Here is a 60948-nt window from a genome sequence, read left to right on the forward strand (position 1 = left end):
TGGGTAGGTTCACTGGGCTTTTGGATGGGTTGGATAGGTTCATTGGGCTTTTGGATTGGTTGGATAAAGTCAATAATTTTGTTAGGGTTATTTGGAGTGATGGAGATCATGTAGAGATCTGATGTAGGTGGAAATTTTGGCTAGGCATGGGGCTTTTGGGTTGATTTTCTGGGTCAATTATCCTTTTGGCCTCAATTAGGTCTTAGATATCATGCTTAAGTTGAAAGCATCAGTCGGTGTCATGACTGTGGGCTTGGTAGAACTAGCAACATTGGTTGATATCACAGCTAGGTGGGAGTGGATTTGGTAGTGGTCTGGGTGCTTAGAGCTGTAGGAGGTCTTGAGCTTTGAGACGCTCCAAAACTTTAGATAAGGGTTGGCTGAATTGGAAAAATCTCCTTGGGGTGTGAGACACAATTTGAACCTCAATAACTTTAATGCCACTTAATTGGCTTGCCTTGAAGCCTCTTTCTAAAGTTGATCACAATTTTCTCTTCTAGCTCAAACATCTTGGCGGTCAATATTTCATCAAGCACGGCCATAGTTTGTTCCATCTTAAGTAGTACAGGTGAAATCCTTACTAGTCTCTTCCCTTCCCTAACCCAAGTGACCTGATTGGAAGTCTCTTTGGTGTGCTTTGAGGCTATGTTTGCTCAAAAAAATAGGATTTAAGGGTTAACCTAAGCATGCTACGTACATGAATGTAATGCATGAATGGACCATTTTTTTTTTTTTGCCTTTACTTTTACAAAATGAAAACTGAACCATACCAATAGAACGAAAACTGAACCCAAAACCAGACCATATAAACTGAACTAAAATCGGACCAAAGACTGAATCAAAACTAAAAAAAAAAAAAAAAAAAATATCTTCAGAACTGAATCTTCGCCCCCTTATACCTTCAACTCTCATGTGCAGGGTAAGCAAAAAATTCTATCCTAGGCTATGGTACAATGGACACACCAACAGGGGGTGGTCCAGGACGATCCTTCCCTCACAAACAAAGGATTTATATCCTTAAAGTTTAACCATAAGTAAGCACCCTCTTGCTTAACATGGGTTTTGAAATGGACTTGGGCCTATACACACATTGGGTTTATGCATAGGCTTAGGTTCATATCAACTACCACTAGAACTTATGGTTTGAACAGTAAGGATACGAATCCAGCACAACAAAAATCTACGAGGTACCTAGGGTTGAAATCTATGGCTCATGGGCTTTATTGGGTAGGAAAAGGGTCACCCATGCGAGAGCTTGTCCATTAAGCACAACGGCCGGAGCTGTGGCTCTTTTATATACTCGAAGGTACGGGCATGGGGTGCTAGCATTCACCAATTCGTCATAGCTCGAGTAGAACCATGGTCTCCTTGGCTAGTACTAACGAGGCTAAAAGGGTAAGGGTGATCCGTGTGATAGTGTAGTGCAATGCAAAAAGTTTAACAAAGGAATAATATTAGACTAATAGAAACATGTTGGAGTAACTATCCATTTAGTCCCCAGTGGAGTCGCCAAACTATGGGGGTGGGGGCGTGAGGCGAAATATCATCCATTAGAATTATATAAAATGCACCAGGTAATGCCCAGGAAAGATGGTGGAGTCACAATGGTCTCACTTAAGTACCACCTCCTTAGACAGCATTTCCTAGACATGTACTTCATACAATCCTAATAGAATCAAACCACTGGTAAGTACCGTCTTCCCATAACACTACTACGGTACTAAGGATTTATGCCACGAAGGCATAGATAGACAGGAGTCGCCACCCGGGCAATAACCGGGACATATTCAGTGTTTCTTCTGAGGGTCATGGATGGCAACTTACTCCTTGCAGAGTTTCCACAACCGTCATTACAATAGCCCTAGGTCTATGTTCGGGATAGTGCGAACGTAAGGGTAATGTGTTAGGCACCCCTTACGCCTGGTCTAACCTCGTTAATTCGAGTACCAGTCCTCTACTAATGTTTCCAGAAGTCTTGTTTATTATTCCTTTGTTAAACTTTGTCCTAAAAAAATGCAATTCTAATCCTACACACGCAAGTAATTCACAAAAAGGGTTGTTGTTTACACACAATTTTCATGCACAAGTAATTCCTATCTATGGGGTTGCTAATTATTTAAATGATATTTACCAGATGACTAAAATTAATTTATTATTGGGAATTTAATTTACAAACAAATTCAATTTCAAATAACCCTATGTTTCTATTTAACCTAATTAATTAATTTTCACCAAGTTACCCTAAGGATAATTGAACTAAGTTAATTATGTACATGTGTAATTTATTCTAATATCACATAAGTCCCAAACAATCACAACCTAATAAAGATTTCTAACATGCAAATTTATTTTACAATTACCAAGTATTAAATTAAATTATTTACATGCCAATGTTAGTTTAATTTACAAACAAGATTAATTTTAATTTACAAAGTATTTATTTAAATTAATTACATGCAAAAGTCAGTTAAATTAAAAACAAAGTTAATTTTAATTTACCAAATAAAAGTTCTATTATTACTAAAATTTCATGCCAATGGTTATTCGAGAAGTTTAGAGCTACTTACCTGTTGGTAAATGCAGTTGCCATTGGGGCAAGCTACCCTTTAAAAAGGGTATTCTCTTCTAGTATGGCAATGATATCCCTGGCTTACTCCCGTTTAGCTCCATATAAGCTCCGCGCAAATACCCTCTTTGGTACTTACCTTAGGGCTACTTACCAATTTTGTTTGTAATAAAAAATAAAGAAAATAAAGAAAAATAATAAAAGTACGAGAGACAGAAACTAAACATGTGCAGAGTTGTGTATCCCCTCAAATTAAACATGATTACATGATCTATATGAACATATAAAATAAATTAAAGACAAAGAGCATAAAATTAAAAAATTGTGTGGCATAGATTTTGAAAAGAAAACAATAAAAACTGACCTTCCAGAAATCTTGTATGAAAATCTTCTTGAAGAAAAGAAAAAAAATAAGGAAGAACTCAAAGAATCTTAAATATCTCTAAATTTCTTATAGCTCTGAATTTTCTCTTCCTCTTTCCTCCCCATCATCCCCTTTCTTCCCTTCTCTAGTAGGGTATTTATAGGGTTTTGGGAGAGAGGTGTGATAGGGTTTGGAGTCTTAGGGTGATAAAGTTTAGATGACTTAAACAACTACGATTGCAGAATTCGAATAAGACTGGGATATGGATGAGGTATTTCAACCAATAGGAAGACAGGAAAAAATGGAAAGCACCAATAGGGAGTGAGGAAGAGGCGTGGTAGGGTTTGGAGTCCTAGTGTGATAAAGTTCATGTGACACCCCTTACCCGTGTACAGTATACCCGAGTAAGTAATGCCACCTGGTGTACCGGCACACTCTAATATTTCTCAATTAATTTAGACAATGCTTTTGCATATAATTTATGAAATACAATTTATTTAAACCATTCATCAAAAGTATCATTCATTTAAGGTTCCGAAAATTTTAAAGAAAATCCGGCGGAGTACCGACTAAAAATGGAGAAACTGCTCTTCTTGAACTGTTAAAAACACTTCCAATAAACAAATTCATTCATTCTCAACTTCAATATCATCACAAAACTCAATATCAAGATTTGAACAATTTTTCGCCTGTGTTTCAACAACCTTTTCATTTCTCAACATCCATTTCTCATATACAAGCAATAAATACATGCTCAAATCTTGCATTCATAGTCATAACTTTCATTATTTACATAAACATCAAAATATATTACATGAGTTCAAGTACATATGAGAAAATACAAATCTGCTACAAAATATCAAAATGACAAAATGACACCTAGTGCCTCTACGATGCACTGCAGTAGTGAGGTGACACGGACAGCGAAGCGTCGGATGGACTCACCCGATCTGTGGTCTCTGGGCTCACGGTCGGAATCTCCAGTACCTCTGGCGTGGCAAAAGCAACACGCTAAGCAATAATGCTTAGTGGTGCAATAATATAATAGAAGAAATTGGCAAGAAAATAAATGTGTATGCAAAGTGTATGCTTTCTTTGTTTGATTTTGGTATATTCATTAATTCATTAACTTTGTTCACTTTTATTCATTTGGTTGCCCCAAGTAACCTACACTAGACGACTGGACTGGATAACGGGTAAACTGGCACTGGGTACCTAGTACCTCGTCACACCATTGGTTGCATATGCATCTCCGGTGTGCAGTAATGTAACTAACAACAAGTAAATAATGTCGTGCACAAGGCCAAGTCTCAATGTAAAGTCGAATGGCTAAAAGCCATGAAATCACAGAATGGCATTGTTGCCATGTGCGATCGCTAACGGAACCCTATTGGCATGCCAAACTATACAAACCTATCTTGTTAGGTATACTAGGGCATTTGAAACTCTTAAATTTGTCAATTTGTGAATTTCAACTTTTTTGGTGTCACTATTCATCATTGGTCAACAAAAATGTTGACTTTTAGAATAAAAATGTGTACATTGCCTTTGGCACTCCCAACATACCACATTTGGTGTTTAAAACTTGTTGGCATTAAGTGTTAATGCAATTTCAAAGTGTAACCCACACTAGCAGAAAATTTCAGTTTTGATGCCCTAACTTCACTGTTCCATTGGACACTGTTACTGTTGGAATTTGAAGAAATGTAAAACATGAAAGTTGTTCCTTATTTTGTCTAGTTGAATTTCCTTTTTGAATCACTCCATTTGGAGTTTTGTAGCTCCAGATATGGCTCAAAAACCCAAGCTGGCCGGATTTCAAATTCTGCAGATTTACCATATCTACAGTAACATGAACAGTGACTTGAGTCACTTGGTTGACTGGGTTCTGGCCATAATTTGGGGTATGTTCCTTCATGAAAGTTGTTTGTCTATGTCTTAACTTGTTGCTGTAAAAATTTCAGACCAATTGACCAAATCTACAGTGAGTTATGGCCAAATGAACAGTTACTGTTCATTTGGTCAAATTCTGCAGAGGCAGTTTCAGGGTTCGGATTGGGGCCAAGTTTTGGTCCTCTTGCTTTGGTCTTTTGGGCATGGTTTCTTCAGCAAAAATGTGCCATTATAAGCCTAGTTTCATGTCCAATTGGCCAAAATTCAATTGGACTTACACAGCCCAAGTTATGGCTGTGCAAAGGGACTGAAATTTCAGTCCCTATGCTGCTGTCCATAGGGCAGATTTCACCTCACTTTGCCATAGCATTTTTCAGTCCCATTTATGGTCAACATATCTAAAATGGTCACTAATTGGCCATTACAATGTGCCCTAACAATTTCCTAAGCCAATTCACATTTTCACCCTTCCAAACCCTAATATCCAACTAAATTTACTCATGAACTTAATTAACATACTTAGTTTAATGTCCATGTGTTTTAATACTTTAACCATCATTTCTAGCCACTTTAAATTTATCAAAACAATCAACCTCATACTTCCATAGGGCTGCTGAAAATTTAAAGTACCATAACTCATGTAATTTACTTCAATTCTTTAAAATTTCTTAGCTCAAATGATATTCTAACTAAGATTAAAAGAAGGAGAATGAAGTTTGTAGCACTAACCTCACTTAGGGCAGATTTTTCCCACCTCTAAACTTCACTTTCCTTCACTTTCAAGGCTGCCAAAAGGTTGTTTAAGGTGTGGAGTAAAATTTTAATGAAGAGAGGTTAGGGTTTTGTGGTGAAACAAGGGAGAAATTAAGCTTGAGAAGTGAGGTTTAATGGAGTTTGAGAGAGGAGAGAGGTTCACGTTTTGGCTGCACTAAGGAGAGAAGGATGGCTGCTGAAATTTTGTTGAATTTGGTCTTCTCTTATCTCTTTTAATGGTTAGTCAAACAATGGCTTAAGTGTGATTGGTCCAACTTTTTAAATGATGTCATTTTTGCCTTATTTTTGCATTTTCTTTTCTTTTCTTCCACTACTCATTTCAATTTTCATTTCTAGTAATATTTCTTCATATTTGATGTCATATTAATTATTTACTCAACTGGGCAAGTCGGCCAAAAATCACCTCGGAAGGCGAAATGACCAAAATGCCATCCGTTTGGCTTAACGGGTCAAAATTGTCTGTACCGATTGAAAAATTTTTCTAAGTATTTTCTTGGCATTCTAATGCCATGGGAACCTCAATTACCCTTCTCTGGAGTCCCAAAAATTATTTTATAATTTTTCCCCCGGGTCTAGGGCTCCTCGTTGCGAGAACCGCAACTTCCCTCCGGTTACCCATCGCTTGGGCACCGGCTCGTTTGACTCAGTTGTATTTTATTTCTAAAATTTTTACTAAATTTTTCTTATTAATATTTGAGTTAATTAGGGTTCCTAACTTTAGTTTAAATATTTTTCCGGACGTTCTAGCTGTCCGGACCGACACCGGTCACCGGAACAGTAGAATGTACGGAGTGATTACCGGGAGGGTGTTACAACTCTTCCCCTCTAATTTAAATTTCGTCCTCGAAATTTACCTGATGCAAACAGTTGAGGGAACTGTTGCCTTATCGTTTCTTCACTTTCCCAAGTTGCCTCCTCGGTGTTGTGGTGCCTCCAAAGCACTTTCACCAGTGGAATCTGTTTGTTCCTCAACTCTTTCACTTCCTGAGCCAAGATTCGTAGAGGTTCTTCTTCATATGTCAAATCCGGTTGTATTTCAATTTCTTCTCTGGAGATGACATGTGAAGGGTCTGAGCGGTATCTTCTGAGCATGGATACATGGAACACATTGTGGATCTTGTCCAGCTCTGGTGGTAAAGCTAGCCTATAGGCCACTGAACCCACCCGTTCAATAACTTCATATGGGCCAATAAACCTAGGGCTCAACTTACCTTTTCTTCCAAACCTCAACACTTTCTTCCATGGTGACACCTTGAGGAACACTTTGTCGCCAACCGCATATTCTATTTCTTTTCTCTTCAGGTCGGCATAAGATTTTTGTCCATGCGAGGCAACCTTCAAGTTGGCTTTGATTAATTTCACTTTTTCCTCACTGCTGTTTCACTGTGTCCGGTCCTACCAGTTGTCTTCTCCCAATTCAGTCCAAAGACACTGCTGAGTTCTACATTTTCTCCCATACAAAGACTTCATATGGGGCCATTTGAATGCTAGCTTGGTAGCTATTGTTGTATGCAAATTACGCGATGGGAGGTATCTATCCCAACTTCCCTCAAACTCAATGACACAACTCCTCAGCATATCCTCAAGGACCTGACATATATTTCATGTTATTATTATCATTTCAGTTCAACATTTGTATCAATTTCATGGGTTTCAATTGCTTACCTGGATTACTCTTTCTGATTGTCCATCCGTCGAGGATGGAAAGGTCATCTTTGAAATGGAGTTGTGTACCCAAGGATTCATACAACTTCTTCCGAATCTCGATGTAAACCTTGGGTCTCGATCGGATATGATGGAAAGTGGAATTCCATGCGATCTAACTATCTCAGCGATATACAATTACGCTAACTTCTCCGGTGAGTAGTCGGTCCTAATCGCGAAAGTGTCTTGACTTTGTCAATCTATCAATTATCACCCATGCTGCATCATGTTTCTTCCGGGTGAGAGGTAGCCCACTTACAAAATCCATGGTGACCCGATCCCATTTCCATTCAGGTATGCGTATAGGCTGTAGCAAACCTGATGGAACTTGGTGTTCTGCCTTGACTTGCTGACATGTCAAACATTTAGTCACATAGTCACCTATATCCCTCTTCATACCGTGCCACCAATCTGGAGTTTGGATCATGGTACATCTTTGTACTTCCAGGTGCATAGCATATACACCGTGTGTGCCTCTTTTAGAATCTTGGCCTTCAATTCCCCATCATCCGGTACACAGTCTTCCTTTATATCTGAGTCACCCATCTGCTTTCACCTCATAATCAGTTGCTTTTCCCTCTGAAATCTTGCTCACAATAGCCATTAGCTTCTCATCTACCTTTTGCCCATCTAATATCTGCTGTAGCAGGTTTGGCCTCACTTGCAACTCAGCCAAAATAGCTCCATCTCGAACCAAGGATAGACGGGCATTCAATGATCTCAAAGCTGTGATGGACTTTCTGCTCAAAGCATCAGCAACTACATTTGCCTTCCCAGGATGGTAGTCAATTACACAGTCATAATCCTTCAGGAACTCAATCCATCGCCTCTGTCTAAGGTTGAGCTCCTTCTGGGTTGGCAAATATTTCAGGCTCTTGTGGTCTGTGTAAATGTAGCACTTTTCACCATACAAGTAATGCCTCCATATCTTGATCACGAAGATAATTGCTGCAAGCTCTAGATCATGGGTAGGGTAGTTACATTGCGTGTGGCCTCAATCGCTGGAGGCATAGGCGACCACCTTCCCCTCTTGCATCAATACACACCCTAACCCATTATGTGAGGCATCACTATAGACCACAAAGTCCTTTCCTGACACTGGCTGTGTTAACACTGGTGCCTCTGTCAACATAGCCTTCAATTTCTCAAAACTGGTCTGACACTTGTCATTCCAGTCAAATCTGACATTCTTGTGTAACAACTTGGTCATTGGAGCAGCTATTAGGGAAAATCCCTTCACAAATCTCCTGTAATACCCAGCTAGCCCCAAGAAACTTCTGACCTCAGTTGTATTTCTGGGAGGCTTCCATTCCATCACTGCTTCTATTTTCTTGGGATCCACCCTAATCCCATCAGCTGACACTATGTGTCCAAGGAATGCAATCTCATTCAGCCAAAAGTCACACTTGGACAACTTAGCATACAGCTTCTTCTCCCGCAGGGTTTGCAGAACAATCTTCAAATGTTCATCATGTTCTTCCCTGGTCTTGGAATACACCAAAATATCATCAATAAAGACCACTACGAACCGATCTAAGTGTGGATGGAAGATACGGTTCATAAGGTCCATGAATGCCGCTGGTGCATTTGTTAGGCCAAAGGGCATCACTAGAAACTCATAATGCCCATATCGGGTCCTGAATGCGATCTTTGGCACATCGCATCCTTCACCCTCAATCGATGATACCTCGATGCGATATCAATCTTGGAAAATACTCCTGCTCCCTTCAACTGATCAAACAGATCATCTATTCTAGGCAACGGATATTTGTTCTTCACAGTCACTTTGTTTAACTGTCGGTAATCGATGCATAGTCTCAAAGTCCCATCCTTCTTTTTCACAAACAGCACTGGAGCTCCCCACGGTGACACACTGGGGCGTATGAACCCCTTATCAAGCAACTCTTGCAACTGAGTTTTCAACTCCCTCAACTCAGTGGGTGCCATCCTATAAGGAGCAATGGAAATGGGTCTTTGTGCCGTTGTCTCAATGGAAAATTCGACTTCCCTTTCTGGTGGCAAACCAGGCAACTCTTCAGGAAATACCTCTGGGAAGTCTCTCACTGTGGGTATGTCACTCAGGTTTGGCTTAGCCTGCCTAGTATCCACCACATGTGCTAGGTAGGCTTCACAGCCTTTTCTCATTATTCTTCTTGCAACTGTGGCTGAGATGACATTGGATAAGAAATCTGTCCTTTCACCCACAACAGTGATCTCATTACCCTCCGGAGTTTTTAGAGAAATCCTCTTCAATTTGCAATCAACTATTGCCTGATGACGTGACAACCAGTCCATTCCCAAAATCACGTCAAACTCATGGAAGGGCAACTCAATCAAGTCTGCCAAGAATTCATACCCCTGAATCCTCAATGGGCAACCTTTGTATACTTTGTTCACCACTACACTGTGGCCTAATGGGTTAGTGACCAGAATGTCTTGGTCACTTTCCCCTACCAGTATCCCCCTTTCTACGGGTAGATTGATGCAGATGTATGAATGAGTGGATCCTGGATCCACCAATGCATGCACAGGAGTATTGTAGAGGGAGAACGCACTCGATGACGCCCGGCATCTTGCTCCTCCCGAGCTCTCGGGGCATAATTTTCGCGGTGGCACATTGTTATCCGCCTCTCTGCCGCTCGATGCGAGCCTCTGTGATGGTCCCACCGCTTCGGATTTACCAGACCTTCTACCCTTGGTGGGGCAGGAGCAGGTCTGTCTGCTTGTGTAGGAGTAGCTGTAGTAGTTCTGCGTGGGCAGTTCCTCAACTGATGCTCTGTTGACCCACACCTCAAGCAGGCACCAGTCACTCTCCAACACTCCCCCTTATGCCATCTTTGACAGTGTGGGAGGCGAGAAGATGCCGGGTGTCCCCCTGAACCCCATCCTCGAGAGGCGCCACCGATGGTGTGGGTGACCTCTCCTAGGGGTGAACTGTGGCCTGGGCCCTGAGGCCCGACCACGGCCTGTGGGTGAGCTGAACTTTGTGCAGAGGACCCTTGAACTTCTTCCACGATGCAGAGCTGAACTAGACGACCGGTCCCTCTTCTGCTGTCTCTCTCTTCTAGTCCACTCACTAATTCTCACTTTTTCAACCTTTATGGCAGCTTCCACTAACTTGGTAAATTCGGTGATTCCCAAGGCAGTGAGCTGGATCTTGATGTTATCATTTAGTCCCTCTTCAAATCTCTTGCATCTTTCACTTCATTTGGGACTATCTCCCTTAGTAGCGGCTTAATCGGACGAATTCTTTCTCATACTCACCACGACAATTGTCTCGCCTCGGGTTAATAAATTCCCTTCTTCTCTCTTCTAGGTATACAGACCCACATATTTCTTCTTGAACTCGAGAGGAAGAAGTCCCAAGTTCTGACTTTTGCACTTCATCGACACTGTGTCCCACCACTCATAAGCATCATCTTGCAGTAAAGAGATGGCAGCTTCCAGGTTTTGCTCTGGAGTGCAGTGAAGTTGTTTCAAGACTCTGCCTGCCTGCTCAACCAATTCTACGGCAGCAGAGTCATCTTCTCTCTTGCCATAGAAATCCACCGCCCCAAATTTTCTTAACCTTTCAGTGTGACTTCTGTGCATTTGGTGGTGGTGGTGGTGGTCTTTGGCATTACCCGACCATCTGTCTAAAGAAGTCGGCCATTTGTTGGAACATGGCACAGGGAGGCTGAGCGAGCTCTGCTTGAGTGGCGAGCAGATTCTCTCATGCCCCAGTCTCACCGCTGCAGGTGGAGCATGACTCTCCACTTCTTCCTCAACGGCTCTCTGAGATGAAGGATCCATATCCTATTCAAAATAAGAAAGATAAACAGATCTGCGTTAGTGTCACCTCGACTCTTACATATGCAATGCATGGTATGGACTCAATCTAGGCCCAGAAACGCCTAAACCGTGCTCTGATACCACTAAATGTGACACCCCTTACCCGTACAGGATACCCGAGTAAGTAATTCCACCAGTGTACCGGCACACTCTAATATTTCTCAATTAATTTAGACAATGCTTTTGCATATAATTTATGAAATATAATTTATTTAAACCATTCATCAAAAGTATCATTCATTTAAGGTTCCGAAAATTTTAAAGAAAATCCATGAGTACCGCTAAAAATGGAGAAAACTGTTCTTCTGAACTGTTAAAAACACTTCCAATAAACAAATTCATTCATTCTCAACTTCAATATCATCACAAAACTCAATATCAAGATTTGAACAATTTTTCAGTTTCAGGTTTCAACAACCTTTTCATTTCTCAACATCCATTTCTCATATACAAGCAATAAATACATGCTCAAATCTTGCATTCATAGTCATAACTTTCATTATTTACATAAACATCAAAATATATTACATGAGTTCAAGTACATATGAGAAAATACAAATCTGCTACAAAATATCAAAATGACAAAATGACACCTAGTGCCCTACCGATGCACTGCAGGTAGTGAGGTGACACGGACACTGAGCAGAACTGTCAGATGGACTCACCCAGTCTGTGGTCTACTGGGCTCACGGTCGGAATCTCCAGTACCTACGCGTGGCAAAAGCAACGCGCTAAGCAATAATGCTTAGTGGTGCAATAATATAATAGAAGAAATTGGCAAGAAAATAAATGTGTATGCAAAGTGTATGCTTTCTTTGTTTGATTTTGGTATATTCATTAATTCATTAACTTTGTTCACTTTTATTCATTTGGTTGCCCCAAGTAACCTACACTAGACGACTGGACTGGAAAACGGGTAACCGCACAGGTACCTAGTACCTCGCCGTCACACCATTGGTTGCATATGCATCTCTCCGGTAAATGAGCAGCTAACAAGCTGTAAATAATGTCAGGCACAAGGCCAAGTCTCAATGTAAAGTCAGAATGGCTAAAAGCCATGAAATCACAGAATGGCATTGTTGCCATGTGCAGTACTGCTAACGGAACCCTATTGGCATGCCAAACTATCCAAACCAATCTTGTTAGGTATACTAGGGCATTTGAAACTCTTAAATTTGTCAATTTGTGAATTTCAACTTTTTTGGTGTCACTATTCATCATTGGTCAACAAAAATGTTGACTTTTAGAATAAAAATGTGTACATTGCCTTTGGCACTCCCAACATACCACATTTGGTGTTTAAAACTTGTTGGCATTAAGTGTTAATGCAATTTCAAAGTGTAACCCACACTAGCAGAAAATTTCAGTTTTGATGCCCTAACTTCACTGTTCCATTGGACACTGTTACTGTTGGAATTTGAAGAAATGTAAAACATGAAAGTTGTTCCTTATTTTGTCTAGTTGAATTTCCTTTTGTGAATCACTCCATTTGGAGTTTTGTAGCTCCAGATATGGCTCAAAACCCAAGCTGGCCGGATTTCAAATTCTGCAGATTTACCATATCTACAGTAACATGAACAGTGACTTGAGTCACTTGGTTGACTGGGTTCTGGCCATAATTTGGGGTAGGTTCCTTCATGAAAGTTGTTTGTCTATGTCTTAACTTGTTGCTGTAAAAATTTCAGACCAATTGACCAAATCTACAGTGAGTTATGGCCAAATGAACAGTTACTGTTCATTTGGTCAAATTCTGCAGAGGCAGTTTCAGGGTTCCGGATTGGGGCCAAGTTTTGGTCCTCTTGCTTTGGTCTTTTGGGCATGGTTTCTTCAGCAAAAATGTGCCATTATAAGCCTAGTTTCATGTCCAATTGGCCAAAATTCAATTGGACTTACACAGCCCAAGTTATGGCTGTGCAAAGGGACTGAAATTTCAGTCCCTATGCTGTCCATAGGGCAGATTTCACCTCACTTTGCCATAGCATTTTTCAGTCCCATTTATGGTCAACATATCTAAAATGGTCACTAATTGGCCATTACAATGTGCCCTAACAATTTCCTAAGCCAATTCACATTTTCACCCTTCCAAACCCTAATATCCAACTAAATTTACTCATGAACTTAATTAACATACTTAGTTTAATGTCCATGTGTTTTAATACTTTAACCATCATTTCTAGCCACTTTAAATTTATCAAAACAATCAACCTCATACTTCCATAGGGCTGCTGAAAATTTAAAGTACCATAACTCATGTAATTTACTTCAATTCTTTAAAATTTCTTAGCTCAAATGATATTCTAACTAAGATTAAAAGAAGGAGAATGAAGTTTGTAGCACTAACCTCACTTAGGGCAGATTTTTCCCACCTCTAAACTTCACTTTCCTTCACTTTCAAGGCTGCCAAAAGGTTGTTTAAGGTGTGGAGTAAAATTTTAATGAAGAGAGGTTAGGGTTTTGTGGTGAAACAAGGGAGAAATTAAGCTTGAGAAGTGAGGTTTAATGGAGTTTGAGAGAGGAGAGAGGTTCACGTTTTGGCTGCACTAAGGAGAGAAGGATGGCTGCTGAAATTTTGTTGAATTTGGTCTTCTCTTATCTCTTTTAATGGTTAGTCAAACAATGGCTTAAGTGTGATTGGTCCAACTTTTTAAATGATGTCATTTTTGCCTTATTTTTGCATTTTCTTTTCTTTTCTTCCACTACTCATTTCAATTTTCATTTCTAGTAATATTTCTTCATATTTGATGTCATATTAATTATTTACTCAACTGGGCAAGTCGGCCAAAAATCACCTCGGAAGGCGAAATGACCAAAATGCCCTCCGTTTGGCTTAACGGGTCAAAATTGTCTGTACCGATTGAAAAATTTTTCTAAGTATTTTCTTGGCATTCTAATGTCATGGGAACCTCAATTACCCTTCTCTGGAGTCCCAAAAATTATTTTATAATTTTCCCCCGGGTCTAGGGCTCCTCGTTGCGAGAACCGCAACTTCCCTCCGGTTACCCATCGCTTGGGCACCGGCTCGTTTGACTCAGTTGTATTTTATTTCTAAAATTTTTACTAAATTTTTCTTATTAATATTTGAGTTAATTAGGGTTCCTAACTTTAGTTTAAATATTTTTCCGGACGTTCTAGTGTCTGACCGACACCACATTAACAGAGAGAATGTACTGAGTGGTTAATGGAGGGTGTTACTGATTCGATAACTTAAATAACTAGGATTGATGAATTTGGATGAGACTAGAATATGGGTGAGGTGTTCCAACTAATAGAAAGAGAGGGAAAGGGGGTAACACCAATAGGGAGTGAGGAAGAGAGTGGGGCCAAGGAGGAGAGAGATATTTTATTATTTTAATTTTCAGAAAATAATTAAATGAGTCCCATTTAAAATTCCTAACTAGGCTTTCTTAGGCCAATGGAGCCCAATTAAACTTAATTAGATCCATTTAAGAACTACCCATATTAAATTTAAACAAAATAAAATTTTATTTAAATTTAATTAAATTAATTTCCTCAAAACTTTATTATTATTATTATTATTATTTTTTCAAGATCATGCCACGAAATTAATAATTCAGCTCCATGCCTTCAATTACATCTTACAGTCATATAATTTTTCATCATCGGGTTTCCCACGGCCTCAATGCACATACTCATCACAAAATAAGGGTCTACAACAGCTAGAATGTCTGGAACTACACTTAAATTATAGTGAGGAGACATAAATTGATTGAATATAGATCAAGTAAAGTTAAAGGGAGATAAAAGAAGAGAAGTGTAAATCGGTTAAATGAGCCGAGGTCCCGGCGATGGGTAACCCTAACGGGAAGCGACTGTAAATACAGTTGTCAACCTCAGACTCGTGGGGAACCCTGTGAGATAAATATTTAGGACTAAATTGAAGGATTTATGAGGATAAATGACAATAAAAATATCAAGAAAATGCCAAGAAAATACAAGAAAATAAAGCCAATCGGTAAGGGTAATTATAACTCGATGAACACAATAAAGGGCATTTTGGTCATTTCACCCTTAGTGTTAAATCTTGACCTAAATGTCAATCAAAATGAGTGAGAATAAAATAATTAAAATCATGAATTTGTGTAATAGAAAATGGAAAGAAAGAAATAAAAATAAAATGTTAATTATGACATAGGCATGATGTCATAATGACCTCATTAACATTTTTGACCAATTACAACTAAACAACTAAATATAAAAGGGACAAATTAAATTAAATGCATCAAAGCTTATCATCTTTTTCCTTGGTTCCTCTCATGGCCGAAACCCATTGAAGTTCCCCTCTCCTCCATTTTCAATTGTTCTAGCTTAATTTCCTAGCAAATCTTACCACCCTAGATCACTTCATTAAAAATTGATCTTCCACCTTGGGGAAGAGATTGGCAGCCAAAAAAAGTAAAGAAATTGAAGTTTAACAAGTCAAAGATTAGTCAACATAAGGTTAGTGCAAGAATTCCCTCACCTCTCTTCTTTAATTATGATGAGCATGTAAAAAGGAGTAGGAATTGTATGAAATTAAAAGAATACAATGAATAAATGAAAAACTAAATTTTGGCAACCATGAGGATAGTGATAGTTTGATGGTTTTAATTTTTTTAAACTTGTTAGTGATGGCATGTGATGAGTATAAATGAGTTAGATCATGAATTACATGTGTAGAGTGAAATTATGAAATTGAAAGTTAGGGTTTTGACCTAAATTGGAGATTTTGTGTTGTGGCTTGAAATTGATGTTATTGAGATTGATTGTTGACTATTTGAAGTGTAATGAATGTGATTGAAGTTTGGTAGTTGGGTGAAATTAAGATTGGAAGTGTTAAATTTCTGTGCAGGAATTTTGGACCTATGAGTCCAGCAGGGTTATGTGGCCATAAGTAGAGCCACATTGCTCCAATTAGTGTGAGGCTAATTGGAGATGAAACTGGGGATATAAAGTCACATTTTTTATGTAGAAACCCTGCCTAGAAACTGAACCTAACATGACCTAAAATTGGCTTGAAACTGGGTAACCATGTGCTGGACTTGGAAAAAATGACTATATGAATAATAAATGTTCAAATGGGCATAACTCACTCTAGGAAGGTCAGAATGACCTGATTCTTGAACCATTGGAAATGTTAGATATAGGAGCACATTTTTCACTAGGGAGCATAGAGCCCAGTTCTAACTCTAACCCAACTAATTTGCTAGACCAATTTAGGTCAATAATTCTGACTAGAAACAAAACTGACTTGAAATTCTGGACTTGGACCTACCCGACCAGTTTTGGCAAAAATGTCATAACTTGGTCCACCAAACTGCAAATGCAGTGAAACCAAAGCTAAAATTTTTATAAGACCTAGAACTACAATTTTGGTGTTTTGAACAAAACCCAGAACCTAAAGGAACTTGGACAAATTGCTATGACAATTTAGTATTTCAAATTCTAAAATTGAACTACATAGTCAGTTGACCCTAGAACAATAATTATATCATATCTTCCACTAAAAAAATTCAATTGGGATGAGCCATATTGTTATGGAAACCTAAGAAATAGAACTACAACTTTGATTTAGGAACTTTCCTCAATTTTGAATGTAAGGACCCTAAAATAAGAATTAAAGATACTGACCTGAACCTGAAATCCTTAAGGCATAGGGTTCAAGAGTCCAAGTTAGTTAATTGGCCATAACTCACCCTACATAACTTGAAAAGTTGTTATTCTTAAACCTGAGTGACCCTAAGACATAGGGTAACAACTCATATGAAGGACATTAGGCCTAAACATGATTGTAGCATGCCCAAATGACTAAACAAAATTTGACAACAGAATCTGCCTGGTTCTAGAACCAATAGTCTTGGAAAATTGACCATAACTTGAGTTTTAAAACTCCAAATGATATAATTCAAAAAGGAAAACAAAGATAAGATATAGAGGAGCAACTTTCATGAAGGAAGTGTAGCCAAACAATGGCTACATTTTGACCAATTTGCTAAGTGAAGTTAAGACACCAATTTTGGACCTAAAGAAAGGTTCATGAAATAACTTGTTATGCGATAAGGAATTAACCTAAATGATTTGCTAAATATAAAAATGACATGAATATATATGTGGGACCTATATTCTCATTACAAATGGAATGAATGGTACCAATAAATAGTACCAATGAATAGTAACCTTGAATAGTGCATAAAATAACATAATGCTATTAAATTGCCCAATGTATATATAGACTTATGTTTATAACTTGGATCAATTGGTATACCAATTAGGGACTGCAGATTATAGTACTGCCCACGTGAATAATTATTGATAGACAATATCTGTCTATTATGGTTATTCTTTTGGCTTTATATCTGTTTTTTGGTCATTGTGCCTGATATGATTTCTGGCTTTACGCCTGCCCGCTGGCTTTATGCCTGATATGACAGATGCATACATGATAAACATACGAATGTCTAACTAGTATACTCCCGTATATTCGATCTTTATAGTCTGTTATAGGTTACTTGGGCACTGATATGAATTTAATAAGACTGAATATGGAATAAATGAGTAGAAAAGATCCTGATAAACTTATTTGTTCCTAAAATTCAGTAAACATGTAAATGACTCAAAATTTGTGAAATTTACATTTCTTTATGAAATTATACAGGGAATAATTATCTTTAATTATTTAGTTGTTTTTACTTTAATTTATGCACCACTAAGGGTTATGCTTAGCGCGTTTGTTTTTTCATCGCGTAGGTACTGGTGAGCAGGACCAGTCCAGACAGTGAGTTGGAGCAAACTTTACAATAGTGTGACGTGTCACTTCAACAGTCTATTTTTGGTAGGACCCATGCATATTTAGCTTTTATATTTTTGAATCATTGTACATAAGTGAGTGATGTAATTAAATTTTGGGATTGTATAACAGTTTATAAATATTGTACATGACTTGATATGAATGAAATGAAATGTTTTTATTGAAATGAATATGAGAAATCTATATGAGCAAACAATGATATGATATGATGTATGGAAAAATGGTATGACATATGAAACTATTTTAACAGGTAAATAGTAGAACCCGCCAAATGCTAATAAAACAGAGGAGACTCTGATCGGGTCTCCATAAAAATAAAATGTGAGAAAAAAAATTTTTCAATACATAGTATAATACGAATAAATAAAATTTAAATTAATAATATATACGACAAAATAAGATAGGGTGCTTCAGCACCGAATGTGACACACCTTACTCAGCTCCACTGTAGACCAGATATGGGGCGTCACAGGGGTAACCACAGTAGCACATCCCACTTGCATATTTTTTTTCTACTCAGTTATGGAAAAAGACTTGGAGTTTGGAGATTCAACCAAAGATAAAGATATTTATATGGAAAGCTATTCTCAATATTCTTCCTGTGAAAGAGAACCTGGTCAAAAGAGGCATAATGGTGGACCATTTATGTGCCATTTGTAATGGGGGTATTGAAGCTTTGGAGCATGCCCTGTTTTGGTGTGATCATGCTAGAGCAACCTGCTTTTCTATTTCCTGTGCCTATAAACCAAATTTGGTGGGCTTTTCTTCTCTTGGTCAATGGTGGACTAACATTTAGAATGAGTTCAATGGTTATCAGGATGGTTAGGATTTTATTGCTACAATTGCAAATTTGGAAAGAAAGAAAAATGGCCATTTTTGAAAATGAAACTCTAGATCTTATAGTTAATGTGCGTCACATCTCAAGAAGCTTAGTTGAAAGATAGAGTGTTACAAGCCTTTTTCAAATTAGAGTGTTTTTCATGCTTTTTCAACAGTTTGGCATCCCCGAGCCCAAGTCAAATCAAAATAAATTTTTGATGTAGCTTGGAAAGAGGGGCATTTTTACGCAGTTGTACCTGCTACTGCCAAGGATTATTTGGGCAAGCTGGTTGATGGTATAACTCAGAAATGCATTTGTTCCTCTCCTCTAGCAGGGGAAGCACGATTCTTGTTATGTAGAATCAGTCTGGCAAAAAGCTAGTAGTTTCTCGTCCATTATTTTGGAAACTGATAGATTTATATTGTACTCATCCTTGACTTGTCAATAGGACAACTTACATTGGGAGATTGAAGCAATTGTAAAGACTATTAAGTCTTACACCCTTTCTTTTGTTTCTGTGAATTTCTCGCTTGTTAATAGGAAAGCGAACCGTATTGCTGATATTGTTGCAATATTGAGTTTCAGAAGAAGGCTTCCTTGTAATTGACTAATTGACACACCAACTGAGATTTTGTATGCTTTATCTTCTACTTGATTAATGCAATATGGCTTAAAAAAATGGTTTTCGTATATGACAATTAGTTTGTAGTTGTCCGTCTGGCACCAAAACTACCGTCAATATATAGTTCCCTTCAAACTTTCTTCTCAATTATTTTGGCCATTAAAGTTTAGATGAAAGCAATTTTTTCATTTTTTTATGCAAATGCTAATGCGTGTATCAATTGTTGTTTAAGTTCCAAAACGACAGTGAACTACGTATGCAGCTATCTATTGCCAATTGTCACCGATTAGTCCCAAGCTCACACCTTTTGCATTTCTTCAACCGCCTTTTTTTTTTCCTTTACTTATATTACAATACATTAAACATATTAATAAATATAAATAAATATTAAAAATCTAAATATAAATATTTATATTACTGAAAATAAAAAAATAAAAAAATTTTAATTTATATTGTCTTTATGAATGTATAATAATAATAATAATAATAATAATAATAATAATAATAATAATAATAATAATAATAATTAAATGTTATAAAATTGTAAAAATATTTTTTAAGATGCGATAATTATATTTTCTTTAATGGTATATTGTATGAGTTGACTACTAAATAAGATTTTATATTAAAGAAAGTTAACAAGGTTAATTAAAGAAAGTTCATATTTGTCATTGTAGGCATAGGGCATGTATATTAATTTATTAATCAATACGTAAAAAAAAAAATAAAATAAAAATGGAGAACTAAAAATATATTTTAAACGTTGCACATGCAATTTTCTTTTAACATGTAATATGAAATTTTTTTTTTATGTATAACTTTTTATTGACAAACTAAAATCCATTGATAAGAATCTATTTACATATACAATATTGAATTAAATGAGCAAGGGCTTTTTTTTAAAAAAAATTTTAAGTTATTTTATTGTTTTGTTAGAAAATAATTTGGCTAATTAATAGTTTAGAAATTTTGTGGGCATACCAAATACTTAGTGTATCAACTACGTGCATTTTTTTACTTTTCTTAAATGGTTGTAAGAATCTTACTAGATTAAATGCAATTTTGTCTTTTAAATTGAACAATTAAAGTAATTAAAAATTATATTGATTACTAAAAATTTAGGTACAAGACTTGAAAACAATGTAAGACTGAAAAAATAAAAGATAAATAAATTACTAGAATTTGTTTTTATTTGATTGATTGAATAGTTAGGGATTCTTACTCTTATAGCTTTCTTACATGTAGGTATCTGGAAGACTTTGGAACCTACTTTGCCACGTTATGCATTTACCTGCAGTCACCTGCCCACTCCTTAGAATTGAACTGCTTGGAATCGTTACAAACTGCCGTCAACTTCCTTATCTCAGATAACTATCTAATAATCATCATTAATTCACTTATTAATTATCTCATATCACAAATTAATTATACTAATAAAATAAAATTAATTAAATTAATCTTCTAAAAATTTAATTTAATTAATTATTAGATTTAAAAATAATAAATAAATAAATTAATTATTTTTGCTGTTAACGGTTATTATTTCTTTTATAATAATATAACTATTTTTCTTATTATAAATAAATTGTCATGACCTAAAATTCTGAGCTGTGACCGGTGCATAATTTAAGTATTCTTAAATCATGCAAGTCTTATCAGAGCATCTTGAATAAATATATTGTCACTTACTAATCCCAAAAAAATAGACAAAATCTAAATAAACAAAATACTGAATAAACATCATAAATATCTCATAAGTAAACTGCGGAGTCTCTGCAGATTTTAAATAAAAACTTAAATTGTTCAATAAACTAAACTAATTATTAGCCCGAGGAAACATGAATTCGGGCATACCATGAGAACAAATCAAAGATTGTCCCTCTCAAAAAAATGGACTGAATATTTGGATTAGCTGTAGAATTCTACTGATCTGAAACAGATAACAAACATAGAAAATGTGGTTTGAGCTAATGCTCAGTGAATGATAATTATAGTACACAACGGAATAGGAACAGACAGACGCTTGATTAATTTCACAATAAATTTTCTATTCAATAAAATCATGCTCATGCTATCAAAATCATTAATAAAATAATTTCATTAAACATATATATAAAAAAAATTCATTCAATAAAAATTTTACGGTACAGTGCACCAGAGTGATGATACCCCATATCACCAAAGGCCAGATGGTAAGCGCGCTACCAGATATTAGATACCTTCCTCCTCCTTCACAGATATCAATGCATATGATACTAATGCAAACCATAAATTGAAATGATGCATGACTCAATAATGCAACCTAATACCGTGATAGTCCACACGGCACACGGCGGGGCCAGATAGCAGATACAGATACTGGGTACAGGTACTAATTCAAAACAGAAAATCAATTTCCAAAAATCAATCAAAATCAACCCAAAGATTTCAGATAATGAATAATAACTGACAGTATAATTCCAACAATTTATTTCAACAATTTCAAAGAGTCAACAAGATCAAATCAATCTCAAATCAATTCCACGTAACACATTTATAAATTCCATAATTAGATATCAATTAATATAAAAGACATTAAAGGCCTATTCTTTGAATCCTAATGGCTCTAATGCAGAGATAATTGATAAAATCAATTATTTAATCAAAATCAGAATAAAATTCAATAATAAAATAAAACTATAGAAAATCACATGTAAAATAATTGTTAAAATATTGATTTAAAATTTCATTTAGTAACAATTTGTAACAACCAAAAAAAAAATAATAACAGAAACCCAAAAACACTGCGCAGGACCCCTCCCCCCCAGCTCTCCTTCTTTTTCTCCCCGACTCTCTCTCCTCCCTCTCGTTTTTCTCCTTGTCGATGACCACCCCAGCAGCTCCAACGTTGACCAGTCCACCTCCAACAGCCACGTACACCAGCCAAAGCTCCTCCAGCCGCCGAAATGAAGAGAGAAAGGAGAGGAACCTGTGTGATGGGGAGAGGGCCATCCAAGGCCGTTTCCGGCCATCTCCGACGACGGGAAGACAGGGGACGCTGACAGCAAGCTTTTGGTAGCACTGGGTTCCTCGTCCGACCAAGACTCACCGGTTTTAATGAAGTTTTCCGACGAGTTAAAGAGAGAGAAAGTTTTGGGCAGTGGAGTTGAAGAGAGGGAAAGAAGAGAGAGAAAGTTTTGGGCAGTGGGCTTTCTGGCAAGTTTCCGATCGATCCGACAGTCGGATCAGAAATTCGAGACCATCGATGGACTCGGGACGACAAGATTTTTGAGATAGGACTGGTCTCGCTCCGATCGGACATCGTTTGAAAAAGGCGATAATTGGATGATCCAGATCGCTTGGTGAGATTTTCAAACTTTTTCGATTTTAAAAATTTAAAAATAATTTTATGATAATTATCAACACAATTTGGACTTAATTTAGGTACAATTGGATTGATGATAGCTCACCGGCGTCGGGACCGCATTTTCAGCCAGATTCGGCTGTCCGACGGCCCGTCTCAGAACGTGATCGACATTATAGTCAATCCTAGCATATTCAGACGTTCTGGACGCCTTTCAAGTGTTAGAATTGGCATAGGTAAATCCAAACTCCAAGTTGCTCATTTCCGGCTAATACCGATTTAGAATAAAATTCATAAAATATTCATGGGTGATTAGAAAATTGTAATTCCTATTGCGTTAGCTCTATAATATTGCTAAGGACCGCGGGAAAAAATTTTAGAATTTTTAGAGCTCGTTTTGGTAGTTTTTGCAAAAGGGCTAGTTATAGGGGTTAAAACGTAATTTTTTAAGTTTATGACTGTTGACTATTTGGGTGGACCCAGGAGGGGCTTTGTGATGTGATTGAGTTGTGATTGTGTGATTTGCAGATTTAGAAGTGTTATTTGAATCTTTTTGCAGGTTGTGTAGGTCCTAGGTATAGGAGAGATTCTGCCGGATTTCCGGCATGAATTAGGCTGTCTGTTGTTTCTTTAGAATCTTATTTTGAATTAGTACTAATAAATCTATAATATAATTATCTAGGTGATTGAGGTCAGCTGTAACACCCCAAAAAAATTTTAAATCTATAAGCATTTTTGGTATTTTAATTTTATTTAAATTTTAGGAATTTTTTTGAGATTTTTCGGATTTTAAAAATCGGGTTCGATTTTCCGAAAATATAAACTTTGATGATTTTTAAAATTTAATTTAAAGACCACGTGGCAAAACTAAAAATATATTTGGAGTCTACGTATTTTTCTGAGTTTTATGGAATTTTTTCGAAATTTTTGGACCTCGTTTTCGGTCCCGAGGCAGAGTAAAAATTCAAAATTTTGTGTCCTGAATCGAACTGGCCGAATCGAACCGGACCGGATCGGACCGGTCGAATCGGACCGGTCTCTTCTCTTTTTCTTCCTCCCGCGCGCAACGCTCCCTTCCCTCTTCTCTCTCTCGTTTCTCTCTCCTCCCCTCCCCTGCTTCCGGCCAGCCGCCTCCCCTGCGTCCTCCCCTCGCCGGCACCGCCTCCCAACTATCCCAGCCAGAGCAGGCGGAAACGCGCGATCTCCCTTCCTCGCGCGCGCGGCGTTTCGGCTTCCCCGGCCAAATCCGGCGGATCCGGCCACCAATTGGACCGGGTCTTGTGTCCAAAATCATCTACTCGGCGAGAGCTTTCCATAGACACCAAGAACGCCGAAATCCATCGAGCGGATTGTCCGATTTTTGCTCGGGAAGATTTTAGCCCATTTCGATTTTTGGGCTAGATTTCTCGAAAATCGTGAATCCCACGAGAAAACCGAGGCCACCAGCACGCTCCATTCGTCGAGAGCTTCGCAACGACATAAATTTCGAATTTTTCCGACACCGTTTTTCGGTGGGTCCCACGGAACTTCGCAGTGTTTTTCCGAGCATTTAATGAGCTTAGAAAATTCTGAAAAATTTATGTACTAACCCCCGTGTTATGGGCTTCGTGTAGGTATCCTCGATTCGCGAAAATTCGGCGATTGGACCAAGTTCGCAAATTTGGGCGGACCGTTCTGGAAAAGTCTCCGATTGGACCGAGGTTTTGGCTAGCCCCATTGTCGACGCCCCGTCGGCGCGTTCCCGAAGTCGGAATAGGCAAAGGTAAACCCGAACCTTGCTTTTTTCGTAATTTTCTAGTGCTTAAATAGGATTAAAAATCCATAAAATATTCGTGGTAGCTTAGAAAATTACGATTCTTTTTGCAATAGTTGAGTAATATTGCTAAGGACCGCGGGGCAAAGTTTTATAATTTTTGGAGCTTGTTTGTGCAGTTTTTGCAAAAATGATCAATAATAAGGACTAAATTGAAATTTTGCGTATTGTGATGGATGATTGATTTGATGGGCCCAGGAGGGGCTGTGTGATATGATTGAACTGTTGATATATGGATTGTGAATATAGAAGTGCGTTTTTAGCCCTTTTGCAGGTTGGGTAGGTCCTAGGTATAGGGGAGACTCTGCCGGATTTTCGACACGACTTAGGACGTACTTGATCTTTTTCTTTGTTTGTATTGAGTCAAATTTATTAAATGATTGTAATAAAATTGTCAGGTGAGCCGAGACAGCCTTCTTCCTCCGCCCAGCCGCCTCAGTGACCATCGTCAAGTCTGTGAGTAAAATATTAATTTTAATTGTAATTTCGATATTATTATATGTTCAGCATGCCCATGCATCACTTATATGCATATATTTATGTAGTTAAACTCTAGGCACGATTTATGTTGCATTCATAACTGTCGATGTGCCATGGATGTTGTTGTGGTAATTTGGAGCAGTGTGCGTGCGTTGGCGTGCGTGTGATGTGGTGTGGACTATGGATAGGGGCCAGGCGATCCACGGCTTGAGTAATTGGGACCCGATCCTTCGAGGGGTAGTCACGGCTTGAGTAATTGGACCCTCGATTTGGTTATTAAGTGGAAGTCCGAGCTTGAGTAATTGCACCAGTTGGATTTAAGAGAGTGTATAGGGATCACTCCCATATGTTATGATTGATACTACAGGTGTGTGAGTGCTCCAAATTACCTTTTGATGTTATGATGTGAAAATGTTGATGATGTTGCATTTCACTATACAGTGCATTAGTTCTAGATAGTTATAGAGATTATGGTTAAAATTGATATTTTACTCTCTCGAGTAACGCTCACTCTGTTCAATATTTTTTCAAAGCATGAGGATTTTATTTTGGTTAACCTGCTTTTCTCCCTCGCAGGTCAATTATTACTGTTTGTATAAACTTGTTAAATCTTAGAATTTCCGCATGTGTTAGAAATGTTATTTGATTTGGGTCTGTAAACTAAATTATTATTTTGGGACCTGTAAACTTAATATGCTATGCATGTTTGATGGATTGGATGAGGGAGCTGAGCTCCCATTTATTATTATGTTGATGAGTATGTGGAGGGTGAGCTGAGCTCCCCAATTGATTATATATTGTGTTTACAGGTTGGGTGAGTCGAAAACTCCCCGTTGGTAAGTCCATTTTATGGCCGGACTCTGTCCGTTTGTTTTCTTGATATTGAGCCCAAATGGGCCTTAGAGTTGGGTTAATGAACAGTTAGGCTTACTACGGGCCTCGGGGGCTTTAGGCTGGCCCAGGTCCTAGTGCCGGTCCGGCCCATAGGTTGGGTCGTGACATCAGCTATTTTCTTTCACCTAACAGCCACAATAGCCTCTGATGTACTGTGAGTAAAATATTAATTTTAATTGTAATTTCGATATTATTATATGTTTAAGTATGCCCATGCATCACTTATAAATATATATCTATGTAGTTAAATACTAGGCATGATTTATATTGCATTTTAAAATGATGAAGTGCCATGCATGTTGTTTGCGGTAATTTGGAGCAGTGTGCGTGCGTTGGCGTGCCTGTGGTGTGTGGTGTGGGATATGGACAGGACGGGTAGACACGGCTTGAGAGACATTCGCTGGGACCCGGTCCTTCGGGGTAGACATGGCTTGACAGACACTTGATGAGACCCCGCATTTGGTTTATTAAGCGAAAATCCGGCTTGAGAGACACTCGTTGGCAGAGGTTGGATTAAGAGGGCTGTATAGGGGATCAGCTCCCATATATGTATTGTTTGACAGTGTTGGATGTGTGAGTGCTTCAAATTGCCTTTTTGCTGATTGTGATAAGAATTGTATGAAAAATTTATGAGGATGTTGCATATCACTCTACAGGGTGCATTAGCTTTAGATAGCTATAGAAATTATGATTGAAATTAGTATTTTACTCTCTGAGTCAAACGGTCACTCCTGTTCACCATATTTTTTCAGGCTACAGGAGGAGACCTTTTTCAGAATAACTTGTTCATTTCCTTGCAGTTTATGAAAAAATTACTTAACTGTATTATTGTTATCTAAATTTGTAATTTAGAGCTCCGCATGTACTAGTAGTAGCATTAATCCTGTCAGGGACTGCATGAATTTAAGTTTTTGTATTAACAAATGAAAATTTTTTATGAGTTTTAAATAGTTTGTAAATGATGTAACAGGGTTGAGCTGGACTCCCCTAATTTTAGTTTCTGATAATTACTGGGTGAAGTTGACCCGAAATAAAATTATAACAGTTTAATTTAAATTATTTTATATGCATATTGGGCCTAAATTGTGGGCCTGGTCATGGGTTTGAGAACAGTAAGGCTTACTACGGACCTCGGGGGCTTTATGCCGGCCCAGATCTTAGTGCCGGTCCGGCCCATAGGTTGGGTCGTGACACAATTCAATGCAAAAAAATTTTAAAATTGACTAAAACGATATCATGTACTATAATTACTACTCACCTGGAACCTCCAAAATAATAGCTAGATTCAATAAAAGAGAGACAATTTCAGCTTATAGATTGAATAGTCGAATCTCCTACATACCCAAAATATAGCAATTATTTAATCAACTAAACTAATATGATAGACCCATTAAATATATATAGAAATTTTATTTTGAAACCAAAGTTGATAATAATAATAATAATAATAATAATAATAATAATAATAATAATAATAATAATAATAATAATAATAATAATAATAATAGGTCAATTTAAGAAATATATAATAATAAATTAAAGAAAGAAAGAAAAAAATTAATATAATAATAATAATAATAACTTTAACAACAATAAATAAATAAATAAATATATATATATATATAGGATGAACGAATGGACGAGACGATGATTGGCCGAAATTGATCCAGAAATAAATGGACAAGATGATTGGCCAAAACTGATCCAGGAACAAATGGACAAGATGTAACACCCTCACTTTAGGTAGTCCAAATATTATACTGTTTTAATGACTAATGTCTGTTCGGACGGTCAGAATGTCTAGAACTACACTTCAACTAAAGTGACAAGGCATAAATTGACTGAATAAAGATTAAAAAAATTCAAGGAAAAATAAAACAAGCAAAGTGCAACTCGGTTAAACGAGCCGGGGTCACAGCGATGGGTGATCTTACTGGGAAGCGACTGCAGAGACAGTTGCCAATCCCAGACTCATGGGGAAACCCTGTGAGACAAATACTAGGATTAAATTGAAGGCTTTAAGAAGTTTAAAAGGCAATAAAAATGCTAAGAAAAAATTAAGAAAATTTAATCAATTAGTACATACAAATATAAATCGATAAACTCAATAAGGGGCATTTTGGTTATTTCTACCTCAGAGTTGAATTTTGACCTAAATGTCAATTAAAATGAAAGGGATTAAAATATATAAAATAAATTGAATTGTGAAATTATACTTAGAAATGGGAAAAGAAAAGAAAAGAAAAATAAATAAAATTTTGAGGTGAGCATGATGTCATGATGACATCATAAAAAGTGAAGACCAATGGTGAATTAACAAATGCTCATTAAGAGATAAAGGAGACATAAAAATGAGTCAAAATTCAATTAAAACAACCATCTCCTTCTTCTTTTCATTTCATGGCCGAATTTCACTTCCCATACTCTCTCTCCATTTTCTTCCTTTTCAAAGCTTGATTCCCTAAGTTTTCTACCCCAAAACCGTAAACACCTTTCAATAAAAATTCACCTCACACCTTAAGGAAGACAAGGGCAGCTAAGAAGTGAAGGAAAATTTAGATTTGAATAAGGTTAAGTGAAGCTCCAAAGAGGTTAGTGCTTATTTCTTCTTTCTTTCTTCACTAAGTATTGAGCTAATGTTAAGATGAGTTAAATAATGCATGAAAGTTAAAGAAAATCAAGGGTTATTTTAGGGTACCAATTTTGTCAGCCTTGGGATTAGGGGAGATTTGATGATTTTGATTGTTTTAAAATTGCTAATAATGATACGTGAGGAGGATATTTGAGTTAGATAAGGAATTACATGTGTATCACATGAATTGGAATGTGTTAAGTTAGGGTTTGGCCTAACAATTAGGGCTTTTATGAAATTGCTTAAAATTGACCAAATTGAGATTGATTGTTGCTATTTAGAAGTGTCATGTATGCCAATTGAAGTAAGGGAGTTGGAGAAAATTGAAATTGGGAGTGCAATTTTCTTGCAGGAAATTCGGACTTATGAGTCTAATGTATTGTTTAAGCTATAACTGAAATTGTATGGCTCCAATTGGTCTGAGGCCAATTGGAGGTGAAACTAAATCCAAAATACCCCATTTTTTATGAAAGAAAGTATGCCCAAATTCTGTCCAAATCTTGACCTAATTACTGTCCTAATCTGGCTTACCAAATCCTGAGTCCAGAAAATTGACATGTTCATTTGGCCATAACTCCCTCTAGACAGGTCCAAATGACCCGAATTTTATAACATTGGAAAGCTTAGGCATAGGACTACAACTTCCATGAAGAACACAGAACCATCTCTAACCAAACCAAATTGCTAGCACAAGTTAGGTCAACAAAACTGTCCAGAACCAAATTATCCAAGAATTCTGGGCTTAGGCATACTCGACCAGTTTTGGCAAAATGGCCATAATTTGGTCTACAAAAATCCAAATGCCATGAAATCAGTAGAAAAATTTCCACAAGACATATATCTATATATTGGTATTTTGACCAAAACCCAGAAATTAAGAGAACTAGGTCAATTGGCTAGGTAAAGTTAGCATAAAAATCCTGAAAATTGTCTAAGTGACCACTTGACCCCAGAATAGTGTTTAGAACATATCTTCACTAGGAAATCCCAAATGGGATGAGTCAAATTGTTTTGAAAACCTAAGAGATAGGGCTTCAACTTTGATTTAGGAACCTCCCTCAAATTATGAGTGTAAGAACCCTGAATTGGAGTCAAATTCACTGACCTAAACTTGGACCCTAAAGACATAGGGTACCTAAGTCTAGGCCAGTTATTTGGTCATAATTAATTATACAAAACTTGAAAAATTGTAATTTAAATATCTGAGTGATCATAAGACATAAGGTAACAATTTCTATGAAGAACACTAGGCCTAATTTTGGCTGTATCATATTCAATTAATTAGGTAAAGTGCAACTCTAAAATCTGCCTATTTAAGAAACCAGAATTAGGAAATGAACTAGTTATGGTTATTTGACCATAACTTGAGTTCTAAAATTTCAAATGACATCATTCAAAAGGGAAAACAAAGACAATACATAGAGGAACAACTTCCATGAAGAAGGTGTAGCCAAATAAGGGCCACATCTTGGCCAAATTGCTAGGTGAATCTAAGATACTAAACCTGAACCTTAAGAAATGTTCCTAATATGATTTGGCATATAGAATGAAATAAATTACAATAACTTGCTAAACATGAAAATGACATGAATCAATGAAACTAAGAGTATTAAATAATATTATCTTGCCCATAGTATATCTAGACTCATTTATATAGCCTGGATCGATTGGTATACCAATTAGGGATTACAGATTGCAGTACTGCCCACATGAATGATCATTGACAGACAATATATGTCTGAAATGGTTATTCTACTGACTTTATGCCTTGCCCGATGGCCGTAGTGCTTATTATTATTATTACTGGCTTATGTCTGCCTGCTGGCCTAGTGCCTGATATGACCGTTGTATACTTGATAGGCATACGGATGTCTAACTAGTATACTCCCATGTATCTAGTATTTATAGTCTGTCATAGGTTACTTGGGCACAGCTATGAGTAACACTTCTTAAATTTAAATAAGTACATAAAGATATCACTGTCATGGATTTAATAAGACTGAATATGAAATATATAAATAAAAAGATCACAATAATCTGTTGCTTCCAAAGTTTCATAAATATGTAATTAATTAAAAAAAATTAATAAATTTTATACGGACAATTATTTCAATTATTTTATTATTTTTATTTCAAATTACTACGCCACTTAGCAGAAATGCTTAGTACGTTGATTTTTCCATCGCATAGGTACAGGAGAGCACCAGCAGCCACAACAGTAGCAGGAGAGTACAGATAGAGAGGATCAGATCTGCTACAGGGTCGGTGTCACCTCACCAGTTCATTTTGGGTAGGGCTCATATGTATTTAAATTTTACATTTTGGATCACTGTACATAAGTAGATTGTATAAATTATTTTAAGACATATAATCTAATTTTTGGATTGTGTACAAATTATAAATATTGTACTTAATTTTATATGATGAAATATAGTATTTTATTTACTTGAAATGAATATAAGCATTATGATGATATGATATGATTTATGGAAAATGATATGGATGTGTATTTTTAACTGGTAAAATAAGTAAACTCGCTATGCACTAGTAAAACAGAAGAGACTCTGTCCGAGCCTCCATCAAAATGAAATAGGATAATTTTTTTTTCTACACGTAAGATAATATAATTAAATAGACATTAAATTAATATTGTACACGACAAAATAGGATAGGGTACTCCGATACTGAATGTAGCACACCTTGCTTAACTACACTGTAAACGGGCGAGGGGTGTTACACAAGATGATGAATGGACTCAGCATATCCACCGGATATATATATCTAAATTCAAAGTTTTTGTCCAACAGTAATCATGATCAACTCAATTCAATACCAATAGTCAAAGAAAAAAATAAATAAATTTCTAGAGTAGTTGTAACAATAAAATCAAATTCATCCATTATTGAACAAAGAAAGAGAATTTTTACCTTGAAAATAGAATCCAATGTGATGAATAGATAAGTAAAAATTTATGAATTCTCTGCGCACATCAGATTATAAACTGTAAATTTATATATATAACAATAATTAAAAGATGATGAAAATACCCGTTGAGAGTATTTAAATAAAAGGAGGTAATAAACAGATTTTGAGAGCAAAGTTTAGTAGAGAGAGATTATTAGGGTATATATATTTCAAGAGTTCCATTAGGTGTAGAATGCGATAAGAGTTATTATTGAACTGAATTATTTAAATTACATATATATATTTAATTTCAAAAATAATATATATATATATATATAAATAAATAAATAAGCAGGTCATCCAATAAAATATTTTTTTTAAATAAATATATTAAATTATTATTAGCTATTTAAAATAAATAGATAAAATATTGAGTTTCCACATAAATATTTTCTAAGTATTTTTTCAGTTTTAATTATGAAAAATCTATAATGTAATTTTGAATAAAAAATTTTTTTATTTTTATAGTCTAAAAATAAAATTTTGTTATAAAAAATTAACGTAAAACAATATAAAGTTATTTTTAAATATTAGTTAAATTTAAAAAAAATTTAAAGAACTAATTTTTAGTTTCATTTTTAAAAAATTGTAAAATTAATTTTCAGATATAGGTAAATATAAAATTTTATTTTTCAATCTTTTTAAAAACTTTCCGAACAAATTAATAAACAGTCCCATACAGTATATTCATATTCACTGGTAAAAATTGAGTAATTTTTTTAATTTTTTGTTACATTTTTATAAAATAAAGTTCACATTCTTCCAAATTTTTAATCTTTCATGAAAATTTATAGCAAATTATTGAAACTAGACTTAATTATGTTAATTTATAATTGAGAGAGTGAGAAATATAATATTGAGTTTCATAGATATTATTTCTTTTAAATAAAGGATTTGAACCTAAATTTAACAGGCGAATAATATATTTTCAATCAATATTATTAAACTTGATTTAGAGTTTGACTTTACAAAAAAAAATCGGGTAAATGAATTAATAATTCAATCAATATTTTATTAAAAAATTAATTAAATATATTACCTATTAATATAAATAAATATAAGTAATTAATAAATTTTCATTATTTAAATTAATATTTATTAAATTATATTTATATAAATTTTAATAATGTTTTAAATTTTTGTATAAGAGTGTTTAAGTAATGTAATAAAGAATTTGTATAAATGTATAATTTTTTTAATATTTATAAAATATTAATTATATATTATATATATATATTAAAATAAACAAAATATAAATACCAAATTAACTTAATTAATTTTAATTTTAATTTTAATTTTTTTTATGAAATTTTTAATTCAATTCTTTTCATAACACCAAAAAAATTTGTATTGAATAATTAAATCACTTGAACTCATTAGGTCATACTAGTACACCAATTTAACAACTAAAATCAATTGAGTTACATCAAATTATTATTATTTTTTATTTAATTTAATTATAAATTCAAATCAATTTAAGAATAAATTCACAGATTCAATTAGTTAATTTAATTTAAATTTAATAACACTATACTTTCAACCGCTAAATCAAAATAAAACTTCACAGATATGATGCTGCTTAGAACTTTTATATAACGGGTGAAAACCTTTATCACTTAATCATTGCGGGTTACCCATCAAAAAATTCTAAGACAAATTTGGAAATAATGATTGTGGTAGACAAAAGAATAAAAGGAACAGAAAGTGGGAGTGTTTTTCTTTGAAACCGATCCAACAATCCTGCTTTAAAAGATCTACTACGAATTCAATCACTTTATTCTAATTCTAATGGCATAATGTATAAGAACAAAGTCAAATTATAATAAAAGTCCAAAATATATATTTCACATCATTAGGAAATGCTCTATTTATCATCAATGATTTCAGCAAAAATATTAAACTTATTTTTTAAATTATTAAATTTTAAATTTTAATTAAATAAAAAAATCTGTTTATATTATTTTATTTTTCCTTTATTAGAATGGAAAAAAAAAATAAAGAGAAGAGATTTTTTTTCTTATTTTTTTAAATTTTTTCTGTTTAGATATTAAATAAAAAAAATGAAAGAGAAGAAATTTAATTTCTTAACTCATTGTAATTAATCGAAAATGTTTATCTCCGTATCTAAGAAGAATTAGTGTTATTTAATAAGGGTTATTAAAATAAATATAATAATTATTTATTCTATTTAAAAAAAAAAAATATTTTCTCATACTTTGATAATATATTTAAAGAATATAAAAAATAAAATTTATTTTATTTTTTTAATTAAATTTCTATTCATTTTCCATGCGCAATTTAAGATCCAAACACAGGGTGAGGAGCTTGGCCTGATTTGAAGAAAAAATGGATGGTAAGTGAAGGCACGGCATAGGCATAGGGCACCAGCGTAATTTTTCTTCAATAAAAACAATAAAACCGGAAAAAACAAAATTTTTTCCTGGTTTGGTGGGTGGTGCGAAATCGAACGCTTTGTCCTTCTCTCTCTCATTCTCTCCCATTGCGTTGCCTCCTCGATTTTGTTCCTGCAAATCCCTGCCTGGATCTGTAAGTTATTTTCCGTTTTCTTATTATTAAACTTATTTGTATCTTGTCATAGAGATCGAATGCATTCAATTCCACCCAATTTTGCTCTCTTGTGACATTTTCATCTTAAGTTATGCTTCTGCAACTTCTGAGCCATCTCCAAAACCCTAGATCTTGCTTTTTCGCCTTTTTATGGCTTTGATTTAGGTTCTTAATTTTTGGATCTCGAGGTTTTGGTTACATTAAAGCTCAAATTTTGAGGAGTTGGACGAGCAGAGCTGTAAATTGGGAACACAATTGGAGGGTATATAGGTTTTATTTTTGTAGATCGTTAGGGCAAAGAGTGTTATTTTAGATGGCTTCCAATCCTCCATGTCATGTGATGGAGGATCAGACGGATGAGGATTTCTTTGATAAATTAGTTGACGATGATTTTGGACCCACCAATTCTGATTCGGTCCCTAAGTTCACGGAGGGAAGCGATTCCGATGAGGCCAAAGCGTTTGCCAAGCTGAGTATTGAGGATGCAAGCGGTGAAGGTGGAGCTGAGGTGAAAGGCGAGAATGATTCTGTGCATGCCAGTGCAAGATTATCCGGTTTACATGTAGAAGAAAGTAATACTTTGGATTCATCCAACTCATTGGGGTCGAATACTATAGTTGAGTCAAATAATGATGGGATTGAATCAGAAGTTGTACCAGATCCAGTATTAACTAAAACTATCGAATCATCAAACTCAGGGGTTAAGGAGGTGGGATGGAGTTCATTTTATGCTGATTCTGTTCCTAACAGGAATCATGAATTTGGTTCGTATTCAGATTTTTTTAATGATTTGGGAGATACTTCCCAGGATTTTCCTGGGAAGGTTAATGAAGCTGCTAATTTAGAGAATAGTGATGGTTACAGATTGCATAATTCAGCCGGTTATGGGGAATATCAAGATGGAGCTCAAAGTTATGGTGGATCCGCTGAAGAGGGTGTAAATGGGCAGGATTTGAATAGCAGTCAGTATTGGGAGAACATGTATCCCGGGTGGAAATTTGATGCCAACACTGGGCAGTGGTATCAAGTGGATAGTTTTGATGCAACAGCCGTCCAAGAGAGTTCTAATGTTAGTGCAGCAAATGGATGGGCATCGGATGGAAAGGTAGAGCTGAACTATTTGCAGCAGACTTCACAATCTGTGGTGGGAACCATGGCTGAGACGAGCACGTCTGAGAGTGTCTCTACTTGGAATCAGGTATCACAGGGGACAAATAATGGTTACCCAGAACATATGGTTTTTGACCCACAATATCCTGGTTGGTATTACGACACAATAATGCAAGAGTGGCGCTCCCTGGAAAGCTACACATCATCTGTTCAATCAACAACTTTTCAAAATCATGATCAGCTGAAACACAATGAATTTGCTTCTGCTGATTCATATTCTCAAAATACCAACATTATTTATAGTGGATATGAGCAAGTTGACAATTATGGGTCACATGGCTATAATAGCCAAGACAAGCATGGTGGCTGGGGCAAGTCTTATGGTGACTACAATCATCAAGGTTTGAATATGTGGCAACCTGACACTGTTGCTAAGACTGATACTGTTTCAAATTTTGATAGAAACCAGCAGTTGCATAATTCTTATGATTCGAATGTGTCCATGTACAATCATGTGGAGCAGCAGAAATCTTTTAATTCTTTGGGAACTGTTCCCTCATATGACAAACTGAGTCAGGGTAATGTGAATGCTAATGGGTTTGTTGGGTCACAAAGTTTTATACCTAGTGGGAACTTCAGTCAGCAGTTTAATCAGGGAAATTTAAAGCAGAATGAACATATGAACGTTTCAAATGATTACTATAGCAGTCAGAAACCAGTAAATTTTTCTGTGAACAACCAGCAGTTTTCTCATGCTCACAACACTGGGATATCATCTGCTGGGCGTCCTCCACATGCCTTGGTTACGTTTGGATTTGGTGGAAAGCTTGTAGTAATGAAAGATGGTGGTTCAAGTTCTCTGGGGAACACATCATTTGGAAGTCAGGTGAAGCCTCTAAAATATTCTCTTTGGTGTTTTTCTTACAGACCCATTTGGTTTCTAAAAGGCTAGGGAAGTGAGTGAAATATAAATTGTCTTAAGTATATATGAGTTAATTATCTCAAAAGATAAAAAGGGGAAAAAGAAAGATGAAACTCGCTTTTGTTAATTTTATTCAACATTCTAAAGAGCTAATTGTGATTGCTTATTTTATAAAGGCATCTGTAGGAGGCTCAATATCTGTTCTGAATTTGATGGAGGTTATATCGGGAAATACCAACAATGCTCCAAATATTAGAGGCAGCACTTGTAATTATTTTCGTGCTCTCTGGCAACAATCATTTCCAGGTCCACTGGTGGGAGGCAACGTTGGAAGTAAAGAGTTGAATAAATGGATTGATGAGAGAATTGCTAATTGTGAATCAGCTGACATGGATTATAGAAAAGGAGAAGTACTGAAGTTGCTTCTCTCTTTGCTTAAAATAGCTTGTCAACATTATGGAAAACTTCGATCTCCTTTTGGCACTGATGCTTCTTTGACGGTAAATCACATATTTCTTTTTCAATCATTTTCATTGTAACTTAAATCTTATGGCAACTGTTGACTCTGAATGTTCTTGTATTTTGCCTGGATAGTTCCACTTAGGGTGTGCATTATGGTAAAGGAAGAAGACTTCTGCATTGCTATTTTTTTTGCATATATATTATGTATAAAAGCAGTTCTTTTCATGTGCTTTTTGTGAATAGATGTTGCAACTTGCAAGTGACCTGGTTCATAAAAGTTCGTTATATTCATTTTGGCAGAAACTCTAATATATCTCTCTCCTCTTCCCCTCCAACCTGAGCACTGCCAATGAAATGTTTTTTTTTCCCTTTTTTTTTCCCTCTTAGATTCTCCCCTTTTTATGTTCCTTGAATGTGATGTTTCTAAAAGAAACTTGGAATATCATGCTGTGGAAGACTCTTTCAAGTTCATTGAGGGTGAAATGAACTTTTAATAAATGAATTATGCACATTTGTTGCCATGAATTATCAGAGGGAGATTTGGCTGGAAAAGCATTAACGGGCCATTAAGCTCTAAAATAGAAAGAGTAGGAGGTTCAGCACACTCAGAGGAAAAGGTGGAAAATCTGATGTGCCAGAGGCAGAGGATGTCAGTGAAGTCTGCTTCATTTTATTTATGGGGAGCATTTTGTTATTTCCTCTGACTGTAGCTTGTGAGAATTTTGGGTTAATTTGCGCTGCTTTTTTATTAGATTTCCGAGTTTGAATTGCTTAGCTTTTTTTTTTTTTTTGTAACATGTCATCCTAATGTGGGCTTATAATTTTTTTTTTTCTCCCTTTGTGATAATATTATTGAAAAGCTAGATGTAGAAATAAGTAATGTAATTATTTTTTACAGGAGAGTGATGCTCCAGAATCAGCAGTTGCAAAACTTTTTGCATTTGCTAAGCAGAATGGCTCACGATTCAGTGATTATGGTGCTTTCAGCCACTGCTTGCAGAGTTTGCCATCTGAAGGACAAATTCAGGTATCCTATTAATCATTCTGCAACCTTGCACTGTTCTATAAGCATTTTATTGTTTTGTAAAAAATTTTGATTTATGTTTTAGGCAACTGCTTCTGAGGTACAAAATCTTCTGGTTTCTGGTAGAAAAAAAGAGGCTTTACAGTGTGCACAAGTAGGCCAGTTGTGGGGACCTGCGCTTGTTCTTGCATCACAGCTTGGTGATCAGGTTTTTTGTCCATTTTACTTGTGATTGATTTGTTTAGGTGCTTTCTTAGAGGAAAACTGTTGGGTATTTACTGCTCTGTTTATGTATGCGTACTTTTGGTGGTTGGATTGGTGGGGAAAATGCAGTTCTATGTTGATACGGTGAAGCAAATGGCACTTCGCCAGCTGGTGGTAGGATCACCTTTGCGGACATTATGTCTGCTAATTGCAGGGCAACCAGCTGATGTATTTTCCAATGGAACCACAACTGGTATTCCTGGTGCTATGTCTCAACAGCCTATCCAGGTGATATATTATGCTTTTATCTTTTTGCTACAGAATATTGTTAGGTGAAGCATTTAGCGTCTGCGATTGTTTTGTTTCTTCTAATGAAAAATCACATATTTTAGCATCAACGAATTTAGAGGGTGATTTGCCATAGTAAAAAAAGGTTTCTTATGAACAGCAAAATCAAAGAGAGAAGGATTTTGTTTTGAATTATATTGGCAATGCTGCTGAGCTTTACCTTTCTTTCTTTCTTATTCTTCTTCTTCTTCTTCTTCTTCTTCTTCTTCTTCTTTTTATTAGTATTATTATTGTTATTATTATTATTATTATTATTATTAAAATTTATTTGCAATAGTTATTTAGTTACCTCTTTTTTTGTTTTGTTACTAAGCCTTCTCAATGCTTTCTACTATGGTTCTAAGAGCTCATAGGCCTTGATATAGCTGTCATGTGACTGCCATCTTTTCATTTTACTATATTTCTTCCAGTAAATGCCTCTCCTCTAGGGGAAAAAAAAATGATGTATGATATTTCTTCCTGCAAATGCCACTCCTCTAGGGAAAAAAAAATTTATGTTTTTATTTATCTATATTCAGAAGTAATTATCAATGTTTGGCAATGAACTGCAGTTTGAGGCAAATGGCATGCTTGATGATTGGGAAGAGAATTTGGCTGTAATAACTGCAAACAGAACTAAAGATGATGAGCTTGTGATTATACATCTTGGAGATTGCCTATGGAAGGAAAGAAGTGAGGTATCTTATCTTTTCAAGTCATTTATTTGTCAGCTTCTTTCCAAAGTTTTTTGCCCTAAATCTGATCGAACATTAATTACTCAGATTACCGGTGCTCACATATGCTATTTAGTGGCGGAAACCAACTTTGAATCATATTCAGACAGTGCAAGACTGTGTCTTATTGGAGCAGACCACTGGAAGCATCCTCGTACCTATGCTAATCCAGAAGCTATTCAGGTGATCTTTGTTTATCTTCTTCTTCTCCTCTCTCTCTCTCTCTCTCTTTCTTCATGACTCTTGTTCATCTTTTATTTATTTTTCTATGTTGGGATGGCTTCTCATACTCACTTGTATTAATGCAAATTGGTATTTGTGGATCGGGAGATTGTACAATTAGTTGGAGCATAATCTTTTAGTTGCTTGAAGTGTTCTTCAAAATTCAGACTATATTTATAAAATTTAGTATGACAGAATCTGGAAATCTTCATTCTTTTTTTTTCCTTTTCTATCATGGGTTCCTGAATATTCTTGGTAAATTGTGCTTTTTGAGGAATCTTACCAAGTTGGTTTAATGGGTGTGTTGACAGAGAACTGAATTGTACGAATATTCAAAGGTGCTTGGCAACTCCCAGTATATCCTGCTACCATTTCAGCCATATAAGTTGATATATGCATATATGCTGGCTGAAGTGGGCAAAGTTTCTGATTCGTTGAAGTAGGTGGAAAATTTTTTCACGTTCAATGCTTTATGTAATTTTTCCTGTGGTTTTCTGAACCTGGTGAGTTGATTCAGGTACTGTCAGGCAATATTAAAATCTCTAAAGACTGGTCGTGCTCAAGAAGTGGAAACATGGAAACAATTAGTATTATCCCTTGAGGAGAGGATTAGAACCCATCAACAGGTGTTTATCTTGTAGTTCATAATTATGTTGCTCATTGTCATTTTTACCAACCAAACTTAACAAATATTGTGTGTCAGGGCGGATACGCTGCAAATTTGGCTCCAGCAAAGTTAGTAGGTAAATTGCTCAACTTTTTTGATACTACTGCACACCGTGTTGTTGGGGGTCTACCACCACCTGTACCAACAACGTCACAAGGTAATGAGCATCATCACCAGCCAATGGTGCCTAGGGTATCAGCTAGTCAGTCGACAATGGCCATGTCATCATTAATGCCTTCTGCTTCAATGGAGCCCATAAGTGAATGGGCAGCTGATGGCAATAGAATGACAATGCATAACAGAAGTGTTTCTGAACCAGATATTGGTAGAACTCCAAGACAGGTGGACAATTGTTTCCTACTTGAAAAGAATATATGCTCTAACTGCTTTAAGTTCATGCTTGTTATCTTGTAGAAAACTTATGATGTATTGTTGACTTGCGGGGTTATCAGGTTGAGTCGCCAAAGGAAGGAACCTCATCTAGTGCACAAAGCAAAACGTCAGGTTCAGGCACAGCATCTCGCTTTGGTCGTTTTGGTTTTGGTTCACAGCTTTTGCAAAAGACCGTAGGGCTAGTTTTAAGGCCCCGTTCAGATCGACAGGTAGATTTAATATTTGATGTTTCGCTGCTCTTTTTTTTTTTATCTGGAAAAATTATGGATAATTTTGGTAAGCGCGTTAATGATTGTTGTTGATAATTTTGATAAGCCTCTTAATGATTGTTGTCTGCATTTCTGAAGGCTAAATTGGGTGAAAAGAACAAATTCTATTATGATGAAAAGCTTAAGAGATGGGTAGAAGAAGGTGCTGAACCCCCAACTGAAGAAGCAGTCTTGCAACCCCCTCCAACAACTTCAGCCTTCCAGAACGGAATGTCTGACTACAACTTGCAATCTGCACTAAAGAGTGATGGATCTCCCACTAATGGGAGCCCAACATCTAAGACCCCAAATCCTGTGGAGCACTCTTCAGGGATTCCACCTATTCCAACCAGTTCAAATCAGTTCTCAGCTCGTGGGCGGATGGGTGTACGAGCAAGGTAATTTAGAAGCCTTTCTTTTCCTTACGTCACAATCACATTATGGGAAACTGAAAATACTTGTATAAAGGAATAAATGATAAAAAGATACCACCAAGCTAAACTATACATCCTTTTGACTAAATGTATTTAGGTTGGGGTGGGGGAGAGGAAAAAATGCCAACTGAGAAAGCTGTAAGCAGCTATTTCACTATCTTGGAATGCTCAGAAATACAAAGAATTGTATGAACTCTTTAGTAATTCATTGGATCAAGTTTTCTTGTTTCTTATACAAATTATTAAGCAATTAATTACAGTTAACCTTTTCCAGTTTCATGTCCTCAAGGGAGTGGCATGATTCTCTCCTGAAAATTAAAAACCATTTCACCTGGTCTTGGACCTGGCCTAACTGCTGTCTCCCTACTTCCAGGAGTGGTAAGTTTTGTTGGTAAGAAGTTAGGATACAGCCACCTTTGTTTCCTCTAGGAGAGTGAATTAGCTGCTATAGATAACACTTTTGAAAATTTAGAACTTCTGAATGCATTAATTTTATTCATTCATTTTTCCCATAGCATTGCAAGGCCAAATTGATATTCATTGTTATGTGGCAGGTATGTTGACACCTTCAACCAAGGAGTTGGAAGCTCGGCAAATTTATTCCGGTCACCTTCTGTTCCATCTGTCAAACCTGCTGTGTCTGCAAATGCTAAGTTTTTTATTCCCACGCCTCTTCTATCAAGTGAAAATTCAACAGAAACTATAGCTGAAAATGTACAAGAAAGTACAGGATTAGCTGAAAATCCTTCAACATCTGTTGATGACTCTTTCCAATCTCCCTCATCCTTTTCAAAAATGAACTTGCAAAGGTTCCCAAGCATGGATAATATTACAAGGGAGAGAGCGATAAATGGCAATGGCAATGTACCCATGTCATCTCACTCTCGACGGACAGCATCATGGAGTGGAAGTTTCAATGATGCGTTTAGCCCCCCAAAAATGGTGGAAACCAAACCTTTAGGAGAGGCACTGGGCATGCCTCCCTCATCTTTCATGCCTGGTGATCCTTCTATGACGCATATGCCAATGAATGGTAGCAGTATTGGAGATGAGCTTCATGAAGTGGAACTTTAGGGGAGTAATGAAGATGTAAATACCAAGTTTTGTTCCTTGTGATCAATACAATACTTGGGGTGGGCGTCATTATGCACATCTCAAAAAGGCACGTTGTTTGCAACAGCATCAGGATTCAGAAAAGAGAGTAAAATATGATCTGGACAAAATTACCCTAGTCAATTACCTCTCCTCTTAATTGTAAGTCGAAATGCCGTTGGCATATATTTTACTGCAAACTAAGCTTAGGGTTTATTTTAATGTCACAAGAGTTGCCTCAATCTAATGCTTGAGAAGCTGAGGTTTTTTTTTTTTTTTTTTTTTTTCAACTGCAAAACGAAGGCGGCCTTCCCAGGCATTGTTGTACAGTGCATTTGTTCATTTGTTGAAAACAGGAAATGTCTCTTGAGCATGATAGAAGCAAGCCCCTCAAAGGTCTTGTCGAGGGACTAAATAGTGTACTCATTTGGAATAGAATAAAACGTTTGGTTTGCTCAATTTTATTCTTTTATTACACCAAGGTGTAACTAGATTTTTGGTTGGAGTAGGCCCCCAAGGTCTTGTGAGGTGACTCGGCTGTCCTAATTGCAGTGTCAATTAATCTTAAATATGGAGCTTGTTATCTTCGTGCTAATTTGATTTCCCTAATTCAAAACTAGAAAAAATAAAAGAGAAAACTATACTCCAACAAAATCAACCCGATGGCGTAGTCAACTTTTAAGTAATTGGAGATGCTTAGTGACGACAACGCGATTCTGGCGGCAAATATAGCAAACGTAAATCGGATGCAGAAAATCCTTTAAAGGAGTTCTATTCTAAATAGGAAGTTAAAAAAAAAAAAAAAAGGACTTTTGGAGGCTCTTTCAATATAGGATGAGGATATATACCAACTTACAGATGCTTCATGTCTCTAATTATAGGGACGGTTGGTAAAACTTGATGAACTTTCAATTTAATAAAAGCGTTGACTGAATTTTAACAATTAAATCAACTCTCGTTAACAGAAAATTAAGATTCTAGAGATAAATAATTCACTAGAAGCATATGTTTTACATATTTGGTTAATGATCTATTTATAATATGAGAAATATATTGTAACAAAAGTTATCTATTTGCGTTTGCTCTTAAAAAAATTATGATTTTTTTTTTCAAATTATAAAAAATTTTGTGAATTGAATTTCATGTTTTGTGTTTTTGGGTTGAAGAAAACAAATTGAATTCAATTCTAGGAATGATTATTCAAAATAAATTCCTATTGAATTCGATGAAATTTGAAATGAGTTTCACAAAACTTATATAACATTTTTTAGGCAAAAACTCCTTACCAAAAAAAATTCCTCTCAATTATTTATCTTTTATTTAATCATATATCAATTCTACTTAAATATAAACATGAAATTGAATGTCAATCAACGTGTTAATTAGTTGGTTTATTCTAAAATACACTTAGTAATGACTATTTTTATATTGTTATATAAATCTCCTATATTATAAGTCATGTGAATTTATTTTATATTTATTATATTGGTTTATATATTTGTTAAATGTTATAAATTTATTAGGTATAGGATTTTTTTAATGATGTAGAAAATTATAATTTTTTAATTTTAATCTTGAAAATAGTTTAAAAGATAAAGGTAAATGAATTTCAATTATAAAATTATACCAAATATAAATTATATAGAGTTCAATTGAACGCTATATTTTAAATTATGTCATACCTAACAATGAAATTCATTTTAAATAAATTTTAAAGTTTATGATAGAATTGAGCAAACATCATGTATGTATGCAAAATTTTAAGAACTATGTTAGACTATCAGACGTGGGGCTTGAATGCATAGCGAACGACCATTGGAATGAGGATTTTATATTTATTGAAAAATATCCCTTTAAATCATAAAATCTTTGCACGTGGAAATCACCTACCGAGAATCACTGGCATTTGACGGCTAGGCATGGCTATGGCTTGTCAATTGGCGCCCATATCTTCCTTAAAAAAAAATGGAAGGACATGTTTTTTATTGTGTCCAAGTGCGGGGGTTTTGGTGATGCGAAGTCAAGTTGGGCCTTAGTAGCCGAAAACGTTCTTGCTGAAAAAGGATTTGAACAAAATTGGAAAGGTACATGTCGTCTGATTTAAAAAGTTGAGCAAAACAAATGTAATGAATCTTATGTCCTAATGTGCAGGCTTGTGAGCAAAGTCGGAAGATGAATTATCATCATTTGGTAGCCCTACAGTGTACTCATCGGTTTCAGTTTGCTTATGCACAGTGATCTCAAAAAGGTAATTGTTTTTAAAATATTATTAAGCGCACTCGATACATATGTATTATCTTTTTATAATCACATGAGACCCATATTTCTTATTATAAAGAGTGTTTACTTTTCTTTGAGAGAGAAAATACTATTTTTTAATGCTCTCAACATATTTAATAATTAGCCATTATTTTTAAAAAAAATATATAATTGTATAATTATTTTTATTCTATTGATTTGTCATACCATGTAATATACTGACACGATGTCACCACTTTTTTCTATAATTTTTCCAAATTAAGGGAAGGAGTTGGCCGGGTCAAAATAATCACTTAAAGGCCTAAATCCAATGTATCCCTTTCCATTATTGATCCCGAAGGCAGAGAAACAACCACTAACTAAGAAGTAATTATTTAATACCCTTGCTATTACATTAGGATTAAATATGAAATGACAAATTAATTATAAAATATCACTTAAATATAATAAATTATTATAATTTGAAAAAGAAAAAAAAAACTGTCTTAATTATATAAGAAAATTTGAATTTTATGGTATCCACTTATATATATATTTGCATGATTCTCATTAACTTACCATTTCATATAAATATCTTATATGGAATAACCATAATAATATATAATTTCCCTCAACTAAGATGCGAAGAAAAAAAAAAGAGACTTATTCCACTAACGAGGAGGCCCTTTCTTCGCAATTAGACATGGAGACCTTTATGTCTGCCATGCAAGAGTAAATGGTCAAGGCCATAGGGACGAAGGCTTCGGTAAACGAGCTGATAGTTGCCCGAACTTTGACCTAAATGGCTTTCATGCCAGGGGACCTATACCTGATTCAAGGGATGTGTGGTCAAGAGCTGACTGGAAATATGTAGCATCATTGTAATATTCCAGGTATGAATAGAATGTACGTTTGTCACTGCTATGCATAAAGTAAATATTTGACCTTTTGCCTTTGTGTGCTAGGCGTTGAATATGCAAACATCCCTTGCCGGGCACGTCTTTTTATTTGAATTGCCTGCAACTATAGCATGAAGTAAAAGGTGTAGCTTTGTTGGAGTTGGAAAAGGCAGAGAGCGATTGCACCCATTTGCAAGAGATGCATGATGACTATTAGTCACCTCTGAAAAATCAAAGGAGAGTTGATGCAGTTGGTTCCAAAAAATTTTCCGCTTTGAAGGAAGAAAGAGAGAAGTTGAGAGCGAGGTGGCGAGCAGATCAAAGCCGACTCTCTAAAATAGATGCTTTGGTGTTGCCCTGTCTCAAGAGAAAGAGGCTACGGTGCTTAAGCATAAAAAGGCATTGAAGAACATGACCTCCATTCTTAAAAGCTATCCAAATAGGATACTTGGAACCCTGTCGACCAACTATCGTGATATCGTCTTTCAGCACGTGGCGAAGATCAAAGTTGGCAAAGAGGCCCCTTCAATTTCGGTACCCGCTATGACTTTCGACATAATTGAGCCAGAATCCATGGTGATTTCAGGGCAGAAGTTTTTATAAGCTTGCGTTGTATTTATTTATTTATATTGGTTTATTAAACCAATAATTTTGTAAAGAACAGTTTGTAATGAAAAGAATTTTCTTGCAAGATCGTCTCCAAGGAACAAGTTTCACCGTAATGCAAGTCTACAAGGCATCTGCAGAAAAGGGAATATAGGGCACAAAATTTTTCCAAAGATTTAAGGACGAGAAGCTTGATTTTCTATCCCATAAGATGCGTCGGATTGATAGCAACTTTGTATGATTTTCCAGGAGAATAATGATGACAAACATATTGTCAAATGGATATCCAATATCCTTCCTTTCAGAATAATGATGAATATGTAACTCTATGTGAGGTCAATAGGTGATGTAATTACCGCCAGGCGATAGAAGAGTGTAGTTAAGGCTTTAGATGAATGAAACTTTTAAGATAAAATACATTAATTTAAATATTTTTTTTTAAATAAAATTTTATACAATATTAACAATCCGCCAATAATCCCTGATAAAGGCAGTCATGTCAGGCGGAACAATATTTTACATAAGAGGTTTCCTAAACTATAATTTCAAAGCTGAAGGCAGGGAGAAAATGAAGCCAACAGATTTAACGAATACCTATCAGAAGGTTAGTAAAAGTCCGAAAAGAGAGAACCATATCACATCTGACTAATTTTGCTATCAAAATTCAGCTGAACCGGATGCCCTAGGGAAAGGTATAGCATCTCTTATATTTTCTATTGCAGTTGTAAATTGCACCAGTCTTTCAAAGCCAGGTCCAAAACCCGCATGACGAACTGGTCTAGCAATATATGAAAAATAAAAAAGAGAGATCAGAATGCCTTTTTTTTTTGTCCATCCCATACTCAAAGGATAGATGCAGTTAAATAATTATCATATGAATGTCCCAACACCTTCTGTACTACACAATTCAACCTCTTATGACATCCTAGCATCAAAATTTTCTCCATTGGTCCAAGTCCAACAGCTAGAAGAATATACCAAGTATATCCGTCAATTAGGATTTAATAGCAGCTTATTTGAACTGATACAGATTGGGCCAGCATCTTGACCATAAAAAAAAAAAAAAAAAACCAAACATGCCTAATTTAATCTAAGCACATGCAAATGCCTTTGCATAGTCTTAATATGATGACTTCATTAAGAACATACATTTTTGGCGCCCCTCTCCCTCTCAGGTTCATTTTCTTAAGAATCACTCTAGAGTTCCTCACATCTACCTTGATTTGCACCTTAAGGAATCATTCATGCAGAAGACCCCTCCACCCAAATGAACCTTCAAGAAAATAATTGCTGGCATGATTGTCATTTGTGGGAGCCCCTCACCACAGTGGGTCAGAGAAAATGTATTGAGTAGAAACATTGTTTTCTACTAGTCATTCTTGCTTAGTAGATATGACAACGAACTTAGAAGAAACTAGAATTTACGCAATTGATTTCAACATATGCCAATCTCACCAACAATCTGCGAGAATCATTAGCTTCAATGAGTACATTTCTGACCTGAACCATAATGACACAGGTCAAGATACCACCAGTAGCTGTCCTTGTTTAGCCTCAAGCCGTTTAAGGAATGAGATGAGCTAGATGAGTTGACTGGGCTGGATAAGTTGACTTAGGTGGGCTGAATATGATGGACAGTGCTGTATTCTGTTATTTGGTAGGGATTAGTATAAATAAGGGAAGAATAGTTATAATTGGGCATTCTAAGAATCAATAATAAATGCAGAATTCTTCTTTCTCTCTTCTTCTCTAATTCTAATCTCATCCCTTTCTAATTCTCTTCTCACCCAGTCCCTTTCTATCTCTCTCTTCCTATTTTTCTATTTCAGTAATTGTGTAGGTCTGATATGTAACAAATTGGTATCAGAGCACTGTTTTTGAGTGGGCTTGCTTTCAAATCAGTTTGTGGGAGTTGCAACCATGGGAGGTAAGTGATAGTCTTCCAAATTCTGAGTCTGCCCTAAAATTTCTTCCCTTCTTTTCCTTTATTTTCTTCTTCTTCTCGGCAGATCCTGCTCTTCTTTCTTTCTTTCTAGAAATTCTTGAATCAAATTTCTTTCCTTTTTTGTTTTTTTTTTTTCTTTCTTCTATTTTTCTTCTTAAATTTTTCACTTTAAGCATTTCAAGAAACATGTTTCTTGAAATTCTTGAAAAATCTTTTTCCTCTCCCTCGTTCTTCTCTCTTGTGAGCTGCCTTATTCCCTTTTCTCCTCTATCAAATTCTTCTCAATTTCCCTATTTTCAATTTTTGGCCTGTTAGGGTTTCAAAATCAAGACCTATTTTGTCAAATTTCAGAAATAACTGAAATAAAAAAAAATCTTTCTTTCCTCTTTATTTTTCTTCCTTCTCTGTAAAATTTTTTCTTTCTATTTCTGTAGTTTCTTCTCTATTCTTCTTTTTCACAATTTTTCTTCTTTCTTTCTCTATAATTTTCTTCCAATTCTAGTATCAATTCCTTATCCCTGCTCAAGTCTGATTTTCTTTTACTATTTTCTTCATCAAAAGTTCTTGGAAATAAAATACAATCAAAGCATCAAACCATGGACATACAATTTTGGAAACAAAAGTATCTTAAGAGAATGCTAGAACTTTTTGAAAGAAGAGTAACATAGGAATTGTTGTATCAAAGATGGCAAAAAGTAGATAAGTTGTTAGAAGAGCAAATTGAAAGGCTAAAGAAATCGTCTCAAGAAGCACAACCCAAAAGTTAATTTCAAGATTTGGAGTTAAGATCCCAAATTCCAAAGGGTTTTATAGAAAACGAAAAAAAAAAAAAAGAAAAGAAAATGTTATAGCCTTTACTAATGAAGATGCATTCGAATTGTGTCTTGCACAATGAGGGAAAACATTACAAGATCTAGAGCAGGATTTTCTACCTCATATGTCTTGTACAAACTAAGGTTCAGAGGAGAAGAATGATGAAGATGTAGACGACAACAACCACGGGATCGAAGTTTATTGGGGTGATGACAGGGATTTGGAAAAGAACAAGGAGAGTGTGGCTAAGGAGGAGACCGTCTCCCTTGATCATAAGATTCAGGGGGATGGAGATGCGAAGAAGTCAATTCAAAAGGAGGAGCAAAAATTTCAAATTCTCAAAGATTCTATTCAGTAAAGCTTTGAGAATGATGTTAATGGTGTAAATGATGAGAACGCTCAGGGTTTTGAGAATGTTGACATTTTTTAAGCTTTCCTAAATCCAAGTTTTCAAGAACTGGAGCTTGGAAAAATTTCAGAAGCTGGCCATGTAGATTCAAGCAACCTGGTTCAGCACGGGCATGATCTTGCAATTCTTATGGGCAAAGCATCAAAGATTGATGAGTACGAAGAAGCTACTGATTTACTAAATGCAACATTAGCTGCAAGTGATCTTGATTTGATAGATATATTGGATAACCAACTCATCTCAAGAGAAAAACATATGAAAAGGGTGTTGCATCCAGGGAAAGTGATTAGGTTTTACTCTGTCAATGGAAATATTACTGCAGGAGAAGATGTGGAAGTTTATGAAGAGGATAGAGGTGGAAAGGAGTTTTGGAGTTTTGGGAATAATATATTGGAGATAAGATCATGTAGGCATATAATGCTCAAAGAGAATGAATTTGAAATGTGGAGGAGGCAGAAGAAGAAAATCCAATTTTGTCAACGGAGGATTTCTGAATTGGAAATGTCGTGGAATTGGAAATGCCAATAATGATGATAATAATGCCTATCTTCCCAATTTTTCACTTCAAAAGTCTTGATGCAGATGGGTAGAGATTCAACAAACATATAGGGGTTAGCTTCTTGTATTCATTTTTGGGGACAAGAATGATTTCAAGGGATGGGGAATGTTATGACTAAGGGATGGGATGAGTAAATGAGTTGACTGGGCTGGATAAGTTGACTTAGGCGGGTTGAATGTAATGGACAGGGTAGTATTCTGTTATTTTGCAAGGGTTAGTTTAAATAGGGGAAGAATAGTTGTAATTGGGCATTCTAAGAATCAATAACAAATGTAGAATTCTATTTTTTTCTTTTCTTCTCTAATTCTAATCTCATCCCTTTCTATTTCTCTTCTCACCCAGTCTAATTCTCTTCACACCCAGTTCCTCTCTCTCTCTCTCTCTCTCTCTCTCTCTCTCTCTCTCTCTATATATATATATATATATATATATATATATTCTCTATTTCAATAATTATGCAGGTCTGATATGTAACAACAATCTTCCAGATATTCAAGTCGCTCCTCTTTGACTTCCACCAATAAGTTCCCCAACTTGACAAATGAAAAGAAAAATGATGACATTCTTATACAAAATAGTTGCATTGAGACCACTTTTTGTTAAAGCTAGTTTTTGTGTCATTTCTTGAATTTTCCCAAATTTATGTCAAAATTATTTTATTTGTTTTTTCACTAACAATTAAAATGAGATGGACAATTGGATCACCATAATCTCATTTCAAAACTCTTGTAAATTATGATATTATCAGAATTCCCATATAGTGTTGACTAAGGATTTTTCAGTAATATTGACCGCTTCTCTTTCAAGCAATGATCCTCCCTATTAGTATTTTCCTATGTACAGTCGAACATGTTGGAAGAAAACATTCAAACTTAGGCATTCAGATTGGCAGAAGTAGAATGGGAAATCTAGGTGACAATCTTTCTCTTAAGATTTGTCCTCTAAAGCTAGATGGAACAAATTAACTTGCTTGGTCAAGGTCTTGCCTTTTGTTCATTTAAGCTCGAGGTTTTAAAGGTTACACCACAAGAAGTACACTTAAACTGGCCACTGTTGACTCAACTTTTAGCAAATGGAAATCTGAAAACTTCTTATTTAATTATGTCATGGCTGATCAACCCAATGAAACCTCAAATTGCTCAAGGTGATCTTCTGCTCGATACAACTCAAAAAATTTGGAATGTTGTTGTTCAAAGTTATTCTCAATTGGGCAATGATGCTCAAATATAAGAGCTTTGAAAGAAAGTTCATAAAACAAAGCAAGGTGAAATGACTATCACAATATTTTACTGAATTTAGTGGCTTAAGGAAAGAACTTGATTGTTACTAAGACTTCCAAGCATCATGTCCTGAAGATGCAACTCAATTTTAGAAATTGATGAAGAAAGAACTATGTATGACTTTCTTATGAGATTGAATGATTAGTACGACCAGATACAAGTTTAGGTACTCGGGAAAGATCCTTTTCCATCTTTATGAAAAACTTATTGTTTTGTGCAACAAGAGGAGAGTTGATGTTGTGTTATATTGCATATTATTCCTATTGATTGATCCAACATGATAGCAAATCTCCTTGTAAACTTATTAAAATTAGTGATCATGGTATGTTAGAAAATCATCATCTTAAATGTGATTATTGTGGAAAACCTAGGCACACTAAAGAGAATTGTTGGAAGCTATTAATGATACAAAGTTAAAGAAGCTATGGTTGGAGAGATGAGACCCTTAACAAAAAATAAAATTTAGGAGCTTGCTACTCTTCCATTGGAAAGAAACCAGTAGAGTACAAATGGGTATTTATTGTAAAGCACAAAGTGGATAGATTTGTTGAAAGATATAAAGGTCAGTTGATGGCAAAGGGTTTCACTCAGACCTATGGTATGGACTACCAAGAAATATTTGCTTCTGTTGGAAATATGAACTCCATTAGAATTCTCATGTTATGTGTAGCCTATCTTGCTTCGGATTTACAACAGTTTATATCAATAATGTATTTTTGCATAGAGATCTGGAAGAAGTAGTTTATATGGAAATTCCTCCAACCTTTGTATTGACATAACTCAAGAAATGGTCTGTCATTTGAAGAAGGCATTATATGGCTTGAAGCAGCCACTCAGAGCATGGTATGACAGATTCAATAAGGCCATGGTTTCCTTTGGTTATCAACAAAGCAATGTTGGCCATACCATATTTATCAAGCACTATAATGGTGAGCTTAGGATACTTATTATTTAAGTTGATGATATACTAATAACAAGAGATAACTTTTGAGAAAATGGCTAAGTTGAAAAGATATCCAATTTAAGAATTTGAAATAAAAAAACTTGGTAAGTTACAATATTTTCTTGGTATAGAAGTCAGGTCTGATAAGGAATTATTTATCTCTCAACGAAAATATGTCTTAGATTTTCTTAATGAAATAGGCTCTAATTGAGGCCAATCATAAATTACAAGCTGACAATGGGAAACCTATTGATGCTGGTTGCTATCAAAGACTGATGGCACTACAATGTCATAAGCAGCTTTTGACATCCTTCATCTGAGCAGATTCTCTCTCTCTTGGTCCTGCACATGATTCGATGCAAATAAAGTCTCATCGTGGTTCCTGTCCTTTGCCCACATCCTGCTATAGTGCCCAGTTTGGGTTGGATGCCAAAAAATGCCTAGAGCTTTTGTTTTTATTCCTTTTTATGCCTAAAGCTGACTAATATATAACCATTCATATGGATGACTCGTGAATATAAACATGCCTATTAACTGAAAAATTACTTGAAATGGAAAATGCATGATGTAAAGCCAGTAGGAAGAGCAAAATTCTCCAATCAAATCACATCAAAATAATTCCACATTTAACTAGATGTCAAGAAATACCATACCACCACCAGTTTGTTGACCTTCAGTTACAATTTTTGTTTTGACCCGTGGCTCTTCACCACAGTCTCTTGTAACCATATTGATGCACCAGTTACCATCGAGCGAGATTCTACCAATTAACAAACTCCATGCTAAATAAAAAGAAAGTTACAACAATATAGACCACAAAGAATGTGAAAACATCCAGGTAGTGGACAAACAGCAAGAACTTTATATTTTAGTGAAGGATGGCAAGAATTGTACAGCTTAACTTTTATAGACAAATACTTCGTGATAGAAAACCAGTTTATAGGAGAAAAAAAGAATTACAGTCACTGCCAGTACTTTATATGATGATTAATTGAAACAACTATACTGCAACGGATCACAAGTAAATGTTCAATTACCTAATTGATACTGAAATAGACAGAATCTTTAATATCGATGTTGCAAAAATTCTTAAAGAAAATGCTAGAAGCTGAGATGTCAAGTGCAAAATTATTTAGTCCCACATATGCAAATTCAAAAAAACCATTAATCTATTGCTCATGGTGACACAATACCTGATCATAACCTTCCGCTTCCACATCCATTACACATTGCATGTTTGACAGACATGAACCATCACTAACCTGAATGCATATATTAGATAATTACCATACAGGTTAAGAAGCTATACTTTGTCAACAAAAATACGTCAAAAAAAGAAGCACCAAACCCTCCATTCATATCTTATTTCATCTAATAACTAGAAATTCCACTGGATTAACACCATCCAGCTTACATTTACTTGCTTAGAAAATACACACTTCTACAAAAGGAAAATGACTTTTGTAAAAGAAAAATGAAACTGAGAGAAAAGAAAAGGGAGAAAAAATGAACTTTATTCAAATCATTAAATCAAGCTCATTTTCAAAATTATGGTTTCTTCCATCGTAAGTAAATCACCATTACCTCCATGAACGTAACGCTACTCTGGACTCGAAGTGTCCGGACCCATCCCATCACAACAAGGGTCTGCCCGACCCGATTCAACCCTTCGTCGGGTCCACCCTTTATATCAGCTATCTTCAACTTCTTCCTGAAGAGCCCAACTCTATCCCCCATTTCGCCTCTCCGGTCTTCCTTGAATTCCGGTTTGGTCTTCTCACCGGAATGCAGAGCACTGGAAATCACGGTGCAGAAGGACCTCGGATGGGACTCGCCCGGAAGTGGTAGAAGCCGGAAGAATTTTGGCGGGAAAGCATGGGGTTTTAGCAGGGTTTTGGGAATTTTAGGGAGGGTTCTAGGATTTGATTTGGTGAAGGAGAGGAATCGGAGGGTTGAGCAGCGGCGGAACCGGAGAGGAGTAGCTGGTGCTAAAGCAGCTTCTTCGTTTTCCTATTTTGGGTTTGGCTCGGATTTGTAGCGGCTGCTGGAGGTTTTATGTCCGCTGTTGTTGTTACCTTATTCGGCGATATATTACGCAAAGAACCTTTTTCTTCGACTTTTTTCTGTGGACGCCTCTTCATTTTATGTTAATTGTGAATATTACCCCATTTTTAATTGTTTCTACAAGATTGGACCAGTAGTCCACCTCGTGCCTTGGGACCTGCGAGCACTCACCAGCAACAGTACCAAATCAATTACCCTGTTCACGGCGCAAGAAGGCATAGGCAGAGAACGAAGAGTTGGTTCTGTCCCTTTCCTTGCGTTCCTGAGCCAACCTAATCAGCAATTACCAAAAAAGCTGGCTAAGAATCCCAATTTAAGCAATGGACATTTCCTCTCTTCCAGAATCCGAACAGCAACACCTCAACCCACATTTCCAAGAACAAGTTCAGGCCCAGCAATACCCACAATACCAAATTCAAGATTATTACTATCAAACGCAGGGCCAATCCTATGACCACTCTTATTATTCGTATTACCTGCATTACCCACCTCAAAATCAATGGCAATATGACCAACATCCACAAAACTACGCTTATTACCAACCCAATTACTCCGTTGCGTATCAGCAACCTCCTTATCATCAGCATGAGTCCGCGCCCAGGGTTTCAGCGCCGCAAGAAGCAGCGCAAATGGTAGATTCTGGTGGGACTGGGATATCGTTGCAGGCGGTGCAGCAGCAGGGCGTTTATCCTCTGCCGCAGAGTTCGGTTGATGTGGTGGTGCAGCCGGGGATGAATCCAGCGGCCCCTGCAGCGATCGCGGCGCTGGAGCAGCTTACACAGTTGGCGCGGTCGATGGACGCGGCGGAGAGGGCAATGGCTAGGTTGCCGGCGAAGAGTCCAGGCTTTGAACTGGTTCCGATGCTTCCTCGGGTATGGTGTTTCTGACTGATTAAATTTAAATCGGAAGTTGAGGGGCGTTTTCACTGATGTTTATATTAGGGACCATGGTAACTGACCATTTTCCTTCTACTTTGTGGAACTGTTCAAAATTTAACCTATTGATTCACTGTTGCATTTGACATTTCCATAAGGTTTGCCCATTTTTGTGTTTTGCTATTTTGGTTATTTGAACTTAATAACTGTAAGTGTAACATAAAGTAAAATTATTGCAAAGGAAAGAATTAATTCGGCCAAATTTTCCACAAGATTGAAGGAAATAGAGTGACAGAAAATTATATAGGGAAACTTACTCGGGCTTCTTGATTATCTATGCTACTCTTAACCGTGTGCTTGTGAAAATAATGAGTAATGATAATGGTTGATTGTTGAATCATGAGAGCATTCTGGTATCTGGGTTTTGTTTTATGCAATCTGACTATCTTTATGTGTGTGTGTGTGTGTGTGTGTGTGTGTGTGTGTGTACGCAGGCTCATGTGTGCACACATAAATACTGACATACATAAACACGCCTACACAAAATTTATGTGCATATATAATTCTGGTGACCATTTGTTTGGAGGGGCCCTTATTAATGTGCTTACTTGGCCTTTTGGTAGGCTGAGGCTGAAGAAAGTTTAATAACTGATCCATTGTGGCCTAAAACTGGTCAGAAGTCTGATCTTTTGCAATCCCAGTTTGTGCTTTTGCTTCGTGATGTATTACGTTAGTTGTTGAAGTTAGCCTATAGTTTTCGTTCTTTATAGCTGCTCCAGCTTGCTGCTAAGAGTCTAAGAATATAAATTATTTGATAGTCTTTCTTATGTTCAGTGATTGGATTGCTGCTACTGAAGATCTTATAAATAATATTTATTAGATAGTTTGCTTCATTTACGAAACCTTCTTTTTCTGATTGTTAAGGGTGCTAGTCTTTAAATTTGCTGAGCCATACTATAAGAAAGACTTGGGAGCCAAATTTTGATTATATGGTACTGTGTGAGTGATCCAACGCCAATTTTTGATAGTTTGATTAAGCCAGTTAGATATGATCTGCAGACATTATTATGTATTATAAATTAGTGGATTGTGGCCTCTGTTTGTGAGTGCATGTTTGTTTTTAGGATCAAGCTACCTGCTACTCCACTCTGCCAAGGTGAATAAAAAACCAGGTTGCATGAATATTTTTCTGTTTTGTTATATAATTTACAGGAATATGTTAACATTGGCACTAATGCAATGAATGGGGTTATCATATTTTAGACGAAGTCTGGTAAGCTTCTAAAGGCATTGCTTCTTTGTGAGCTTCCTCTCATTTGGTCCCTCTACCTATTGGTCTCATCTTATCTGAAACAAACCTATAAAATCTCTATCCGTGTAAATGGAATAGGCCAACTTACTCCGTCAAACAAGAGTAGGAAACTGGCTTGCTATAATTGCAGCATATGATTGAAGTGCAATGATCCACTCACCATATGGATGCTAAGTTACCTTCAAAATTGAAGATTCTAGTAAATAGGCTCATGTATATATGGTTCTTTTCCTCCTATTTGAGGTTGATGGAAGTTTTTACACCATGTTTGGACAAAGATCTAAAATTCAGCTTATTTGAAATTCAGTTTTCTTTTTATTGGTTTCTTGGAGGAAGGATTTTTATTAGAAATTAATATTTTAGGACCTAGAAATTGTGGTAGGTGACCAAATTGTCTATTTGAAATCTTAAAACCCATTGGTTACTTATTCTAAATTTGCATTCATTGTGGAAATAATTGCAAATTTGACCATTAACCCTTAATAATATTCAGTGCTTTCTTCTCATGTCTTGTGCAAGCTAGTGCTGGTGTTTAATTGCAATTAATTGAAATGGTGTTTTTAAGTGGCTTCACTTATTTGTTGACAACAGAAGGAAGGAAGTTTTGGCCTCAAGCACTTCTTGAAGCAGTTGTCTAGATATTTTATGTGCTTGTTTCATCTCCCAAATGAATCAAGTGCCCTTTAAGCACACTTTCCCCTGCTCTTAGTCTCTTGTGTGCTTCTTTGAATCATCTATAATTTTGTTAAATTCAATAAAGTTTTTGTCTCTTTGAACTTAAACCTTTTTATATATTCAAAGGTTCTAGAGTGAGATATCAGAGAAGAATCCAAGGTCCTGTATATAAATAGTGCCAAATTTTTAAAATAAGATGCATAAAATAGGAAAACCATGAAATAGTGGTCCAATTCGTGAACCATTTAACGAGAGTAAATAGGAAGGTTAGTTAGTTCTTGCTTGTTTTAAGGGTTGTAGCATTCCTGAATGCCCAGGTCACATATTGTGCTCTGGCAGCTTGATGTGTTTGCAAATCTTATGGTTTATTCTCTCTTAAGGTTTATCTGACTATTTTATAAGGATTGTCTGCCTTTTGATTTGGCAAATCTTGGACTTTCTTCTCTTTGGACTTAATTGAGAATGGTTAGCTTTTCCTAGGAAGTTCATTGGCATATTTTGACTTCACAAAATCTCTAATTTAAATTGAACTTCGTAGCCAGATCTTAAGTAGTTTGAATGTAGACTAGCTTATGAAACATGACTTGGGCTAATATATCTGAAGAGGGTGAGCATGGTTTTTTTTTGAAATGGAACGTAGTTGTAGAATTGGCAGCTGAGCTTGAAATCTAGTCTTTGCTTGCTGAGATCAACAAGTACCATCTTATACATTTTAAAGCTTTGTAGTTTCTAGTTAATATCGCATGGGTCTGCTCTAGAAATTTATTTAACTTATGGGCTATGGCTGCAGTATTTAGACTAAAAACTGGACTGTATCTAGGCAAGCTTCTACTCATTGATTATGCAAACAATTAATCTTAGGATGAGGTTGAACTTTTGTCAGTCCTATCCCAGCAAATACAATCCTGAACTAAATTTGGTGAACGTGGCTATCTCTTAGCCATAGTCACAAACATATTTTATCATCCTTGACTAATTGTTGCCTTTAAACTCTATTGATGTCAGTAAACTATGACTTCCATTAAGCCAAGGGAGTTGCTGAAATATGTCATTTTTTCAACTAGGAGAAGTTGAATAAGGAGGCATTTTCATTGGTCTTGGATTGCTTGCCAGGAAGAATAGGTATGGATCTTTTAATTCACTTGCCTTGGTCATGGTAAGTACACTGGTGACTAAATCAGGTTCAGAATAGCTTGGATAGTAAACTTCTGACAGGTTTTAAATCTGGTTGTAAACAGCTGGGATTGTGTCAGTAGTTTACTATTTCAACCCGTGTTGCTCAGACTTGGGTACAAGTGTCTGATGCATGATCATGCCTGACACTGGTACACTCAGTTCTTGTATATTCTTCCTTGTATTTGGATAATTGTACTCAAGTACCCATGTCTATTCTGAGTATATGACAGGGTCCTTAAGGGTATAATGAAGAGTCAGAGCAACGGAGGTTCTGACAAATTCAGATTGTGTAGTGAGCTGCTGATGGATATGTAAGGTTTAAGCCAAAATAATTTGCTTGTGTCAATAAAAAATTTTGAAATGTGTCTCTCTGCTATATCATTTGAAGCAGCAAAACTTTTGTTTTAAAGCATGTGCAAGATCAATTCTAGTGCTTTAGCAAATTACCAAGTTTCATTTACTTGTTTTTGTTTAAGCTAAATGATTTTGATCTTGGCATGGATTTTTTGGCAGGCCTAAGTTTATGCACAAGTTGCAATTATAACTGTTAAAAACTTTTTGATCATGTCAAGGATTAGAACTGTGTTTCATAATGTAAAAGAGAGTAGCGTCATTAACTAAGAGAAGGACTGCTGGTCAGGCATCAGATATTGTCATAAGAGTAGTTATTTTGAGAGAAGATACTACCTGTATTTTTTTCATAATATGATAATATGTAGAACAAGGTTCAGAGAAGGTAGTTTGTCTTTCTCCCATTGATGTTGGAACAAGTTACAATTTGAAGATAGAATCCTTTTTGCTTAAACATGATTGGAGGTACTCAATATGCAGTTTTGTCTGATTTCAGACTCTCTTCCTACTTGACACATATGGAGAACAGTATTGACTTTTCTATTTTTCTTCTTTTCTTTTTTTATAATTACATTATTGAAAACCATTTTAAGAAAATTTTGCAGGATGGTCAACATCAACACAGGGGTGGTGGTAGAAGGGGCGGCAGACCATTCCGAGGGGGTGGCTGGGGAAATGATGGCCAACACCAAGGTTCTGCCCCCCCTCCTCGTGGAAAGGGACACGGTCGGGGTAATGCTCGTTTTAGGAGTTTCAAAGCACAAAGTGTGATTTCTACATCTTCCTATACAGAACCTTCTGCTGCTAAGGAAAACTCGGCTGATGCAGCCAAAAAGGCAGCCGAATCTGCTTCTGCACCAGAAAGGATAGCTCCTAACCGTCGACCTCGGCAGATTGCTTGGTGTGAACTTTGTAGGGTAGATTGCACTAGTTTGGAAATTCTTGAGCAGCACAAGAATGGAAAGAGGCATAAAAAGAACTTGCTGAGGATTGAAGAGTTGAAAAATGCTATCAAACCAGCGGATTCTATACAGAATCATCCAGAATGTATAAATGATTCCAAGCCGGTAGAGTCTCAGCAGCCTCCAATTGCAGAGGATAGTGAAGAGCAGAAGTCAGCAGAAAACTTACCCTCTAAAGCTGGTAATGCTGAATATAGAATGGAGAACAATCTGCAAAATAATACACAGGAAAAACCTGAAGTTCCAATGGGGGAATCATCTAATAAGCAAGGAAGGAAGCCAAGGACAAATTTGTTTGATAATAGGAGACGTGGAATAAAACGCAAAATGAAGGGTGGTCGTGGAGGGAAGCGTATAAAGACTTATGAAACTCATAGAAGAGTGGTGGAACCTCCCAAACCTAAAGTCGTAGCTCCCCTAATATGTGATTTGTGCAATGTCAAGTGTGACACTCGCGAGGTTCTTGACCGCCATCTTTCTGGTAAAAAGCACATTGCCAAGTTTAAACGATTTCAAGGTCATCAGGCAATATATGGGCCAACAGGGCTTCAGGCACTTTACCCTCCCAATCCAATTGGACAAACTCATTCCCTCCCTCAAGGCCATCAATCTTTCTACAATCCTCAGGGCTCATTTCTCGCACAAGGGGGTTATTTTCCTTCCCAAGGACACCAATCTGCATCAGCAGCTGCAGGTTTGAATCCTCGATCCTCACAAAGTTCCACACCTCAACAGTCGGAATCTACTTCAGCTCTTGACGCAAATCCTGCAAATGCTGTCTGAGAAACCGGAGGCAAGGGATCAGATCCTCCTCTCATTAGCACCAGGTCTCTAACCGAGTAGATTTCTGTGACCTACAGATATGCTACATTCACTGTGAATATGGAGTCTCTTCTAGTGATGTTGTCTTGCAGTGAAGCCATGAACTTAAACTTGGTTCAGTAAGCAAAGAATTTCACTTTCTACTAGTTTTTCTTGACTCTTAAGGTAACTTTGCTTCTTGTTTTTGCCTTTGGTGGAAATCAGGTTGGAGAATATATCGATATTATTATATAAACTAGTCAATACCCCGCGCGTTACCTGGGACTTTTTATAACATGTATGAAAAAAATTTATGGAAGTGGCTCGACTTTATATAAATATATAGATAGATTTCTTTGCAATATTTTTATTGCTAAAAATAGCATTAAAATGCATTAAATTTTTTACTTCACTATTATTAATATGTTACATTAAATTTTATAGGATTTAAAGGTCACATATTAATTAATGATAATAAAATTGTATTTAATATGCACATATTAATGATGAAATTATAACAAAAAAAATGAAAAAATATATTAAAATTGTAAGTGTACCACTTAGATTAAAATTTTTCTTTCTAGGAGCTAGCACAGGCCTGATACTGTCCCTGTAACCACATTGTAGCCAAAAGAACAGAGCCTTTGGATAGGTGACCTCGCTTTTAGGAATATAGTATGTAGAGCCACCACATTATTTCCTTGAGAAAATACATGATAGCCATTAGAATTGGAAAAATGAGATAATATTCTTAAACTCAGGCTTCCAAAAGACAAAGAACTATAGGAGAAAAGGATTTAGGGGATGAATGTTTAAGGGACAAATTGTTACCTAGCGTGCATGGACAGCTGCAAGCCAAAGATCTAGCAAGTGACTTCCTGGTCTTTTTATTGAGGCATTTCTCCAAATTCAAATCCTTCTCTCATGTAAGCATCTAATTGATGTATGCTTTCATGATGCTGACAGCTATCTATATAAATAGTACAAGGAGAGAAAAGGAACCGTTGAAACTGGGGGAAGACAAAGCAGAAGAGGTAGACAGAATTAAAAGTGAAAGAGTTCTTTAATATAAGATGAATAAAAAATAAGAGACGAACACTTGGCAACTTAATATTAACCTATTTCAAA

The 60948-nt window shown here is 35.9% G+C and overlaps 3 protein-coding genes across 10 annotated transcripts; 2 read left to right on the forward strand and 1 right to left on the reverse strand.

Moving 5' to 3' along the window:
• The first annotated feature begins 33828 nt into the window (after positions 1–33828).
• On the forward strand, positions 33829–42371 carry LOC110637646 (protein transport protein SEC16B homolog). Of its 2 annotated transcripts, XM_058153544.1 has the most exons (14): positions 33829–34052; positions 34262–36069; positions 36282–36605; positions 37466–37594; positions 37677–37799; positions 37925–38083; positions 38695–38820; positions 38905–39039; positions 39390–39517; positions 39596–39704; positions 39782–40087; positions 40198–40347; positions 40486–40784; positions 41375–42371. In XM_058153544.1, the coding sequence occupies exons 2-14, from the start codon at positions 34387–34389 to the stop codon at positions 41892–41894; spliced, it is 4191 nt and encodes a 1396-aa protein (XP_058009527.1). In that variant the 5' UTR covers positions 33829–34052; positions 34262–34386; the 3' UTR covers positions 41895–42371. The 2 variants fall into 2 exon arrangements, with proteins under 2 accessions (XP_058009527.1, XP_058009526.1); XM_058153543.1 differs by having other exon boundaries at positions 33829–36069.
• Positions 42372–46047: 3676 nt separating this feature from the next.
• On the reverse strand, positions 46048–53668 carry LOC110637606 (asparagine--tRNA ligase, chloroplastic/mitochondrial). Of its 7 annotated transcripts, XR_009151347.1 has the most exons (4): positions 53189–53668; positions 52798–52866; positions 52258–52386; positions 51662–51946 (listed from the first exon to the last, which is right to left on the reverse strand). XR_009151347.1 is itself a non-coding variant. In XM_021787795.2 (3 exons), the coding sequence occupies exons 1-3, from the start codon at positions 53339–53341 to the stop codon at positions 46369–46371; spliced, it is 282 nt and encodes a 93-aa protein (XP_021643487.2). In that variant the 5' UTR covers positions 53342–53668; the 3' UTR covers positions 46048–46368. The 7 variants fall into 7 exon arrangements, 6 of the variants coding, with proteins under 6 accessions (XP_021643487.2, XP_021643488.2, XP_021643486.2 ...); XM_021787795.2 differs by lacking the exons at positions 51662–51946; positions 52258–52386 and adding an exon at positions 46048–46428; XM_021787796.2 differs by lacking the exons at positions 51662–51946; positions 52258–52386 and adding an exon at positions 46048–46433.
• A 319-nt stretch (positions 53669–53987) lies between these two features.
• Positions 53988–60139, forward strand: LOC110672046 (uncharacterized). The gene is made up of 2 exons (XM_058153545.1): positions 53988–54540; positions 58663–60139. Exons 1-2 carry the CDS (start codon positions 53989–53991, stop codon positions 59800–59802), a joined length of 1692 nt encoding a protein of 563 aa, XP_058009528.1. The 5' UTR covers position 53988; the 3' UTR covers positions 59803–60139.
• Positions 60140–60948: the final 809 nt, after the last annotated feature.

Source organism: Hevea brasiliensis, chromosome 9, assembly GCF_030052815.1.
Source record: "Hevea brasiliensis isolate MT/VB/25A 57/8 chromosome 9, ASM3005281v1, whole genome shotgun sequence".
Classification (NCBI taxonomy): Eukaryota; Viridiplantae; Streptophyta; class Magnoliopsida; order Malpighiales; family Euphorbiaceae; genus Hevea; species Hevea brasiliensis.

Excerpts from the sequence above, each read along its gene's own strand:
- LOC110637646 (XM_058153543.1), top strand. The coding sequence starts at position 34,387 with ATGGCTTCCAATCCTCCATGTCATGTGATGGAGGATCAGACGGATGAG. Across the intron at positions 36,606-37,465 it reads GCACTGATGCTTCTTTGACG|GAGAGTGATGCTCCAGAATC; the intron begins GTAAATCACATA and ends TATTTTTTACAG. Across the intron at positions 40,348-40,485 it reads GGCCCCGTTCAGATCGACAG|GCTAAATTGGGTGAAAAGAA; the intron begins GTAGATTTAATA and ends GCATTTCTGAAG.
- LOC110637606 (XM_021787794.2), bottom strand. The coding sequence starts at position 53,341 with ATGGGGGATAGAGTTGGGCTCTTCAGGAAGAAGTTGAAGATAGCTGAT. Across the intron at positions 52,867-53,188 it reads GTAGCGTTACGTTCATGGAG|GTTAGTGATGGTTCATGTCT; the intron begins GTAATGGTGATT and ends ATATGCATTCAG. Across the intron at positions 47,303-52,797 it reads AAGCGGAAGGTTATGATCAG|AATACAGCACTGTCCATCAT; the intron begins GTATTGTGTCAC and ends ACCAAATAACAG.
- LOC110672046 (XM_058153545.1), top strand. The coding sequence starts at position 53,989 with ATGGACATTTCCTCTCTTCCAGAATCCGAACAGCAACACCTCAACCCA. Across the intron at positions 54,541-58,662 it reads TGGTTCCGATGCTTCCTCGG|GATGGTCAACATCAACACAG; the intron begins GTATGGTGTTTC and ends AAAATTTTGCAG.